This window comes from Copidosoma floridanum, unplaced genomic scaffold (genome assembly GCF_036245765.1).
Source record: "Copidosoma floridanum isolate Cflo_tuat_1 unplaced genomic scaffold, Cflo_Japanese_pri ptg000029l, whole genome shotgun sequence".
NCBI classification, from domain to species: Eukaryota; Metazoa; Arthropoda; class Insecta; order Hymenoptera; family Encyrtidae; genus Copidosoma; species Copidosoma floridanum.
The window spans coordinates 2,723,208-2,795,296 of NW_028321906.1; the positions used below are offsets into that span (position 1 = coordinate 2,723,208).

At 33.4% G+C, this 72,089-nt stretch overlaps 4 protein-coding genes across 4 annotated transcripts in view; all 4 read left to right on the forward strand.

Moving 5' to 3' along the window:
* The first annotated feature begins 10,220 nt into the window (after positions 1 to 10,220).
* LOC106637648 (regulator of chromosome condensation-like) lies at positions 10,221 to 11,514 on the forward strand. The gene is made up of 5 exons (XM_089596066.1): positions 10,221 to 10,430; positions 10,620 to 10,899; positions 10,979 to 11,059; positions 11,135 to 11,251; positions 11,333 to 11,514. Exons 1-5 carry the CDS (start codon positions 10,221 to 10,223, stop codon positions 11,512 to 11,514), a joined length of 870 nt encoding a protein of 289 aa, XP_089452192.1.
* A 25,224-nt stretch (positions 11,515 to 36,738) lies between these two features.
* On the forward strand, positions 36,739 to 39,922 carry LOC106637660 (sodium-coupled monocarboxylate transporter 1-like). Its single transcript, XM_014350530.2, has 8 exons — positions 36,739 to 36,990; positions 37,062 to 37,407; positions 38,155 to 38,309; positions 38,378 to 38,518; positions 38,590 to 38,698; positions 38,764 to 38,985; positions 39,056 to 39,552; positions 39,768 to 39,922. Exons 1-8 carry the CDS (start codon positions 36,770 to 36,772, stop codon positions 39,835 to 39,837), a joined length of 1,761 nt encoding a protein of 586 aa, XP_014206016.2. The 5' UTR covers positions 36,739 to 36,769; the 3' UTR covers positions 39,838 to 39,922.
* Positions 39,923 to 45,296: 5,374 nt separating this feature from the next.
* LOC106637647 (sodium-coupled monocarboxylate transporter 2-like) lies at positions 45,297 to 51,961 on the forward strand. The gene is made up of 8 exons (XM_089595956.1): positions 45,297 to 45,568; positions 46,919 to 47,264; positions 47,337 to 47,491; positions 48,163 to 48,303; positions 48,369 to 48,477; positions 49,333 to 49,554; positions 49,627 to 50,126; positions 51,746 to 51,961. Exons 1-8 carry the CDS (start codon positions 45,387 to 45,389, stop codon positions 51,840 to 51,842), a joined length of 1,752 nt encoding a protein of 583 aa, XP_089452082.1. The 5' UTR covers positions 45,297 to 45,386; the 3' UTR covers positions 51,843 to 51,961.
* Positions 51,962 to 63,374: 11,413 nt separating this feature from the next.
* Positions 63,375 to 72,089, forward strand: part of LOC106637646 (methanethiol oxidase-like) — a 13,927-nt gene continuing 5,212 nt past the window's right edge. Inside the window, exons 1-4 of the mRNA XM_089596067.1 lie at positions 63,375 to 64,311; positions 68,607 to 68,767; positions 70,140 to 70,319; positions 71,081 to 71,384. Of these exons, the coding sequence (XP_089452193.1) occupies positions 63,375 to 64,311; positions 68,607 to 68,767; positions 70,140 to 70,319; positions 71,081 to 71,384 (1,582 nt within the window). The remainder of the gene's footprint in view (positions 64,312 to 68,606; positions 68,768 to 70,139; positions 70,320 to 71,080; positions 71,385 to 72,089) is intronic.

The following is a 72,089-nucleotide window of genomic DNA, read 5'->3' on the forward strand; positions in this document are numbered from 1 at the left end:
TCGGGGCACTCGAGCGTCTTTTAGGCAAGTGACCAAACGATAAGTAGAAAACACCGCGTGAAACACACACGCCTCTGCCTTCAAGAAGCTAATAAATAATTGACCAACGAGTTGAGTTCTTTTCGTGACGCACCTCTTTATTAGCTTCTTTATCCTACGTAACAGTACCGTGAAATCATAATTGTGTAAATTTGGAGAAGTTGCAAATTAAGCTAGATTAATATTTAAAACTTTTCTTCTGATTTTTTTTTAAGTTAAGTCCATGACCCTATATTTTAAAGAATTCAATAGATTCTCTGTAAAAAAATACACAAGAACCATTTTTAATTTTTGACAATAATCAAAGATTTTCGCAGATATAGTTGATTTTGTGACCATCGTCCATGAAAGTAGATGTTAAATTGGTGAATTTTTAGAAGTGATTTGCGAAAAAATTAAGTTGTTAACCCCAGTATTTTCTTATCGCAAATGAATTTGGTATACTTTATTGATATAATTTCAGAATTTCGGAGGTTTTGATCAACCTGTTAAATCGCCCAAGCCACCTTAATTTAGTTAGGTTCATCAAAGAAAAAAAATAACCAAAAAATCGTAACTTTTTCTTGGTATGACAGTGGTTAAGTTTTGTATCATGTTGTCATGACAAACGTGTCTTTGCAAATGTTACACACGTCTTTAAGTTATTTAATAAATAAATAATTGTCTAATTTACTGCACAATAAATATGTTTCTCGTGTAATGTTTCTAATGTTCAAAATTACATGACATCTGACTGTTTACAATACTTGGGCATAATTTCTTGACTGACAGTAGAACATGTCTTTTTTCATCAGATGCAATCATTAGAAATGACTGAACAAGTATGAATTATACTATTTGACGTACAATATGCAATATAAAGATGAATTCTAAATAATCATATTGGAAAATATAACTCAATTATGAAAAAAATTTTTGTATTTACTTTTCTTGCATAAAAAACGTGTGGGTGGTCAAATTTTCGGTAAATATATATACATGACTTACAAAGTAACTTTGTTTTATACACATTTCTTACAATGATGAAAAATACACTGAATTTCTACTAAATTTGAATGGAGAAACGGTATGACAAAATCTTTTTGATCATTTGGCAGCTCGTAAACTAATTAATCTATCATTTTTTATTTTTAGGGCTGCCATAAGACAAGACAATACCATATTTTTAGCATTTCATTATCGTTATCGACAAATACTCACAAATCAAGTCTTGCCTTGTTCTCGAGTTTTTCTTGTGCATGTGATCTTGATATTGTCTTTTCTTGTAAAAGATCTTGTTCAAAAAATCTTGATCTTGTCTTAAAATATCCATAGTTTCAATATTTTATAAATTAAAATTATAATAGATCAAAAAAGTACGCTACAGTAAGATAAATAAAAGGTATCGGTAAATAAATAAATTAAATATGTAGTTCTAACATAAATTTAAAGATGTATTTATTTTCATAAATATTTTAGATCTGACATATATATTGAAACATCGATTCTTATGAATGTAGTAACATCTTATATTTAGATGACTGGATTAATTGTGATATCAAATTAAATATTATTACACCTAATAATTTATTGAAATTTTTAAAGTAACGACAAAATATATTTTTATATTGGAGAAATTTAAGTTTTGTTATTAGTTTTCTACAACGGTACTTTGCTAATTTTTTGTTTAAATTCGCTTTTTATCCAGGAGATACACCGTATGACTCGAATAGAAACATAGCTTAAAGAACATCGTTTTACTGTGACAAGATCAGAGGCTGCATAAAACAGCCGCTCAACTGGAACTGAACTTGGCATGATGAAAAGAAAATCTCTGGCCATCTTGGATAAAATAGGAATTCACTCTCGTTTCACTTCTTTTCACTTCTTTTCACTATTGTAACATAGGATTTTTCGCGGGAACCCTGAGCCTGTCACAGTAGTTATTAATTTCGATTTTCCAATTTCACTGTTATCTATTTTGAAAGAGTACACTGACCTTAAATCTAAGTAGTTATTTTTCGGTTCGTTTGTTGCAGTATAATTTTGAATAAAATTTTTCGTATACACATTATAATAGTCTTTTTTGTAAATGGTTTCAGATTTTTGTAAAGCTACTTTTTTTAACTTTTTACTCCACGCAGTTTCATCAAAACCCTTATACTTATGACGCGTTTCCAAAATTAAACAAACAATATACATCCAGTTACATTTGCGATAATGCTTAGCTAACTTATCCAAACCAGATTGGAAATTATCGCAGTTGCCTGCTGAAAGTATTATAAATAAGATACTAAGTCCTGTAAGAAATCCCAATCAGAATTGCTTAAGTGATACTCTTGAAATTCTACAACATTCAGAAGAATCATATTTATAGCTAATTTTAGGTGTAGCGCATTGTCGATGAGATCGCTTGTGCTATTCCATGTATAGCTCTAACATCAAAAGTCGGTTTAACGTATTTTATGTTTAAATCTCTGCATGGATTTTTTAATTGCATGTTCAAGGTTTTATTCCGACGAATTTTTTCGATCAAACATCTTAATTTACAAATAATATTTTTGGAATTTTTTTTTACATTTATTTTCTCTTCATCATTACTTAAATCATTAATATTCACATCAGACTCTTTCACTTCAAAATTGTTTAGTATAGAAGATTTTGTTGGACAATCTGGACAATAAAAAGCACTGCCTTTTATCATAAACGTTTTTCCAGACAGGTATATATCATTACTCTTTAGTTTATTTGTAAAGTAAATTTTTTCGATTTTAATAATTTGTTTTTTTTTGTAAATCCAACGTTATCTAGTGGCTTGTTTGTGATAAAAAAAAAATTAAACATTTAAGCTGCTCGATTATTATGCCATCGGTGAATTTTTTGTGCTGCAATATTTAAAAAGCTTTTAAGTCTATAAAAAAATTTTGTAAATGCTGCTATAAACTAATACTTACTTGTGCTAATGGTCTATTTGCACTATTTATGTCATTTTTTAATTTTTCTAATTTATTTGCGAAGCAAAACGCTAAAATGTCCGATAACGGGCAATTTATGTATTCGACATCGTCAGCTATAGTAGCATCAAACTGCACATGTTAAAAGTTATAACTTCTTGCCCAAAAATTTTAGCGATGGGTTTAACAAAAATTCTTGAATATATTCTTACGTGATTTAAGTATTTGTCATACACTTCGTGACAGTTGAAGATTCTAGTTGAAACAAGTAATAATAAAAAAGTTTTATAAAGCTCGATTGGTAAGAGATCTTTTAACACAACCGAACCACAATACATATAAAGAAAATCTGAATTCACACGCATTCCACGTTCATCGTTCACCTAAAGCACACGTGGCTCTCTGGAATTCGCGAGGTACCTGGGGCTACGAATATTACAAAAGTGGCCAGATAATCTTAATATTATTTCACGATCTAGTTTGTTTTTTTCTCGAGTCCCAAGTTTCTAATAATTTTTTCGTGACTCCAATACGACAGAGATACATGAAGTCCAAGATAAAATGGTAAATCATGTCGACTTGAGAAATTGTTTTCAATGGAGAAATACCTATATAATTTTAAGGGTCCTGCTTGTCATGAAATTATTTATCTGTCCTAAGGGGTTTTTCTAAATAAGGAATTATAACTTTTTTTTTATAGTAAATACCTCTTTCAATGCAGTGCTCGCAACTCGAACAATCACAATAGTTTTTAATACATTTAATTGAAGATCTAGCCGGACGGTAACAGACAAAACACATGATGACAACTTAAAAATGCTTTATTTATCTCATTTCAGTTAGTAAGTTCATCGCATAATATTTCCGTGAATTTTGAAAAATATGATCCAATTGACTTTAGTTTTCCGAAATTTTATTGTACAGCTATAGGAAATGGATACTCTGCATACAATAGGTCAGAATTCTTTTGAACTGGATTTGAATAACGGCAATCCATCCATATTAAATTGTATTTTTACCACTTTGTTCAGATGTAACTGAGGTTTGATGATTTTTTTAAGTTGATTTGTCATTCCATAGTATGCCGTTTGTGACGTATCATTTTTGTTTGACATATCAAATTTGAAAATTTCTATTTTGCTTTGCTTCTTTTTTCTTAAGCAAGGTCTTATGCGAAAGAGGTAGTAAAGTTAAAAGCTATTTAATTCGCTTAATAAAAGTCTATCTGAGTGGGTGGAGAATTGTATTTCAATGCTAAATTCCTTAGAACTTTTGCAATCTTACAATCCGAGTTTTGTGAAAGGTTAACTTGATTATGATTATTTAGTCCTTCATTAGAATTATTCTCAATTTTTGACAGCATTATCATTTGGTTCTTTAATTGGAAAGAGAGGCCTCGTAGCCTTCTAAGCAAGGGAGTCAAAGTTAGAGTGCCAGGTCTCTCTTCTAGCTGCAACATAAAACCTCGGTTTTAGGGCGGCATATAAATCTTCGCTGTCCTTGTTTATGATACCGATGTCCCAGAGAAAAAGATAGGTAGTCGCTTCAAGTCACATATTATGATCCTCCCATGTAGTGCTAGCGTTAGGCTTGGTGACTGCGGCGCGGGCGACGGTACGGGATGTGCTGCGTAGCAAGCTCCCAGAAAATTACCTACTTAATGCGCGAGTGCGCTTGATATTTATGAGCGCCTAATTTTAAACTTACATTGTAACAAACAAACAAAAATGAGTCTATTTTTATGTAGTTATATGACCGATGGTCACAATACATGTAACCGTATACTAAGAAGACTTCGCCCATCGATTTTCTTTCTTGTTTTTAAAAACTTAACTCTGCCGATTTTTCAAATTTTTTAAACATCATGGCAATAATAAAATAAACTTAAGACCAGCTCTTTACACAAAAAATATCAATATTATTTTAAAGATCGCTTATCACACCGGCATTACCTGGTTACGTGACATACAACTATCTCGCTTAAAAATATTGGGTGATGAAGTTGCTACAGTAAAAGTAACCTGTATTTTTTATAAACAATTCCTAGTTGATGAAGAAGAAGCCAACTTAGAATCCGAGTTGAAAAAGCAGTTAACTCAGATTTGGCTTCGAAAAGTAGTCAATTCAGGTTCGGGTTAAAACTAAGATTTTTCAAAAATCCAATGTTTCAGAACCATAATATAGTATGTTACTGTAATAGAGCGTACTATACTTATTAAATTATGTGCTTTACAAGCCTGGTGTGATAAGACGGAATTCTATGATTAGACTGTAGATATAATTTATTTTAAATGTTGATGAAAAAAATTCTAAACTGATTTTTTTATATTTTTAAACGTCATTTTAAATGAACAATTGATTCCAACTACAAGCGAAACTTTTTTATGAACTTGAGTATAAAAAGTTGTTATAGTTTTTAATTTTCTCCTAATCAGTAAACACATTAATTCTATGTAAACACGGCGTACTATTTTATAACATCTATGAAAACGGAAATATTCTTGTACAAAAGTAATAAGGTATATTATACACCACAACTTTATATTTTTGAAAGGATATTTACGTATACGTACGTTCACATACAACATTGATCATATTTCTTTTACATTTTCTCTCCCTGCTCTTATGATCATAGTAGAATAGTTTTTTAGTACCTAGTTTTGTAATGTTAATTAAATTATTACTTGGAAGATATTTCATTAAACGTAATAAAGAATAAATAGTCTCGTATAGAGACCACGATAAAATTTTTTGTGATTCGATTCGAAAAAATTGTCTGGCAAAATGTTTTGAAATTTTGTGAGGTGATTTAACTAGAATTTAAGTGTGATTACTGCAAGTTTCATACATACATAAACTATTTGGAATCTGCAATACGTCAATTTTACGATGTTAATGTAAGATTTAAAAAAAAAGTTTCTAAATGTTTCTACGTCTTACTTGATAATTAAGTTTCACAGATTAAAATTATTCCTTTTTACTAAATTTAAAGTAATAATTTTTAAATGTATAAGACTTGGAATAAGTATTATGCATTATTAATAAATAGTTTCCAGTCATTTGAATATGTACGTTAAACAAATTAACCATTAGTATTAGGATTCTATTGAAAATGTGAAATCTTACTCGTAAAAAATAGATACTTTGTATGAGTTATTTACATCTGTAAAAATGTTTACAAAAACGTTAAGTCTATTAAAAAAATGAACAGAGTTTTTGGTTTTTTCTATTTTATAAATATTTTTTAATGTCACATGTTTTAATCAATCATTTACTAATAAAACTTTTTCTTTCTATTGAATGTGATTGATTTTTCAAATTTCAATTACTTTAGGAACAATTTGAGTAAATAGGTAAGAGCTTGACCCATATGAAGAACTTTTTGTTTGTTTGTTTGTTGATAACAGTTATTATTTTTTTTTTTTCTACGTCTTTTAATGTAACGTCCAGAAATGACTTCCTTACTATACCAATATTTTTGAAATAGTGGTGTACTATCAGGTCTTTGTCTTCTAATTTAAACTCATTTTTCTTTAATTCACTGAAATCTACTGAAACATCCTTTTTCGTAAACAGCTGCCATCGTTTTGCCCGATTACGCACTCCGATTAGTGTAAATGTAGGGTACAGTTATATAACTTGTAAGCAAAAAAGCGAACTCTAAAAAACAATATTCAGTTTAGCTTTTCTTTCTTCGTTATGTAACAATGGTTTTCGTCATTTTACTGTCTCCTGCTTTTATGTGAGAACACATATCAAATTTATTTTAATCCCTAACCGTCTCTTATGGAAGATTTACTTATTTTATCTTAAGGAAAAGTCAAGGTACTTCAGACGATATTTCTATTTAACATTATGGCTTACAATTTTTATTGTTCTTGAACTAATTATTTCAAAGCGTAAAAGTGACAATATCTACTGAAAATAAGCTATAGTCTTAAAGTAAATAATACATTATTCATCAAGTTGTACATGAAGAATACCTTGCATATATTAACAAATGTCTGGATACCAAAAAATCCTAAAGAAAATTCGTTAAAAAGTAAAAAGTGGTATAATTTAGATCATTAATTGTCAAGATTTCGTGTACATTGTCTAGCCATTTGCAGACAATCAAAAATTTATTAGATGTAGCAGTAGGTACATACACAACACGGTGATGGTTGCTCGTAGCTGTTATCGATACTACGTAGAAATGACATATCTGCTGTAGCATAAAATTAAGATAGAAAATCTTCTAAAAAGTTCAACCAATGTTGACGTTTAAAATAAAAACAAAAACTTAAATAAATTTGATATGCTCTGTTGATTCTGTGCTCAGGCTCTACCTTACGCTGCACAAATGTAGGGATTGGCACTGAACAACCACATCCTAAAAAAGTAAAAGAGAAATGTCCACAGCGTACTTTTTCTAACGTTTCCAGACGGTAGGGCCATCCTATATACGGCTTCTTATAAAACTGTATGGATTATGAAAGGACTCCATATTTTTAAAGATCAATTACAAATCATAGTTTTTATTAATAATCAGCACTATCGTATTCTACACCCGGTATATAATTTTATTGATAAAAATTTCTGTTATACTTTCGATCGAAACACAAAGAAATTTAAAAATATTTTCTGCACACCCCCGCCGAAAGTGCTTCATGCCTGACCTGCTTCAAAACAGATAATCAGCTCTTTTGGTGAGGGTAGACAGAAAAATAGTATACGCACCACGTTCGGAGGTTAAGAAATAACCTAGATTTTTCTATTTAAACATACACATATCAAATGTACTAGCCAAAAATTACAAAAAAACTCACCTTATTGTGTGCTCTATTACCCTGTCGCACACGGGATTCTACCCAGACCCAAGACTAGTTTACGTTTTATTGGTTTTATCAATATCTAATCAAAAGTTTTTGTGCACTATGACTTATAATATACATCATACATGATATCTTAAATGAAGTAGTGAAAATACCTTATTGGGTGTAAATACCTGATTTCAATTGTAATACAATACTTACATATCAGTGTGCCTGTTACAACATATTACACTTAAGTTCTTTATCCTACATATGCTGTGATCACTTTGGCTAGTTGAATAAAAATAAAAATAGTACCAACCACAAGATAAATTGTTAGTGACTGATTAAATAACACGGAATTTTACAAATCTTTGTACTCAATTTGCTTCAAATTTTTAAATAATTCCTGTGTGCCTTAAAATTGTTAAATTATATGACGTTCTGTTGGAACTATTTATTATACTTTTTAAGGTTTTCTTAGATAAAATAAACTTTAAGCATAACTCTACAGAACAATAAAAAAAAACGATATACGAAAAACTCGGATATTTGCAATACCGTTTGCCTAAGAAATTATAAAGAAATTCAAGCACATAGGTGTAATTCTACTTGATTTTATCCCGTAATTTTCACTCGGATTGAAAATAATTCACAGCTCCACAAAAAAAATCGAAAGTCTTAGTGCAGAGACCTTACATACCCTCCTATATGTAATCGACCGAGCTGAATTCGAATCCGAGGTCAATTTTACTCTATCACGTCAGGACTTTTCATAACCTCAAAATTTAAGCCCAAAAACCCCATAACACATAAACCATTTAATGCCCGAGTATCTCAACCCAAGTAACGCTATAACGTTATAATTCGATCATCCCTAAACTCCATTAACCCCAAAACCCTAAAATCCAATGACGCCATAACTTCTAAACCAGATAAGTAACAGAGGTTTGAGTCTCTAGTGCTGAGATGTCTAGGTCAATGTTGTGTTTCAGGAGATTCGCAATACGTGGAGAAACTTAACATTGACCTAGACATCTCAGCACTAGAGACTCAAACCTCTGTTACTTATCTGGTTTAGAAGTTATGGCGTCATTGGGTTTTAGGGTTTTAGGGTCAATGGAGTTTAGGGATGATCAAATCATAAAGTTATAGCGTTACTTGGGTTGAGATACTCGGGCATTAAATGGTTTACGTGTTATGGGGTTTTTGGGCTTTAATTTTAAGGTTATGAAAAATCCTAACGTGATAGAGTAAAATTGACCTTGGATTCGAATTCAGCGTGGTCGATTCCATATAGAAGGGTATGTCAGGTCTCTGCACTAAGACTTTCGATTTTTTTTGTGGAGCTGTGATAATTCACATAATTTAAAACATGAATTTCTCAAAATTGTTGAGAATACAATCTATTTAAGAGAAAAAATTAAAAATGCATGTGGTGAGCCATGAAAATTAAATTTTCATTCAGATTTTCTAGCAAGCAATTTTATTTTACGATTCATACAACGAATTTTATTGTATACATGAGAAGAAACGAAAAGTCGAGACAAACAAATACTTCAACATATTTACAAATCATGTGGTAAGAAATTATACTCACCCTATATTTGCAACTCCCACGTTCTTCAAAATTGTAATTGTTTTTTGTATTTTTTACACTTACATTGATATAAGACAGTATTATGCCTTAAAAGAGCTTACAATCAGTATAAAAAATTACGAGTAGGTTACAGTTGCTCTTTGAAAAACTATGTTATAAGTTTATTGTTATCGTTCAACTAGCCTAATGACATAGCTTCGAAAGGTCTTTCGCAATTGCATAAACTTCTGTATTCACTAGATAATTTATTTTTTAAACCTATTACCATACACATATGCTACTTTTATTGCTTCATTATTCATTCGAGTATAACTAAATAATCCTTTGTTTATCTATTTCTCAACAGTGCCACCGAAAAAAAAAGTCACATTTAAACGAAAGTCTTCAGTACCGCAAGACAAGTCAGCCATACCCGTAAAACGGGCTAGGACTTGTAAAAAAAAGCAAGAAATATTGGAGATTGAGGGTACGTGAATTCTAGTTTTTTGCACATTTTGAACCATATCGCAGGATTTTTTTGTGGTTGCCATAATATCGTAGATGCAGTTTTTCACACAATTTTCTAGATCGAACTAATGTAAAAAGTTACAAGTTAATCAAACATTATAAGCCCATAAATCTGTCCCGTAAAATTAATGAAGAACAAAAATCTAGTACTCCCCAGATAATGATAATTCACATTTTGTAGATCCAGTAGCTAAAGAGATCCGCCGACAAGGGAGCACTTGTGGTGCGACACTTACATGTGGCCAAGGAGACACTGGCCAGCTGGGACTAAGAAAGAAAGTCCTAGAAAAAACAAGATTCACGGAAGTCTCGACATTAACAGATGTTATTTCCGTGGCTGGTGGAGGCATGCACAACATAATCCTCACCAATGATGGTTGCGTTGCAACCTTTGGTTGTAACGACGAAGGGGCATTGGGTAGAGACACTACAGAGTGTGGAGAATCTACCCCGGGATTTGTAGAGTTACCTGCGCGGGCTTTACAAGTAACCGCGGGTGATTCCCATAGTGCCGCTCTCCTTGAAGATGGGAGGGTTTATTGTTGGGGAGCATTTCGGGTAAGAGAAAGCTTGTTAATTTATAATGAAAAAAAACTAAGAATTAATAATTCAGGTAGCAGTAATAAGCATTGTAATAAATTGTCACATGATTTTACTTTGTAGGATTCGCATGGAACTTTAGGGTTGATCACTAGAAAAAAAGAAGATACTACAATTGAAATACTTCCAAATAAATAATTTTTGAAGATAGCATCTAAGTCGGACCATCTCGTGCTCCTCGACAACACTGGAACAGTGTTCACATTAGGATGTGTTGAGCAGGGCCAGCTCGGCAGTGTTTCAATAAGAAAAGTGGACCGACACACTAGACGGGGAATGGACCAACTCCTCACCCCAGAGCAAGTCTACTTTCACATAAAAAAAAATATCATTATTAAAAATATTTGGGCTGGTAGCTTTTCCACGTTCGCTGAAGCAGGAAATGGCGACCTGTACGTTTGCGGACTCAACAATTATAACCAGATCGGTATGTTAGTTTTTATAAGAAAATTTTTAAAATAAATGTTTGACCTGATTCGAATATTTTATTTTTCATTTAATTTTAGGTCTCAAAGGATGTGATAAAACCTTACACCCTAAGGTTTCGCACACATTCAGCAGACACAGATGGATGCAAATCAGCTCAGGTCAGCATCACACTGTTGCTGTGAACGATAAAGGACGAGTTTATACAATCGGGCGTTAGGAATACGGGAGATTAGGCCTTGGGAGCCTATGCGAGGATGCTCAGGAGCTGATGCCAGTGCCCAAGCTGGAAAACTTAAAGTGTATTGACGTGGCAGCTGGTACTGCCCAGTCGTTTACCGTCACCAATACTGGTAAGTCTAATTATAGTATGCGAAATAAAAATTAATGTCTACAATATACGATAACGAATAATTCTTGACAATTTTTTTCAGGAACACTCTATGCCTGGGGCATGTGCTCGGAAGGTCAGTCAGGAACTGGTAAAGAGGAAGATATATACGAGCCTGATTTAATTAATTCAAAATACGTCAAAGATGCATTCGTCCTCCAGGTATCTGGAGGAGGGCAGCACACGATTGTTTTAGTAAAGAAACCACATTCTTTAATAATATAATGGTATGCTGCCCTTCATCTAATACCTGAAGGATCTTGTTACACTAGAATATGTGTAACAATCAACTTAAGGATTCTGTTAGTAATAATGTAATATTTCTGTGATCCGTCACATCGAGGTGTTAAGTTATGATTTTATTATATTTTATCGTTTAAAATATGTTCGTGTAAGTTTAGGTATTTTAAGCTTACTCTTGCACAACTATCTTGTCGTGTAGGGTTTTGAGTCAAAAACAAGACGCATCCTTCCTGGTTTATTTATGTTAGTCACACTGAAGTGTGGGAGGTAACAAATTTTTGCTGTCCTTGGACTTTTCATTGCTTTGACCATGAAGTTATTTTCAAATAGTCGGTTCATTTCTTTCATAAAATTGCGCGTATCCTCTGTCCCATTCTAATTTTCTAAACGACCTGAATTTTAATTATCTTGAGACTTCTAAAGTAGCCCCCACGTGCCACTCATCATTCTCGTATTGACTCATTTCATCTAAAATTTTTATTACTTGAATATTTTCATCGGATGTTTTTGCAGCATATTTTATCGCTAAATATTCGGTTCTAAAATACAGTTTCATTTGTTTGTCTAAATCATAATTATTTTCTACCGCACTTTGTTTTCGAATATACATTCTTCGGTAATTGTGTTAATCCTCTCGGTCTGGCTGGATTCAACTTTTCCATGTATTGCCCATCCCAGTAAACACCGCGATGCTCGGTGTCCCCTTGGCCACATGTTAGTATCGCACCACTGGTGCTCCCTTGCCGGTGGATCACTTTAGCTTTTAGATCTACGAAATCTGAATCATCGTTATCTGAGGAGCACTGTATTCTTGTTCGTTATTAATTTCAAGTTATAAATTTATGGCTTTGTTAGTCTGATTATTTTTCAACTTTTAAAATAAGTTCTATCTAAAAAGTTTCATGAAAAACATAAAATGTTTCGTTTTACGAGCATGGCGTAATTGTCTTGATATTCTGACTTCTGATTAAATGTAACTTTTTTTTGAAAAAAAGAGTACGTGTAGAGTAATAGGTTTCGAAAATCAATCATCTAGTGAATACAAGAGTTTTCACAGCTGTCTTATTTTAAGAATTTTATTGGTTATAATTGTTGAGTCCACAAACGTACAGGTTGCCATTTCCTGCTTCAGCGAACGTGGAAAAGCTACCAGCCCAAATATTTTTAATAATGATATTTTTTTTTATGTGAAAGTAGACTTGCTCTAAGGTGAGGAGTTGGTCCATTCCCCGTCTAGTGTGTCGGTCCACTTTTCTTATTGAAACACTGCCGAGCTGGCTCAGCTCAGCACATCCAAATGTAAACACTGTCCCAGTGTTGTCAAGGAGCAAGAGATAGTCCGACCCGGATGCAATCTTTAAAAATTTTTTATTCGGAAGTACTTCGACTGGAGTACATTCCTTTTTTCTCTTAATCAATCCTAAGGTTCCATGTGAATGCTACAAAGTTAAATCATGTGACTAGATGTGACAACTTATTACAATACTTACTACTACTACCTACAGTATTAATTCTTAATTTTTTACATTTTAAAGAAAGCTTTCTCTTACCCGGATTATGTTGTGCATTCATCCACCAGCCACGGCAATCGTATTTGTCAATTGCAAAAGTTCGGTATATCGTGTCTTTTCTAGAACTTCTTCTCATAGTCCCAACTGCCGGGTATCCCCCTGGCCACAATCAGGATCACACCACTGGTGCTTTCTTGTCAACGCAAACGCATCACTTTAGCTTTTAGATCTACAAAATCTGAATCATCATTATCTGAGAAGCACTGTATTCTTGTTCATTATTAATTTCAAGTTATAAATTTATGGCTTTTTTTAGTCTGATTATTTTTTAACTTTTAAAATAAGTTCTATCTAAAAAGTTTCATGAAAAACATAAAATGATTCGTTTTACGGGCATGGCGTAATTATCTTGATATTCTGACTTCTCATTAAATGTAACTTTTTTTTTAAAAGAAGAGTACGTGCAGAGTAATAGATTTCGAAAATCAATCATCTAGTAAATACAAGAGTTTTCACAGCTGTATTATTTTAAGAATTTTATTGGTTATAATTGTTGAGTCTGCAAACGTACAGGTTGCTATTTCCTGCTTCAGCGAACGTAGAAAAGCTACCAGCCCAAATATTTTTAATAATGATATTTTTTTTTATGTGAAAGTAGACTTGCTCTGGGGTGGGGAGTTGGTCCATTCCCCGTCTAGTGTGTCGGTCCACTTTTCTTATTAAAACACTGCCGAGCTGGCTCTGCTCAGCACATCCAAATGTGAACACTGTCCCAGTGTTGTCAAGGAGCAAGAGATAGTCCGACCCGGATGCAATCTTTAAAAATTTTTTATTCGGAAGTACTTCGACTGAAGTACATTCCTTCTTTCTCTTAATCAATCCTGAGGTTCCATGTGAATGCTACAAAGTTAAATCATGTGACTACATGTGACAACTTATTACAATACTTACTACTACTACCTACGGTATTAATACTTAATTTTTTACATTTCAAAGGAAGCTTTCTCTTACTCGGATTATGTTGTGCATTCCTCCACCAGCCACGGCAATCGTATTTGTCAATTGCGAAAGTTCGGTATATCGTGTCTTTTCTAGGACTTCTTCTCATAGTCCCAACTGCCGGGTATCCCCTTGGCCACAATCAGGATCACACCACTGGTGCTTTCTTGTCAACGCATCACTTTAGCTTTTAGATCTACAAAATATGAATCATCATTATCTGAGAAGCACTGTATTCTTGTTCATTATTAATTTCAAGTTATAAATTTATGACTTTTCTTAGTCTGATTATTTTTCAACTTTTAAAATAAGTTCTATCTAAAAAGTTTCATGAAAAACATAAAATGTTTCGTTTTACGGGCATGGCGTGATTATCTTAATATTCTGACTTCTGATTAAATGTAACTTTTTTTTGAAAAGAAGAGTACGTGTAGAGTAATAGATTTCGAAAATCAATCATCTAGTAAATACAAGAGTTTTCACAGCTGTATTATTTTAAGAATTTTATTGGTTATAATTGTTGAGTCTGCAAACGTACAGGTTGCTATTTCCTGCTTCAGCGAACGTGGAAAAGCTACCAGCCCAAATATTTTTAATAATGATATTTTTTTTTATGTGAAAGTAGACTTGCTCTGGGGTGGGGAGTTGGTCCATTCCCCGTCTAGTGTGTCGGTCCACTTTTCTTATTGAAACACTGCCGAGCTGGCTCTGCTCAGCACATCCAAATGTGAACACTGTCCCAGTGTTGTCAAGGAGCAAGAGATAGTCCGACCCGGATGCAATCTTTAAAAATTTTTTATCCGGAAGTACTTCGACTGGAGAACATTTCTTTTTCCTCTTAATCAATCCTGAGGTTCCATGTAAATGCTACAAAGTTAAATCATGTGACTACATGTGACAACTTATTACAATACTTACTACTACTACCTACGGTATTAATTCTTAATTTTTTACATTTTAAAGAAAGCTTTCTCTTACCCGGATTATGTTGTGCATTCATCCACCAGCCATGGCAATCGTATTTGTCAATTGCAAAAGTTCGGTATATCGTGTCTTTTCTAGAACTTCTTCTCATAGTCCCAACTGCCGGGTATCCCCCTGGCCACAATCAGGATCACACCACTGGTGCTTTCTTGTCAACGCAAACGCATCACTTTAGCTTTTAGATCTACAAAATCTGAATCATCATTATCTGAGAAGCACTGTATTCTTGTTCATTATTAATTTCAAGTTATAAATTTATGGCTTTTTTTAGTCTGATTATTTTTTAACTTTTAAAATAAGTTCTATCTAAAAAGTTTAATGAAAAACATAAAATGATTCGTTTTACGGGCATGGCGTAATTATCTTGATATTCTGACTTCTCATTAAATGTAACTTTTTTTTTAAAAGAAGAGTACGTGCAGAGTAATAGATTTCGAAAATCAATCATCTAGTAAATACAAGAGTTTTCACAGCTGTATTATTTTAAGAATTTTATTGGTTATAATTGTTGAGTCTGCAAACGTACAGGTTGCTATTTCCTGCTTCAGCGAACGTAGAAAAGCTACCAGCTCAAATATTTTTAATAATGATATTTTTTTTTATGTGAAAGTAGACTTGCTCTGGGGTGAGGAGTTGGTCCATTCCCCGTCTAGTGTGTCGGTCCACTTTTCTTATTGAAACACTGCCGAGCTGGCTCTGCTCAGCACATCCAAATGTGAACACTGTCCCAGTGTTGTCAAGGAGCAAGAGATAGTCCGACCCGGATGCAATCTTTAAAAATTTTTTATTCGGAAGTACTTCGACTGAAGTACATTCCTTTTTTCTCTTAATCAATCCTAAGGTTCCATGTGAATGCTACAAAGTTAAATCATGTGACTACATGTGACAACTTATTACAATACTTACTACTACTACCTACGGTATTAATTCTTAATTTTTTACATTTCAAAGAAAGCTTTCTCTTACCCGGATTATGTTGTGCATTCATCCACCAGCCACGGCAATCGTATTTGTCAATTGCGAAAGTTCGGTATATCGTGTCTTTTCTAGAACTTCTTCTCATAGTCCCAACTGCCGGGTATCCCCTTGGCCACAATCAGGATCACACCACTGGTGCTTTCTTGTCAACGCATCACTTTAGCTTTTAGATCTACAAAATCTGAATCATCATTATCTGAGAAGCACTGTATTCTTGTTCATTATTAATTTCAAGTTATAAATTTATGACTTTTCTTAGTCTGATTATTTTTCAACTTTTAAAATAAGTTTTATCTAAAAAGTTTCATGAAAAACATAAAATGTTTCGTTTTACGGGCATGGCGTAATTATCTTAATATTCTGACTTCTGATTAAATGTAACTTTTTTTTGAAAAGAAGAGTACGTGTAGAGTAATAGATTTCGAAAATCAATCATCTAGTAAATACAAGAGTTTTCACAGCTGTATTATTTTAAGAATTTTATTGGTTATAATTGTTGAGTCTGCAAACGTACAGGTTGCTATTTCCTGCTTCAGCGAACGTGGAAAAGCTACCAGCCCAAATATTTTTAATAATGATATTTTTTTTTATGTGAAAGTAGACTTGCTCTGGGGTGGGGAGTTGGTCCATTCCCCGTCTAGTGTGTCGGTCCACTTTTCTTATTGAAACACTGCCGAGCTGGCTCTGCTCAGCACATCCAAATTTGAACACTGTCCCAGTGTTGTCAAGGAGCAAGAGATAGTCCGACGCGGATGCAATCTTTAAAAATTTTTTATTCGGAAGTACTTCGACTGGAGTACATTCCTTTTTTCTCTTAATCAATCCTAAGGTTCCATGTAAATGCTACAAAGTTAAATCATGTGACTACATGTGACAACTTATTACAATACTTACTACTACTACCTACGGTATTAATTCTTAATTTTTTACATTTCAAAGAAAGCTTTCTCTTACTCGGATTATGTTGTGCATTCCTCCACCAGCCACGGCAATTGTATTTGTCAATTGCGAAAGTTCGGTATATCGTGTCTTTTCTAGGACTTCTTCTCATAGTCCCAACTGCCGGGTATCCCCTTGGCCACAATCAGGATCACACCACTGGTGCTTTCTTGTCAACGCATCACTTTAGCTTTTAGATCTACAAAATCTGAATCATCATTATCTGAGAAGCACTGTATTCTTGTTCATTATTAATTTCAAGTTATAAATTTATGACTTTTCTTAGTCTGATTATTTTTCAACTTTTAAAATAAGTTCTATCTAAAAAGTTTCATGAAAAACATAAAATGTTTCGTTTTACGGGCATGGCGTGATTATCTTAATATTCTGACTTCTGATTAAATGTAACTTTTTTTTGAAAAGAAGAGTACGTGTAGAGTAATAGATTTCGAAAATCAATCATCTAGTAAATACAAGAGTTTTCACAGCTGTATTATTTTAAGAATTTTATTGGTTATAATTGTTGAGTCTGCAAACGTACAGGTTGCTATTTCCTGCTTCAGCGAACGTGGAAAAGCTACCAGCCCAAATATTTTTAATAATGATATTTTTTTTTATGTGAAAGTAGACTTGCTCTGGGGTGGGGAGTTGGTCCATTCCCCGTCTAGTGTGTCGGTCCACTTTTCTTATTGAAACACTGCCGAGCTGGCTCTGCTCAGCACATCCAAATGTGAACACTGTCCCAGTGTTGTCAAGGAGCAAGAGATAGTCCGACCCGGATGCAATCTTTAAAAATTTTTTATTCGGAAGTACTTCGACTGGAGTACATTCCTTTTTTCTCTTAATCAATCCTAAGGTTCCATGTGAATGCTACAAAGTTAAATCATGTGACTACATGTGACAACTTATTACAATACTTACTACTACTACCTACGGTATTAATTCTTAATTTTTTACATTTTAAAGAAAGCTTTCTCTTACTTGGATTATGTTGTGCATTCCTCCACCAGCCACGGCAATCGTATTTGTCAATTGCGAAAGTTCAGAATATTGTGTCTTTTCTAGAACTTCTTCTCATAGTCCCAACTGCCGGGTATCCCTTTGGCCAAAATCAGGATCACACCACTGGTGCTTTCTTGTCAACGCATCACTTTAGCTTTTAGATCTACAAAATCTGAATCATCATTATCTGAGGAGCACTGTATTCTTGTTCATTATTTATTTTAAGTTATAAATTTATGGCTTTTCTTAGTCTGATTATTTTTCAACTTTTATAATAAGTTCTATCTAAAAAGTTTCATGAAAAACATAAAATGTTTCGTTTTACGAGCATGGCGTAATTGTCTTGATATTCTGACTTCTGATTAAATATAACTTTTTTTTGAAAAAAAGAGTACGTGTAGAGTAATAGGTTTCGAAAATCAATCATCTAGTGAATACAAGAGTTTTCACAGCTGTCTTATTTTAAGAATTTTATTGGTTATAATTGTTGAGTCCGCAAACGTACAGGTTGCCATTTCCTGCTTCAGCGAACGTGGAAAAGCTACTAGCCCAAATATTTTTAATAATGATATTTTTTTTTATGTGAAAGTAGACTTGCTCTAAGGTGAGGAGTTGGTCCATTTCCCGTCTAGTGTGTCGGTCCACTTTTCTTATTGAAACACTGCCGAGCTGGCTCTGCTCAGCACATCCAAATGTGAACACTGTCCCAGTGTTGTCAAGGAGCAAGAGATAGTCCAACCCGGATGCAATCTTTAAAAATTTTTTATTCGGAAGTACTTCGACTGGAGTACATTCCTTTTTTCTCTTAATCAATCCTAAGGTTCCATGTGAATGCTACAAAGTTAAATCATGTGACTACATGTGACAACTTATTACAATACTTACTACTACTACCTACGGTATTAATTCTTAATTTTTTGCATTTTAAAGAAAGCTTTTTCTTACCCGGATTATGTTGTGCATTCCTCCACCAGCCACGGCAATCGTATTTGTCAATTGCGAAAGTTCGGTATATCGTGTTTTTTCTAGAACTTCTTCTCATAGTCCCAACTGCCAGGTATCCCCATGGCCACAATCAGGATCACACCACTGGTGCTTTCTTGTCAACGCAAACGCATCACTTTAGCTTTTAGATCTACAAAATCTGAATCATCATTATCTGAGAAGCACTGTATTCTTGTTCATTATTAATTTCAAGTTATAAATTTATGGCTTTTTTTAGTCTGATTATTTTTTAACTTTTAAAATAAGTTCTATCTAAAAAGTTTAATGAAAAACATAAAATGATTCGTTTTACGGGCATGGCGTAATTATCTTGATATTCTGACTTCTCATTAAATGTAACTTTTTTTTTAAAAGAAGAGTACGTGCAGAGTAATAGATTTCGAAAATCAATCATCTAGTAAATACAAGAGTTTTCACAGCTGTATTATTTTAAGAATTTTATTGGTTATAATTGTTGAGTCTGCAAACGTACAGGTTGCTATTTCCTGCTTCAGCGAACGTAGAAAAGCTACCAGCTCAAATATTTTTAATAATGATATTTTTTTTTATGTGAAAGTAGACTTGCTCTGGGGTGAGGAGTTGGTCCATTCCCCGTCTAGTGTGTCGGTCCACTTTTCTTATTGAAACACTGCCGAGCTGGCTCTGCTCAGCACATCCAAATGTGAACACTGTCCCAGTGTTGTCAAGGAGCAAGAGATAGTCCGACCCGGATGCAATCTTTAAAAATTTTTTATTCGGAAGTACTTCGACTGAAGTACATTCCTTTTTTCTCTTAATCAATCCTAAGGTTCCATGTGAATGCTACAAAGTTAAATCATGTGACTACATGTGACAACTTATTACAATACTTACTACTACTACCTACGGTATTAATTCTTAATTTTTTACATTTCAAAGAAAGCTTTCTCTTACCCGGATTATGTTGTGCATTCATCCACCAGCCACGGCAATCGTATTTGTCAATTGCGAAAGTTCGGTATATCGTGTCTTTTCTAGAACTTCTTCTCATAGTCCCAACTGCCGGGTATCCCCTTGGCCACAATCAGGATCACACCACTGGTGCTTTCTTGTCAACGCATCACTTTAGCTTTTAGATCTACAAAATCTGAATCATCATTATCTGAGAAGCACTGTATTCTTGTTCATTATTAATTTCAAGTTATAAATTTATGACTTTTCTTAGTCTGATTATTTTTCAACTTTTAAAATAAGTTCTATCTAAAAAGTTTCATGAAAAACATAAAATGTTTCGTTTTACGGGCATGGCGTAATTATCTTAATATTCTGACTTCTGATTAAATGTAACTTTTTTTCGAAAAGAAGAGTACGTGTAGAGTAATAGATTTCGAAAATCAATCATCTAGTAAATACAAGAGTTTTCACAGCTGTATTATTTTAAGAATTTTATTGGTTATAATTGTTGAGTCTGCAAACGTACAGGTTGCTATTTCCTGCTTCAGCGAACGTGGAAAAGCTACCAGCCCAAATATTTTTAATAATGATATTTTTTTTTATGTGAAAGTAGACTTGCTCTGGGGTGGGGAGTTGGTCCATTCCCCGTCTAGTGTGTCGGTCCACTTTTCTTATTGAAACACTGCCGAGCTGGCTCTGCTCAGCACATCCAAATGTGAACACTGTCCCAGTGTTGTCAAGGAGCAAGAGATAGTCCGACGCGGATGCAATCTTTAAAAATTTTTTATTCGGAAGTACTTCGACTGGAGTACATTCCTTTTTTCTCTTAATCAATCCTAAGGTTCCATGTAAATGCTACAAAGTTAAATCATGTGACTACATGTGACAACTTATTACAATACTTACTACTACTACCTACGGTATTAATTCTTAATTTTTTACATTTCAAAGAAAGCTTTCTCTTACTCGGATTATGTTGTGCATTCCTCCACCAGCCACGGCAATTGTATTTGTCAATTGCGAAAGTTCGGTATATCGTGTCTTTTCTAGGACTTCTTCTCATAGTCCCAACTGCCGGGTATCCCCTTGGCCACAATCAGGATCACACCACTGGTGCTTTCTTGTCAACGCATCACTTTAGCTTTTAGATCTACAAAATCTGAATCATCATTATCTGAGAAGCACTGTATTCTTGTTCATTATTAATTTCAAGTTATAAATTTATGACTTTTCTTAGTCTGATTATTTTTCAACTTTTAAAATAAGTTCTATCTAAAAAGTTTCATGAAAAACATAAAATGTTTCGTTTTACGGGCATGGCGTGATTATCTTAATATTCTGACTTCTGATTAAATGTAACTTTTTTTTGAAAAGAAGAGTACGTGTAGAGTAATAGATTTCGAAAATCAATCATCTAGTAAATACAAGAGTTTTCACAGCTGTATTATTTTAAGAATTTTATTGGTTATAATTGTTGAGTCTGCAAACGTACAGGTTGCTATTTCCTGCTTCAGCGAACGTGGAAAAGCTACCAGCCCAAATATTTTTAATAATGATATTTTTTTTTATGTGAAAGTAGACTTGCTCTGGGGTGGGGAGTTGGTCCATTCCCCGTCTAGTGTGTCGGTCCACTTTTCTTATTGAAACACTGCCGAGCTGGCTCTGCTCAGCACATCCAAATGTCAACACTGTCCCAGTGTTGTCAAGGAGCAAGAGATAGTCCGACCCGGATGCAATCTTTAAAAATTTTTTATTCGGAAGTACTTCGACTGAAGTACATTCCTTTTTTCTCTTAATCAATCCTAAGGTTCCATGTGAATGCTACAAAGTTAAATCATGTGACTACATGTGACAACTTATTACAATACTTACTACTACTACCTACGGTATTAATTCTTAATTTTTTACATTTCAAAGAAAGCTTTCTCTTACCCGGATTATGTTGTGCATTCATCCACCAGCCACGGCAATCGTATTTGTCAATTGCGAAAGTTCGGTATATCGTGTCTTTTCTAGGACTTCTTCTCATAGTCCCAACTGCCGGGTATCCCCTTGGCCACAATCAGGATCACACCACTGGTGCTTTCTTGTCAACGCATCACTTTAGCTTTTAGATCTACAAAATCTGAATCATCATTATCTGAGAAGCACTGTATTCTTGTTCATTATTAATTTCAAGTTATAAATTTATGACTTTTCTTAGTCTGATTATTTTTCAACTTTTAAAATAAGTTCTATCTAAAAAGTTTCATGAAAAACATAAAATGTTTCGTTTTACGGGCATGGCGTGATTATCTTAATATTCTGACTTCTGATTAAATGTAACTTTTTTTTGAAAAGAAGAGTACGTGTAGAGTAATAGATTTCGAAAATCAATCATCTAGTAAATACAAGAGTTTTCACAGCTGTATTATTTTAAGAATTTTATTGGTTATAATTGTTGAGTCTGCAAACGTACAGGTTGCTATTTCCTGCTTCAGCGAACGTGGAAAAGCTACCAGCCCAAATATTTTTAATAATGATATTTTTTTTTATGTGAAAGTAGACTTGCTCTGGGGTGGGGAGTTGGTCCATTCCCCGTCTAGTGTGTCGGTCCACTTTTCTTATTGAAACACTGCCGAGCTGGCTCTGCTCAGCACATCCAAATGTGAACACTGTCCCAGTGTTGTCAAGGAGCAAGAGATAGTCCAACCCGGATGCAATCTTTAAAAATTTTTTATTCGGAAGTACTTCGACTGGAGTACATTCCTTTTTTCTCTTAATCAATCCTAAGGTTCCATGTGAATGCTACAAAGTTAAATCATGTGACTACATGTGACAACTTATTACAATACTTACTACTACTACCTACGGTATTAATTCTTAATTTTTTACATTTTAAAGAAAGCTTTCTCTTACTCGGATTATGTTGTGCATTCCTCCACCAGCCACGGCAATCGTATTTGTCAATTGCGAAAGTTCAGTATATTGTGTCTTTTCTAGAACTTCTTCTTATAGTCCCAACTGCCGGGTATCCCTTTGGCCAAAATCAGGATCACACCACTGGTGCTTTCTTGTCAACGCATCACTTTAGCTTTTAGATCTACAAAATCTGAATTATCATTATCTGAGGAGCACTGTATTCTTGTTCATTATTTATTTTAAGTTATAAATTTGTGGCTTTTCTTAGTCTGATTATTTTTCAACTTTTATAATAAGTTCTATCTAAAAAGTTTCATGAAAAACATAAAATGTTTCGTTTTACGAGCATGGCGTAATTGTCTTGATATTCTGACTTCTGATTAAATATAACTTTTTTTTGAAAAAAAGAGTACGTGTAGAGTAATAGGTTTCGAAAATCAATCATCTAGTGAATACAAGAGTTTTCACAGCTGTCTTATTTTAAGAATTTTATTGGTTATAATTGTTGAGTCCGCAAACGTACAGGTTGCCATTTCCTGCTTCAGCGAACGTGGAAAAGCTACTAGCCCAAATATTTTTAATAATGATATTTTTTTTTATGTGAAAGTAGACTTGCTCTAAGGTGAGGAGTTGGTCCATTTCCCGTCTAGTGTGTCGGTCCACTTTTCTTATTGAAACACTGCCGAGCTGGCTCTGCTCAGCACATCCAAATGTGAACACTGTCCCAGTGTTGTCAAGGAGCAAGAGATAGTCCAACCCGGATGCAATCTTTAAAAATTTTTTATTCGGAAGTACTTCGACTGGAGTACATTCCTTTTTTCTCTTAATCAATCCTAAGGTTCCATGTGAATGCTACAAAGTTAAATCATGTGACTACATGTGACAACTTATTACAATACTTACTACTACTACCTACGGTATTAATTCTTAATTTTTTGCATTTTAAAGAAAGCTTTTTCTTACCCGGATTATGTTGTGCATTCCTCCACCAGCCACGGCAATCGTATTTGTCAATTGCGAAAGTTCGGTATATCGTGTCTTTTCTAGAACTTCTTCTCATAGTCCCAACTGCCAGGTATCCCCATGGCCACAATCAGGATCACACCACTGGTGCTTTCTTGTCAACGGATCACTTTAGCTTTTAGATCTACAAAATCTGAATCATCGTTATCTGAGGAGCACTGTATTCTTGTTCGTTATTAATTTCGAGTTATAAATTTATGGCTTTACTAAGTCTGATTATTTTTTAACTTTTAAAATGAGTTCTATCTAAAAAGTTTCATGAAAAACATGAAATGTTTCGTTTTACGGGCATGGCGTAATTGTCTTGATATTCTGACTTCTGATTAAATGTGACTTTTTTTTGAAAAGAAGAGTAAGTGTAGAGTGATAGGTTTAAAAAATCAATCATCTAGTAAATACAAGAGTTTTCACAGCTGTGAAAGACCTTTCGAAGCTATATCATTGAGCAAGTTGAACGATGACAATAAACTCATACAGTTTTTTAAAGAGCAAATGTTACCTACTCGTGATTTTTTTACTGCGTGTAAGCTGTTTTAAGGCATATTACTGTTTTACATCAGTTTAAGTGTAATAATTACCAAAAACGGTTACATTTTTCAAGAGCATGATAGATAACTATTTTTAAGTTACAAGTATAGAGTGTGTATAATTTTTTACAACAAGATTTGTAAATATTTTAGAGCATCCATTTTCCTAAAATTTCTTATCGTTTTCATGTATACATTAAAATTTGTTATGTAATTCGCAAAATAAAAGTTTTAAAAATTTTAATTATAATCTCTTACAGAAATTGTATTTTTGACGATTTTCGAAATTATTTTTTAATTATTTTTAATGATTTTTAACTTCAGTAAAAATTGCTGGATTAAATAAAATAGAAGTAGAACTATCAACATCCATTTTCCTATAAATTTATAGTCTAACAATAACGCAAATGAGCATGTGATGTAAATATCGTTGTTAAGTTAAAAGCATGGAGTTGGGATTATTCCGTAGCACATGTGTTATAAAAACGTCATAACGTCAATTTCCCTACGATCTCATTTTCTTGTTATATATAATTATGTAATCTCTTATATAAATCGCAAAAAGGAAATTTTTATCAGTAAACCTTAATAAAAGAAATTTAAGCTTTATGTTTAATGCATGAGCCTAAACAATTTTTGTTTCTACCTGCATATTGAATCCAATTTTCAATCATAATAAAATTAATTGTTTATTGAGTTATTTATACATATATATATATATATATATATATATATATATATATATAATTTTAACCTGTAAATCGTGGAAAAGGAAACATCCTTTCGTTACCGTCACTAAGATACTTGTTTAGTTTTATCCTCATTGTACGTGACATTGCGAGTAGAATGATCTCAATTTAAAAAGTGTGCGTTAAAAAAACTCTTTTTATCAAAATGGAGGGAAAAAAAAGATGATTTTTGTAGATTTTCTCATTTGTATTTCAGCGATTATATACAAAGTCGATGAATACAAATTACATTGGCACTTTTAATAAACCTATAAAAAAAAGTCAAATACCTTAAAATTATGAAAGCTTAAAATTAAAATTTAATAAAATACAATTATATTTAATGCAGGTTCACTACATGCAGGCGATTATTGAAAAACCTTACTACGCAATAAGAAACTAATTTCACTATGATCAACAATTTGATTCAATACGTACATAAAAGCCAAAATTTCTAGGCATACGCATTTTGACATCAAGCTTAAATTTTTTTTTTATTCAAGTTATATAAGAGCAAAATAAGTTCGTAATGGACACTGAGAGATCCGGTTGTTCATTGTTATCATATATGTTAGCTGTTAACATGGACATGTTTAATTTTAAGCAACCATACATATCTTTGAAGTTAACTTTCTATATTGATCTGGAAGTTTGATATATTAATAGTTAACATATCAAGTTTGTTAATACGATGCATAAGTTAGTCTTGACCATACAGATTATCTATGCAGCTAATATATTAATATGTTGACTATAAATAATTGGGTCTCTCAGTGAACCAAGAACAATTCTTTGATCCCCATTATTTTGCTGTCTAATCCAAAACATGACACCGTTTTAATAAGTATAAGTCTATTTTGCCTTTCTTTCTCTTTGGTGATCTGTTGCCGAAGGGCAGTCAAACGAAACCCAATCACCTGCAGACTACAGCAAACAAATTGGTCGCTTTGTCAGGTAAGTAATGTAGTTACTGAAAAATTTCTGTTTTGGGAAAAGCGATATCATGTTATTTGTTTCAACTGACGATTATTTAACACTTAACTAGACAAAGCATTGCTGAATGCAGCCTCAAAAACACGATACAACTGTAGCTTTAGTATAGATGGCTGTAGAGTTTCACAAGCTTCTAAATGTACTTGTTATTGTCCACCGTTAAACTGATGCAATGGTTTTCGTGGTAATTTTTTTTATTCATTTCCTGTATTTTACGTAATACAGGATACAGTTATCAGGCAATGATAAATATCTGAAATTAAGATTTTGTCAATATACACACCCCTTATTTTCATTACCAGTTATATTAAACGCGCAACGTGCACTTTAATTATTTTGTTACTCAATTTGATTTACATTCAGAAATATTTTTCTACATTGTAATTCAATTTTGATTTTCTTACCATCTATTATTCGAATCCTTTTTTCAAACTGATAGTTGTATCAACAATTTTTTAATTTTAGACATCATAAAAATACTTCAAGATCTTAGCTTCGTAAGGTTATATACTTACTCTTAAAATGACAATTGAGTTTAAGAGTACAAACTAATCAATAACAAAACGTCAACTGCTTGTTTAATCGCAATTAGGGGTGGCGTCTAAACGTGTTTGAACTGTTTCATTGACTAAAGTGCTGTCACTATTTTATGAACCGGACCTTTCAGTATACACACAGTCTCGTATAATGTAGTAGACAAACATTCTTAAGCACCAATCTTTAGTATTTAAAAGTACTATCAATGTGGCAATACACATTTTTTGGTAAGTATTGTACAATATTTTAATCTGATAGTATAGTTTATAAAATTATGTAAGTTAATCAATGCATTACTATGCAATGATAGAAAAATGATGACAGTGCAAAAGTTGCATCCAACATAAATTTAAAAGAAAGAAAAAACAAGACAAAAAATGAATAAATTGAAAAATTTTTATCTCCATTGAAAATAAGCTTTAAAAATTTTAAAGATGTATTTCATTAACTTTACGTCAGTGAGTAAAATTTTAATTAATAAAGAAAAATTTTTACTAAAACATCATTTGTTGCTTAACCTCGGAAATTGTTACTATTTAATTATTGCTGTATCATCGTGTAGAAATAGGATTTTTTGGGAATTCTAATATATTTTCATTGCTATTATTGTAGACAGTTGTGATTATAAAAACATGAATCAGAAAAATTTGTCTTCACTAGTACAAGCCCAAGAGATAGCCACACTATTTAGGTACTAACTTACACTGTCAAAGGTGTAACTGCCCACTATCCAAAAATGAGTCGACAAGATTGTCAGAACATATTTTTTTTACCTAATAAACAGATTTTTTTGATCATGATAAATTGTCAAAGCTAAATAATTAGATGACATCGAGTTTTTTAAAACGAATATCATTGTAAAAGTAGTGACTGCGTTTTTTCTGCTTCTGCTGTAAACTTATCTACTCATGTAAAAAAACTCACGTTGGCTACAAAGCAACACATAAAAGTCACTTATTTTAACGGTGAGACTTTTCGAACTTAATACACTCTGCTTTTGCATATTTTCCGTTGATTCAAAGTCAAGAGAAGATTTATTTAATAATGTATAGCATTATATTGTGTTCAACATTTAACCATTGCAGTTTTTCCATATCCTCTTTTTAACGTTGATTTTACATTCCCCAAGGTGACTTACCGTTGGAGAGAAAATATCGTTATTATTCTCTCTCGTACGTCTCTGCTCGACAACACTCTCCCTCTTCGCCCCTTCACTGGACCTGTCTCAAAAGGGGATTTGCGTCTGGGCAAATGAACACAAAAGGCGATGTTGACTTTATTTTACAGATTTATTAAAATAAACACAATCGCTATCTACAATCACTTTACGTACTTCCTCTCGGTCCCGATGCTATGGCGCAGGCCCTCGATCGCCACCACAACGCCAGTGGTGCGCTCGGAGAGCCACGCTAGTCCGCTCACACGCACACACACTCACGCGCCTTTACACCCACTTTCCCTCTCACACTACTCTCGGTCTGGGACCAGGTCCCCTCGGCGTGGTTGCCTGTCCGTACCTTCACACCCCCACACTCACACTCGACGTAACCTATAGGTCCCGGGCGTAGATTGCCGTCGCGACCGGAGACGGTCACAAACACGCCTTACAACTTACAGCTCGACTTACAGCGTCCCGACGCCGGCTCTCGATCCGTCCCGCCCTTACACCACGACTATGCGACTACTCACTCGCTCTCGGTCTCACGCGCCCTTTTCTTCCTCTCTCTCTCGTCTATCGCTATAGCCGACGATCTCACCCGCGTCCCCGCGTAACCAACGCACGGTACCTTGGCGAATCCCGGGCTTCCTTACAGTAAGACCAGTCCACCATGAGCGTCGAGGGTCGCAGTCCAGGAAGTCGACGCTGTGTGATACCTGGGCCTCTCTCGCCTGCTGTGCGGTACACCTCTCACCTCGGGCTCGGCTCGGGTCGTCACGGGAAGACGCTTCGTCTCAAGATGGCCGCCGTTCAGGGTCGGATGGGTCGGGATCAGGCTTATTTTTCCGGGTCCTTCTTCCCGCTCACTCTCTCTCGCACTTAATACTCGCTGTACACTCGGCTCTCTTGCTCCACGTACTCTCTCCTACCTTCGCGCTCGGTGGTCTCACACCCACTGAACTCATCAGTCGCGTCCGTCCCCAACTGGTCGCTCGGTAGGTCGACTGACTATCTTTTGACCTACCTACCCGGTCCCTACCTTATCTTCCGGATCATTCTTACGTGCCGACGCTTCGACACTTACATCATCACATTCACTCGTACGCACGCTACATTTCTGGTCTAGGCGTGTGTCCCCTTCTCTGGCTTACCGTTATTGGCGTCGAACCTACCGTGTGTGACGTCATCAGTAATGACGTCACTACCGACTCGTTGTAGGGAAAATACGTTAGCAGCATAGGGGCGGAGTAAGGTTTTATTTATTTTCTCGACAACAAAGGTAAGAATCAATGTGATTTTTATTGTGATTTGTAAAGTGATGAAAATCCCTTAACATAAAATTTTGAAAGTTTAATAATTATAGTGACAAGAGTAATATCTATGTAAAAGTCCCTCATAACCTCTCCCAATATTTGTTTGTATTTCCAGTAACGTGCAAAGTCCATCAATTATCAATGCATCTGCCTATGTCTGCAATTTGTCAATTTGGAAAGTGCACCATTTCCAGTCGGAATTATGTTGAAGGAGAAAAGTTGCTGAACGCTAATCATATTTTTAAGTGCGGGAAAATGTCAGAGATGGGAAATGTCATTCGCATTACAGCTTATTGCCTTCAAACGACTGATATAAATGGAAAACCACATGAAATCAGAGGAGAAATATTGTTAGATGGCAGTATAAAATCTTTTTTGTGTTCCTGCAATTAGGAAATTATTATTCATTGAAATGACAAAAAAAAATTAATTGAATTTTACCTGCAGCAGTATAGCAAAACAGCCAGCACGTATTTGCATTTTTGACTTAATCCAGCCTTGCAGGAACACAAAAAAGATTTTATACTGCCATCTAACAATATTTCTCCTCTGATTTCATGTGGTTTTCCATTTATATCAGTCGTTTGAAGGCAATAAGCTGTAATGCGAATGACATTTCCCATCTCTGACATTTTCCCGCACTTAAAAATATGATTAGCGTTCAGCAACTTTTCTCCTTCAACATAATTCCGACTGGAAATGGTGCACTTTCCAAATTGACAAATTGCAGACATAGGCAGATGCATTGATAATTGATGGACTTTGCACGTTACTGGAAATACAAACAAATATTGGGAGAGGTTATGAGGGACTTTTACATAGATATTACTCTTGTCACTATAATTATTAAACTTTCAAAATTTTATGTTAAGGGATTTTCATCACTTTACAAATCACAATAAAAATCACATTGATTCTTACCTTTGTTGTCGAGAAAATAAATAAAACCTTACTCCGCCCCTATGCTGCTAACGTATTTTCCCTACAACGAGTCGGTAGTGACGTCATTACTGATGACGTCACACACGGTAGGTTCGACGCCAATACCGTTGGTCGTTTCTAAAACACACGAAGATTTTGGTTATGGGATGATCCCATTAAGAACACTAATTGGTTTCAGAATAGGGGCGTCGACAGTGACGTGCAAAATTGTGAAGCAAATTTTGCCACGTCACATCTTTCCCCAATCTCTATCATCTTACATTTTTGACCTCCAATTATTCTTTTCTTTTCCCAAATATCAGCAAATTTTTTTTGAGTCCTGTAGTGTAAAAGAATCCTCAAACTGATTTAATAATTTATCCTTCTTGGTAGTCTTTGCAGTGCATAGCGGCAGTCTCAAGCTCATACAAGTTGCTATCAGGATTAATAGAAGGACCTATTTCATTCACCATCTTAACTCACCGTACTGAAATTTTTAAAAACGATACAGAGACTTTACTTTATCAGTGAGTTGGCCGCTTCGCCCAGATGCGTAAGTGCCCCTCCCCTCATCCCGTTGATAGTGAGCTGGCCTTCGAAATTCTCCGTTATTTTTCTTCTTCTTTCTTCTCTTATGCCCTTTTATTTTCTAGGGAAGTAGTCCTCACGGATGTGGAAAGGTTAGTTTTTAGTCGGTAGGCACACCAGGTGAATCCGACACTACCCCCGGATTAGCTGGGGTATCTATAAAGATTTCCTCCTCCCCGCTCCATCAAAAAAAAAAAAAAAAAATTAGTTGGCCATCAGATGTTGGCTTTCCCCGAAAAAGCCCCTGAAGCCCAGATATCGCAGAAAAAATCTACTTTTCAGTTTTGAAAATTCGATAAATGTTTTTTCAGTATCCTAGATATTAATCCTAGTAAAAATGCCCGAGACAAAAAACTTGATATTTACGGACGGAATTTGAACCTATTACTGTACCAAAAAGTTATTTGGGTTTAGAGGCAAGTATGCAAGACACTAAGCCATCATCGCTCTTTTATTCTTATAGTGTATGTCATGAATGAGTAGTTAAAATACTCAATTAAATGAAAATGCTTGAAAATTAAATTCAAGAATCATCGAACAGTTTTGTATCTACCATGTTAAACACGACAATTTTTTAAGTAAAGATAGCTCCATTATCAGTTAATGATAATAACCTTGACGAAAAGTAAAATAAAAATCTTCCTGATGCTGCACAGATTAAACAAGCTGCGAACAAAAAGATTTGCAAACATTCAAGTAAAGCAAATACTTAGTTCTTGTTTTTAACTCGCAGTAAAGAATGTCAATAAAATGAGACTCTGGTTTACTTTTGATTTAAGAAAATCGCGAGAAACGAGAACTTGAACTTTATGTCTCGTTGAAAGTAAGTGAAATTATTGTGCAACTCTGCAGAAAAAACGCATCTTTGTTGTGCAGCTGAAAATCTAGCACCAGAAGAAAGTCAGACCTTTTCGTACCATCTACAACAACATGTTCACGCATTTTAACTCTGTTAAAAACTTTCCAAAAGAAGAAAAGTATCCATATTTCAGACGATCTGCCTTACCATCAACACTTTCACAAATGCATTAGGTTATTTTCCAACAACAATATATTGTTCCATAAAGTTCAATATCTCACAGGTAGGTACTTCAATACAGTATCGTGATTAAAAATTTTTGTCTGTTGAATCAGTGCATGTCCTTCTACTCTCGTTCCTAGCAGCAAAAAATCTTTTTTACTATTCGAAAAATTTAATAAAATTTTATATGAAACATTTCGTTGAAGGCTTCAAAAACAATAATTCTGATCCGCGTAAAAGCTTTTTTTTATCTTATAACATAGCTTCAAAATTTTACATTTTGTTTCAAGAATTTTTTAAAAAAAACGTCTTTTCAAAACGTCTTAAGAAAGTATAACTTACTCAAAACTTAGAACCAGGGAAACGTGATAATCAGCTTATACGACTGAAACTTGAAAAACTTCTGCTAATTTATTTGCATAAAACTTTTTTATTTATACATTTGATACACTTATTTATTCTATTTTCATGCTAAATTAAAAAACGGCTGCCAATCAATTGGCATACAGCTTTCTCATTTTTGTTTTCATAATATTTTTTTGTGACTTTAACCTTTCCTAAATCTTTTTTTGTTAATGTAATTATAAAAATCTTTTACTTTATATAGATAATGCATAAAATTATCCACCTATATAACCATTTTTTATTGTATTATCCCTTAAAATTTTTAACTGAAATATCCTGAAACAATAAAATTGACTTTACAAAACCAATTATATCAAAATAAAATTTAGTGGCGATAAGTATCAAGCAATAAAAAATAAAATAGCTAGTTTATTAAAATTTCATTTAAAAAGAGGTGATAGGTATATCCAAAAACAAAACAAAAATTCGATTGAAATGTTTCGATGCAATCTTGAAAATATTTAAATGATTACCATACAATATATGTCTATCGATAGACCCACACTTTCCTAATTTTTCAGATTTTCTATTATTTTTAAGTATAAAACAATAAAATCGATAAAATTAAGAATTTTTTAAAAGTTGTTTTAGGCATTTGAAAACTACAAAAGTTAGTCGAGATTTTTTGAAATAAATTGAAGGAACCATAAGATATGATCAACCATATACGTATGCATGTAATACACCCACGCACACTTATGTAAATTATTTAAAATAATCATTTCGAACACAATTTTTCAAATAAATGAATGATCTTTTCGATTGTTTCAGATTAAATGTACAAAGATAATGAATTAATGCAAAAACATACATTTTTTTTCGAAAATAATTATTTTTTAAGCCCATGAAATCAAAATAATTTAAGAAACCCAATTGGTGACATAAGAAATTGTTCTTCTATTATCTAAGGCGTCTGTAATACAAAATAAATAAAAAATTGGTTTACAAAAATGTATGCAGGGGTGCGCAAGTAATTATGTACGTGCACACGTATAACTACAATGACTTGTATCTCTGAAATTCCTTGGCTGATGCACATAAACTTAAACCAATAATTTCAATAATGACTTTTTAGTAAATGAAACCATTAAAAATGATTTCATTTACGAAAAATAACCAAAAATCCAAAAAAAACTAATTTATAAGAAAAATTAGTTTATTATAAACAATAAAACCAAAAAAACATCTGATTGATGAAATAAGAACTTTTTATAAGTTGTTTTAGACATTCAGAAATTTAAAAAAAATCCAAGGTTAATTCAAATCAGTCGCGAATATACTGAGATACAATAAATTAGATACTTATATCTGTGACACACCAACACCCACCCACAAATATTTTTGTAAATATTTATTTCAGTACATTTTTTTAAAAATTCTAATATATTTTTAGCATCAGACATACTTAACCTAGGAATAAATGTAAAAGTTATATTTTTTTTAGATCTGCATTCTTCCTCAACCGTGTTTAGACTTTAAATATCCACAAAGTTACATGCAAAGACTGATACTAATTTTTTAAAGTTATGCACTCTTAGCGCTCGTTTAATGTTTCTTTCCAACAAAACCTTCTCTAATGAACAAAAACTTCTCTTTTTTTCTACATTCGAAGCTGTTAGTTCCTTGGCACCACTCAAATAATATTGATATGATTAATAAAAGAAGTGTCATTGGAACAGTATATCAATAACACGTACATACGTTTCTTGTTTCTTGTATGACAATTATCATCCAAGTTGTTGCATTAGTTGCCTTGAAAAAGGAACAGTAATAAAAAAATTTGTTCAGTTGAAAGTAAATAGGTCTATTCATGAATTATAAATAAATTTATAAATTTTCGTTATGGAGTATTTTTTATTGAGTGTAGATAATCATAATAATTTTTTCTACTAATCAAATAGTTTGTAGCAAACTTAGAAACATTTTTCAAACACGTTCTTATTCGTCTAATATTATTCAACAGTACCTCAAAAATTAATCAAATTCGAATGAGTGCAAGTATCGAAAATGTGTATTACAAAAACACTGAGTTTCTGACGGCGGCGCGGCGGCGCGGAGCCCATTCGGCCGCTATAAGCCCAATTCCACTACAATCGGCTCCAAAAATGTTTAAACTCATGGTCGCTATCACGTCGAACGTAGGTCACACTAGCTTCTCTCCAAATCTTTCAAAAACAGTGAACACGAATTATTAAATTTTGAAAAAATGGCCTAAAGACCCGGTTTTTTGCAATTTGCACATAACCTACTGAACCGATCGGGATTTACCAAAACTCATTTTGTTCGTCTTTTTATTGCAGTTTTTTTATATACAACACTTTTTGCCGTCAGACACGTAGTTCTCCGGTACATTGCAAAAACTAGTTTTGACAGATTTTAACATTTTTTTTGACAGCCGCGCTGCAACCCAAAAGATGTATAAAATTAACATATTTATACTAACGCAAATAAATTAAATATTTACTAATAATTATCGGATAAAAGTTTTCAATAAATATTTATGTGTAAAGTTAATTGAAAGCTAAGAAACTCTGTAACGATGTTTGATTTTAGAAAGAAAATTACTTATTTCACAACGTAAAATACAACCCACATTTTTTGAGCTTCTCATTATTATAATTAGATACCTTATTTAAATTCTTTAGCAACATTTTTCGTAGTGAATTAACCTTCAGCTTTAAGACTTTGTACAATACTAGTTCTGCAAAAGCTGAATAGTTACTGAAAATACACATTTCATATATTACTAAACTATTCTTCTTTGATACCTTGACTTATCGGTCATAAGAAATAATGATGCCTTTTAGAACAAGTTTTGTCAAGACCAAAATAAATCTTTAGAACACGAGTATCCATAATAATTGATTAATATTATGATACATGATTTTGACATATCTTAAAAAAAAAGTCTTTGCTCGTATGTGTGTACGTATATGAGTATATCCGTATGCATGTAATAATTGTATCTTGTCATAAGTAAAATACGAGAATCCATAAAGCTAACAGGCTATCTCTTAAACAGAGATTGCATCTTGATTCACGCATTTAATACGATCAAAAGTTTTTTTGTTTATATAATGATGATATAGAAGCACCTTATTGATAAGATATGCACTGATTCCGATAAAACAGCACTACAAATACTGCAATGACATTGAACCGAATAATAATTTCGTCCGTAACAAAGAAGATTATTTTATAATAAGTACTATAAATTATCTGGAAATATGTACCTATACTAAGTTTATCACAAAATCAATCCATTTTTTGATGGTCTTATAGGTTATACGGCTTAACAAAAGAGCATTTTAGGGTGCATAACAAATTTTCCAAATTACAAGGAATAGTTTCATGACTTAGAATTAAATATATTAAACTCTGTAAGTTATTTAAATCATGGATCTTCTTTACCCACGTAACAACACATTAAATAATAATACAGTAACTATCAAAGAAAGCAAATTACGTACTTTAATTCAGGATACATGCATCTTCCAAATTTCGTAAAAGTAATGATTTTATTACTCAGAAAAACATTTAGAAGTAAACGAGGTTTAACTACAATTAATTTTATTTTAATCTTCTTCAATTTATGTAAGATACGTCTGCAAAATTGAATTTACTATCTTCTCTAAGTTAACCAATAGACGGATCTTCCTTAGACACATTAAGTTATAATTCATCGACTATTAACGAAAGCAAAACATGTGATGTAATTACGTTTTTTGGACACAAACGGAGAATGTGTGAGAAGGTGCAGGACTAGTTTAAGATGGGTCGGGGTGGAAAAGAGATATTCAATGAATAAGTTGAAGAAGTTGAAACAAGGATTATGAATTATTATACGGGGTAAACCAAACATTGGATAAGGGCTTATCATTCAGTGTTAGGATCAACACCCTCCACACAGAGGTGGTAAGGGATGACCGTAAAAATCACTTACGTAGTGTGTGTGACAGATTACAAGAGACAAATTAAAATGTATTAAAAATGGTTTTACCCAAAAAAAGTCCTTGATCAAATTTATTTGCATTCAAAATCATTGTAAAAGATAGAAGTAGGCCATTTCTATAAACAATTACGAGCGTTAGAAAAAAAATACCCAATTGTTGGTGTTAAAAAGAACGATCAAATTTGATTTCTATACTTTTGGTGTCCATATTACACATAGTGAAATATGAGATGTTTATAATATGAGATTAGTTACTTCATATTAAGAATTATTAAATATAAGTATTATCAGTAAAATGTACTTATTCTGCAATCCCTTCTTTTCTAACGATTATAGAATATCAATTTAAAATTTAAAAATCGTTTATTATTTTATTCAAAACTCTTTTTTCACTTTTAAAAATCTTATATCAGTACACAAACAGTATCTAGTTATAAAAGTTAAGAAGATCAAATAATAGCAGTGATAAGCGCCATACGTATCTATGGAATATTTATGGCATATCGCTAGAATCAATCTTTGATAAAGATTAAAACATCCAAACCCTACAACTTTCTACTTCAGTTACTTATTAAGTGAATGTTAAAGTAGACGGAAACGTTTTAAAATACAAATTATTTTTCATACAAAAACCCATAAGTTTAACTTCAGACGCTAATTTAATGCCAAGTGTAGTTGCAATATTTTTATAAATGTTTCAGATTACAGTTTTGATTTTACTGTATACCTCCAATGAAAATAACTCGTAGCATGCAAGCAGCTATGAAAATGAGCGTTTCTTTAAACTGTGGTATTTGAAATTTACTTATCACAAGTTTGAAAATAAAGAAAAGAAGAAAATGGATACAACTATGAGTACTTCATTGCCTACGTTTGGCAACAGTATGCTGCAATTGACATTTGGGTGGACGGACTATCTACTATTTAGTGGCTTACTTGGCATCAGCCTTTTAGTAGGATTTTACTTTGGTTTTTTTAGCAAACAAGATAGTGCATCTGAATATTTGTTTGGTGGAAAACACATGTCGTACATTCCTGTCGCTACAAGTATTTTAGCAAGGTATTTTTTAGATCTCACATTATTTGATTTTTTGTTTTGTATTGACTACTGGTGGATTTATATTTTTTTAGCATGTTGTCAGGTATAACATTTTTGGGAATACCCACAGAGGTGTACTTTCATGGGGCGCAATTCATCGTTACTCTTATTCCAAACTTTCTCTGTTGCCTAATAATAGCTCACGTGATAATACCCTTATTTCATGATCTCAAACTCTCTAGTAGCTACGAGTATTTGCAGCTAAGGTTTTCTAGATCCATCCGAATGTTGGCATCAACTTTGTACATCGTATCGTTATTATTGTACATTCCAGTAGTTATGTACGTTCCAGCACTTGCTTTTTCACAAGTCACGGGCTATGGAATCCACACAATAACGCCAGTGTTTAGTATTGTTTGCATCACTTATACAACCATGGTAAGAATTATGGTTTTAGTAGAATTAAAAATATTTGAATAAAAAATAAAAGTATGGAACAATCACAACTATTGATATTAGTTTAAAAAATGCTCTACATACAAGCATAATTGAAAATTAAAATGATATGTTTTGTTTAACTTTTCGTGATCCTTGTATGTTGTAAAAGAATTTTTTATGTAGATTTAAATGATTATGATCGGCTCGGGAGTTTTTAGATTAATTGATTTAGAACTGATTATGGTTTTTAGAAATTATATTTTTATGGGTACTTTTCCGCAAATATAAACCAACGATTTAAAAATTTTACCTTAAAAAAATATTTAACTAAGAAGTTATCATTTTATCAACCCACCCAAAAAATTTTAATTTTCAAAACAAACTTAAAAAAAAAAAATCTTACTAGTGTTACAACCGACTACCTGTGCTCGTGAGCTATGTATATACCGTATCCCCTTAGCCACGAGCTATCTTTAAGAAAAACCACTCTCACTTCCTCATATATTGTGATTCACTACTTATTTATAATTTGAATATTTATTTACTGTTTATTAGTTAATTTGATTTTATTACATGAAAACGATTTTTATCATACATGGGTGATTCCGCCGCAACTAACTCAAACGATAAAGCTTTAATAAAAGCTGGAAACAAACCCTATCGAGTGAACAAAGTTTTGTGCTATTTAGTGCCATTAATCGAAAGTTGTGACTATTGAAAGAGAAATAACGTCTTTTTGTTAATTAGGGTGGAGTTAAAGCAGTTATTTGGACAGATACAATCCAGTTTTTTTTCACTATTGGCAGCTTATTTACCGTACTTATTATTGGAATATATGGTCTTGGTGGTTTTTCTAACATCTATAATATAGTTAATGAAGGAGGAAGACTTGACATTTTTGAGTAAGATTTTTAAGTGGTATGCGGTTTTTAAATAAAATATCTGTAATGAAAATATGTTCATGATTTAGCTCAAATATGAGTCCATTCGGAAGAAATACATTTATGGGATTAACATTTGGAATGCTTTTCGGTCACCTGAGTCGTATCGGGATTGGTCAGAAATTCATTCAAAGATTTCTATCCATTGAAAAAAAGGCTGATATTAAAAAGTAAAAATAAAGAAAAATAGTAAGTTCATTTAACTAACAACGTGGCACAATAATTTATTTAATTTTTTCAGAGCTGTTTACTTAATGATGTTTGGCTGGCAGGTATTACTAACAAGCTGTATTTTAACTGGTCTCATAGTTTATGCAAAATATCATAGCTGCGATCCTCTAAGTGCTAAGGTATTTCTCTTTTCCATCAAAAAACTATAAAAATGTATTTAATAACAGCTTCTAATTACTTGCAGCTAGTTCACCGAAACGATCAAACTTTACCCTATTACGTAATGGACGTAGCTCGAAACATTCACGGACTACCAGGAATTTTTCTGGCTGGCTTAGTCAGTTCAGCATTGTCCACGATGAGTGCAAGTCTGAACAGTCTCTCTGGTATTATTTACGAAAATTTCGTAGACCGGTGGATCCCAGAAACATCAAAGAAAGATGCTACAGCTGCTTGTATAATGAAGGTATGTATACATTAAAAGATAAGAAAACAAAAAAACCACGTATATCCTATTGATCATGAAAATTGAACAGTGGATCTCTGTATTGATTGGTGCAATAACGATCGCCCTGATTTTTGTAATCGAGCATCTTGGCACCATCTTTGAAATTGCAAATAGTCTGAGTACAATTGTAGATGGACCTCTGCTTGGTCTGTTTGTCGCTGGCATGTTCTTCCCGTGGGTAGGAACAAAAGGTGCCATCATTGGTGGGAGTGTCGGTCTTACCATTATGGCTTGGATCGTTGGTGGTACTCAGTGGCACATAATTAATAAGCGTATACATCATTCAGTCTTGCCAACTTCAACCGAAGGATGTCCTTATCCACTGAATGAAACTGTAACGTCAGTGACTTCGAAGCCTCTGGCACCCGAGGACGAGCCTTGGCTTATCTTTAGACTATCCTTTTTGTATCTGATATTTGTGGGCATGACCATCACAGTAATCATTAGCCTAATTGCAAGTTGGGTTGCTGGAGAAACGGATCTGCAGAAAATTGATCCCCGACATGTCGTCCCGTTTGTTAAAAGGTTTGTAAATTTTTTTTGTCCTCAGACGTTTTTATTTAACACATTGGCGTTTACTGTGCCATATGTAAGAAAAATACTGTTAATCACTGATGATTGCTCTAAGCGATATGCGCACTAGTGACAAAAACTACTATTTAATACTTATTTAAAATATTTATTCAGACAGTAACTGTAATTTTGGTTTTACTTTCATCGTGCATACTGTAACATTTCAGGTTTTTGCCGAAGAAAAAATATGTAACTGTACCATTAAAAGATATTATACCAGAAAAAGTTATGCTGTGAATATTAAAAGAACATTATTTTGAAGATTATCATGAAACAAATGTAATACACGTGCTTGGTAAAATACAACTATTTCTCAACTTTTTTTTTTACTTACAACTCTTACATTGGACAAAAGTTTTTAATAAATTAAAAGGAATAAGAAGTAAGATATTATATACTTTCAAAAATGTTCCGAAGAATTTTTTTGTAAGTTAAATGCTGTGAATGTGAAAAATTGCTTGAGTTCCGTTATAAATAATATTCAAACTAATTTTTGAAAAATGATTTTCCTAGACTCTTCCTTATTTTTTTTGTCACCTTATTGTTATCCTATTATTAGCACTTCCCATAACAATATTTATTTCATCATACGTAATAAAAACCATAATTTTGAAACTAAGATTTTTGGAAAATTTTGGGCTCCTTTTAAATCAAGCATTTTCATGACTTAGTTGTTAAGTGTTCATGCATGAAGTGATAAATATTATTTAAAGTGATAAATTTGAGTTCAACATCATGAAAAGCTGTTTTTTGAACTTTTTAAGCAAATTTCAAGCCACTTTGCGCAATGAAGTTTCTTAACGAGAAAGACAGGTACAGTGAGGTACACGCAGTTAACTTTGCCATGGAAATCGTAAACTGTATTGCTGTGTTACGTATCAGTGCAAACTCATTTAGAAAAACAATTATTTCGTTCAACGGGTTGTAAGTGACAAACAACCTTCAAATATATAACCATCAGTTTAAATAAACTGACACACCCTACAATCGGCTACCCGGTAAGCTCGGATGTATACAACATAGATGTTATATCTGACTGCGCCTTAAACGTGGCTACCTTTCAAACTCTTACGTACACCGAAGCAACTATCAATTGTAAATTGTGCCAAAGTCCAGTACTTAGGCTAGAAAGCTCTGCTCTTTAAAGAGCTGCTGTATTTATAAATTGATATTTCAGTAAATGGTGATATGTATGTTTATACATATATTAATGCCCTCCCTCCCCGTCTCGGCTTCACCCGAGACTCACTAAATGGAACATCGTAGTGTTAGTTGACATGTAATGGGAAACGTTTTCAGTTAAAAATTTTACATCTATTTCTGACACTTCTCAGAACAAAGATCTTCTTATTAAAAACATATTTATTCGGAATGCATACAGTTTATTTGGTCAAATAAAAAGCTGTAAAAAGTGAAAAAAATATAATTATGCTGAAAAGTACCATGAATTCCTTATGCCATAATCGTCGGCCTTTAAAGGCCGTTGATTTGCGGTTCCTCCCGTATAATCTATGAACAAGGCTATTTTTTAAAGCTGTAAAGATTCAGAGCTCACAAAAATACGTAATTAAAAAATTTTGTCTCGTATCTCACAAACCGGAGCAAAAAAGTTCTGAAGCTTAATCTCTACATTTATATTGCTACAAAAGTACAAATACATATTCTACCTATTTAAAAATCTGGAAGATTCAAGAGATTACTATGAGGATTATAGTGAAAAGCTGATCTCTCATTTAATAAATTCTTTCGTCATTTTCTTGAAGCCTAAAATTGTATTCATAAGATGCATTTGAAGTTTTCCTTCCTATTTGACTTCTTATGACTTTTGGCATAGTTAAGACTCTTCTGAGTCCTAAAGGCAATTTATTTTAACTTTATTAGGTTGTAATATATTTTTTGGCAAGGTAGTTCGACGTCCGATGACCCTGAAAAGGATCGGTGAGCTTCTTAAGTAAACTCTTTCTTGACTGAAGTTTCCAGCAAACGTGACTGTCGGGATACCTTAGTATTGTTATGACCTGGCTCACGGTCATAGACTACGGAGATGTAGATGGCGCTGTCCGTCGTCTATTTTGTTCCGGGTAGTGAGTCCGTTACCTGGTTAGGCCCTAACGTGCCAGGTCAATTGAATCCTGGGAAAGTCGGTCCTTGGTTACTCTCATGCTCTGTGATTCCAATGAGTAGAGTCCCAATGAGGTGAAGAGCGAGTTTGTCCCAGGAAGCGACGCGACGTCCAGGTATATTGAAACACACTTAAGAAAGCGATTACTCACTTGAACTACCCTAATCGACCACGAAACAACTACAGATGAAATACTCGCCATAGGTTTTTAGAGGGGGGCCCCAAAATAGAGAGTCGTAAGCTCCGCCTGGAACAGAATCTCAATTCCAACTAACTGCTGTGGGAAAATCCAATGCCTTTTATACCCTGCGAGTCGTATCAAAATTCACGCAGGCCACTTGTTTGTCCTAATTTGTCCTTGAATTCCTTTGATTGAGGCTGTTGATTTTGAAAATCCCTTCAAAGGTATGAGTGGCCGTAGACTCAAGGTCAAGCTTGTTTTTGTTGAGGTGAGTCATGCTGGTAGTCACGCAAGCCACTTGTTTACTCAAAAGGCCCGTTATTTTGAAGGCCAGGCTTGTTTGCGTTTAGGATGAGTCATGCCATTAGTCACGTAGGCCATTTGTTTACGTTAAGGGCCTAGTATTTTGAAGGCCAAGCTTGTTTATGCCTGAAACAAAAGAAAATCGATTCCCAAATTCTCGGAAAGCTTAGGAATAGCTGGGAAGGTTCTTTTCTCATTATTATCAATGACTTTTTAATGTTAATTATTGCAATACTTATGAACATTATTATTGTCAATTTAATAGTTTAAAGTTTCGCGCCAGGCCGAGAGAGCACTTCTGGTATTTCGCTAGAGACGTTGGTGTCTAAAACACTTTTTTTTGCAGAGTTCAGTTGTTTTGGTAATCTAAGGTGGAAATATTGGTTCGTGACGCTTGCCTGTGGGAGACTCCCGTTGGCTCAAGTTTTTTTTTCCTTCATAGCTGTTGTCGCCCAGCGCAGACCTTGGAGAGGATCGGTGATTCCTGGTTGAATGCTTAGAGTCAAGAGGGTAATGTTGAGTCGTCGGTGGCTGGGATTTCCAGCCATGTGATAAACAACTCCGCTTGTGACGTTTTCCAGTGAATGACTGACTTGGTTTAATAGTGGCTGCCTTTATAGAGTTTTCTAGTTGACGAATCGTTACTAAAATTGGTAGTAAAAACGTATTTGTTGGAAAGGTAGTTTAATGTTGGATGGCCGTCAAAAGAACCGATGAGATTGATGACTAATTAGGGAACGTAAATACTTATCATAGCCCTGAAAAGGGCCAGTGGTTATACTTTCAGCCATTCCTTATTATTATTTTTGATAATGGAGAGCCAGACACGTGGGTAGTCTTATACTTGGAGTCTTTGCGTATGGAGATCTAGCTGGAAGAAGGTACGTCAATGGCTGAAGAAAATCTAGTATTCGGGTTGTTCCCCGGATAACCAGCTATTTACCTTTGGTCTCGGAAGTGGACTTGGTGATTATCTTCTCTGTGGGTGTGCCATTGAGAGGAACCACTGAGAAGGAGGCCATTGTGGCTCTCCGAACTCAGGGTTGTTTTTACTGGTTTTCTGTTGTAGAAAAATCTACTCTAGTAGCCCCAGGTCGGTTGTAAGAATGACCATGAAACCCTAAATTGCTAGAGATTGTGCTCTGGCTAGATCCGTCTCCTGGTATTTCGTCGGAGACGTTAGCTTTTTGAACATCTTTTTATTCATGACACGCGTCAATCTTGGTAGTTTGGGATGGAGTTCGACTTAAGTCGCTTATCCAATACAGAACAGTGTCGACGGTAGCCAGGACACCCAGCTGCACGACTCTCAGCTCTATGCTTCATGCACTGCCGGTGATTGACTTTGGTACTTGATATTTTGCTAGGGGATATTACTTAATTCTAATGCAGATAGCTTCGATTTTACTTCTAAGCCACCTAGCGGATCCTACTGAACTGAAGTAAAAAGCTAGCGTATTTTACAAAACTTTAAGCTTATTTATTGCTAGCGTTATTAATTTTTTCAAGTTAATAACTATACTAAAACCTCTAGGAAGTGTCCAAAATCGGTATGCAGTAAACGATCCTCTGTAAAATAGCTGGTGAACCGCCAGTTCTTCAGGACAGTACAAACTTGAGCAATCCGAGAGCATTAGCGAATTGCGGAGCCCAAAAGTTATAAAAGAGAGTAAATGTAATATCAAGTATAAGAACTCTTTTTGGAAAACATATGGATATATCTCATTAAATAAATAAATCCATAAATTATTACACCCTGTAATAAAAAAAAGTCGAACCATAGGTTAATGATTTGTGCGATGGATATTGAGAAAACTAAAGATGAGTAACGAAATTGACCGTCCCTCAAACTAATTATAATTTATACTTTATTTAAAATGTTCGAAGTAACCCTATTTTTTACATAATAAAGTTTAAAAAAAAACTATTTATTAATTGTGTGTTTCTTGTGAAAGCTGTCATGGACGTATGGTCATGCAACTAACCTTGTTGTGGAATCAGAAGCAAGATGCGAATTGCGTACTGCATTTTTAAAGTTTTTTTTCTCAATTGGTGATTGCCTAATGCTATTTTAATGCTATATCAATCACGTTACAAGCAGTGTAACTTTCTTTAAGGCATACATAACCTCGTCAAGGTGGCATGCCCATTTGATTAATTAACATTACTGTCCGAGTAATGATTCCCCTTGTCTAACTACTGCCTCCTTTCCTATGGGTCCTTGTCATAGGTGTCCGACTTCCACCGCAAAGGATGTTAAGTTTTAAAATCAATTATTTAATTATTTTTTAGTGGAAACAAGAGTTTTTTTTCAATCAGTACAAAAAAAAGGTTGTTCAATAGTAGAAAACGATTTTTTTATGTAAGAATGTAATGTTTTGTCGTAAACAAAAGATATTACTTTTTCCTTCTCAAAATTGTCCGGTTGCACCCTACTTTACCTTATGCCCCAACAGTTGAGAATGGTTGTTTCAAGTCTATGAGAAGCCAAGAAAATGAGGTACATTAGTAAAATAATGGCATTAATAAAATCTACTAGAACTGAATATCATCTTGGACGTAAGCAAAAATAATGTATTTCCATTAACGGTATAATATATCATGACTACTCGCTGACCTATAATATGTAAGCTAAAGAAGTTATAGTTACGCAAAAACACTAAAAAAAAGTTCTTGATTTATGAAGTTAACATTAAATGATTGTGAAACAAGTTTTTTAGGAAAATCAAGTTATTTAACATCAAAAGATCAAGCAGTCAACTGCAACGTATGCATAGTAGTTGTACAATACATTTTATAAAAAAGGCGATATCGTATGACAAAGTTTTCTATACTTGTGTATTACAACTAAAGTACGACTAAAAACAGCCTTATCAAACATAGAGATAATTTAATAGTCGAAATTACATTGATTAGAAACTTGAGTTAGTAGAATACATAGTCATGATCATTAATAATTTTTACTCAACAATATTACATTTTATACGCTACTGTATATGCTATCCCTACTTATTTCTTCTGATATCGTGTCGTTTATGAAAGTTTCGTTTTTCAATTCACCTACGCTCAGTCATTAGTTTGGCGTCTTGACCTCACCCACTGATTTCTCGGGCGTACTGATGAAACGAAGTGTCACGAGTTTAAGATTTCAACACAAGTGTACGTCATATATAAGTGAAAATGCTGAAACATCATGAGAATTTTGGATGGATTGATTACACCATATTTTCAAGTTTATTGGGAGTCAGTCTCTTGATCGGAGTTTACTTCGGATTTTTCAGCAAACAAAACAGCAAGTTGGAATACCTATTTGGTGGAAAATCCATGAATTATTTTCCAGTTGCCATGAGTATACTCGCAAGGTTGGTTGGTTTTTAAATAAAACAATGTGCACTAATGCATCGAATCTTAACTATAATTTATATTAATCACCACAAGTGCTTATTTTTCACAGAAAATTTTAATAAGTGCATATTGTGATTGGATTTTTTTTTACTACCTCATAATTTTAAATACTAAATCGGAAATAAGTTACAACAACATACGTTAAAATTAAGTGGAAAGAAATTTTTATCTATGATTTGGTACATTGTTGGACATATTTTCGCAATACGTTATCTTTACATCATCAAAAGTATTCATGCTAAATCTTGTACAATTATCTTTTGAAACATGTGATGTCAGGTAATATTCAGCTATTGAACAGCGTCGGTGTTCTTCAAGATTGATAATCAAAATATTCTGAGTGATGCAAACTAATGAAATGAATTCATTGATACATGTTGGTATACTGATCAGTTAAAAGCTCTGGTAATTTTTAAGTCAAATTTTATAATAAAAGTACATCTGAAAACAATGTAACCGAATATGAGCCGTTGAACAACAACTACGAAAAACAATTTAAGTACACGGATACAAAAAGTCTTTTATTCATTCATTTGTGTACTTAATTATTTGGAAGTCCCTCTATTTCCTTAGTTACTATCTTGTACAGCTTATTTCGTTGACATTTTTAACTATTCTGAATTTGAGGATAAAAAATATTACCATGCTTTTGTTGTCTGGACTCACCAATCTTCAAAAAATTGGGCACGTAAAAAAGGCTTATCTTATCGCCATACAATTTCATTTAGTGTCCTTCCACTGCTCTTGAAAAATTTATTGAAATTTTTTGAATTGACGATTTTTATACTTTTAAATCTTAACAAAGCCAGAAACGATAGGACATTTTACTCAAGTAAAATAAAAAAAATAAAAAAAGATAAGCTGTCTGTATCTTAACAAATGAATAACATGAAAAAATAGACGAGAGCACGCGTCATCGATAATTTACAAAGGAACGAATGCGTCAATAAAATTAAATGAGAAAAATGTTTTTATGAATCATGATTAAGGTGGCTTGGGAGATTTTTACCGGCTTGATCAAAACCTCTGAAAATGCGAAATTCATTTGCGATAGTAAAACACTGGGGTTAAATGCTTGTCCGTCTTAAACTTGTACCAAGCACTTGGAAAACACATGATCGACTATCATATATTCGTATAACTGCAAAAACGATTGGCATACATAAAAGTGTCATGGTTACATTAACATGAGGTAATAAAATTTTTATTGATGCACAATAAAGAAATCCAGTAACGTATCTAAAACTTCGATAAAAATTTACTTTATGAAATACTTTGAACAAAACGAATAAATCATTATATTCCAGTTTTCTATCAGGCATCACGCTTCTTGGAGTACCAACGGAAGTCTACTTACTCGGCAGTCAGTACTACGCCACGATAATTTCAGCCGTTGTAATAGGCTTGCTGTCTACATACGTGACACTGCCGGTGTTATTCGACCTGCAAGTTTCCAGCTGCTACGAGTACTTGGAACTGAGATTCTCAAGGAAGGCTCGAATATTAGCTTCGATCCTTTACATCATAGCTCTGTTGATGTACATCCCTTTCGTCCTTTATGTGCCGGCACTGGCGTTTTCGGAAGTCACCGGATTCGATGTACATGAACTTACACCGATCTTTAGCACAGTGTGCATCATTTACACTAGTTTGGTAAGTACTGTTATGACTATCATGTAAAGAACAGTTACGTTACTAAGTTAATTTCATGGTTATTGTTACTAGGGTGGTGTAAAAGCCGTAGTGTGGACGGACATGGTACAGTTTGTTTTCACATTGGCTGGTTTCGTAGCTGTCATATTTTTGGGATTGTATTCGATAGGCGGTGTATTTCAAGTATGGAGGATAGCCGAACAAGGTGAACGCATTAAGTTTTTTAAGTAAGTTTTTCAAGACTTATTATTATTTTTTTATGCTGAACCACCTGGGCGGGATCTTTGAAGTGTTTAGCTTGAAGATTCACTCATGCATGCATATACAAAGCTGGACAAGACAACGGTCCTTCCATGATTTGTCGTGACAAGAAATTTAACGTAGCTGTTAAATACATTTTACTGACAAAATTTCTTATTTTTTCGGTATAAATATCTTTTCCATTGATTAGCAGACATTAGAACAGCTTTATCAGTTAAGATGATATATGTATATTGTGTGAATAACTTTTATTTTTCATTTCCGATAGAAAAGCGAGTGTTGTTATCAAAGTAACGGCTATTAGTTACTTGTACCGTTACTTGTATCAAAAAAATTGTAATCACCGTTTATGAATTTTTATGCGATTGTGAACTGTTTGTGTAATTTAAAAGAAAAAAAATGTGTCTCATTCTTTAACTATTATTTTTCTACTTCGTAAAACTATTTTGATGTTTTTTCTTATAAATTATTCAGCCATTAGAATGATGTACAGGCGTTAACACTACTAACCTTGTATTTGAGCAAAAATACATATAAATGATAAAGTTTATGATTAACATAAAAAAAAGTTCCTTCGATGACATCTGGTTTATATTCATCACATTCCTCTTATTCACTTAAAATATTTGTACTTCAGCATGAATCCAAGTCTACTAAGAAGAGACACATTCTGGGCTATATCTATTGGATTGACAACTTCTATGCTCAGTCGTTTGGGTTTGGGGCAGAAGTTTGTTCAACGATTTTTAGCCCTTAAAGAGAAATCAGATATGAAAAAGTAAGTCAAATCATAATATCAGAAAAAAACTACTCTTCTATTTTTAAAAAATTCCTCCACCTTAGAGCGATTTTTCTCGTATCATTTGGATGGGGAATCATTCAACTTGGCTGCGTCTTTCTGGGACTGTTGATGTATGCCGAGTACCACGATTGCGATCCATTAAAATCTCAGGTATTTTTTATTCTTTATGCGAGTATACTTTGTGATAGACAATTAGTAAAATAAGAGATTATAAATCTGTGGACTGTTAAAAAAGAAAAGTAGTGAAAAAAACATTTTGAAATGGGAAAAAACCTTATCCTATTAAAAAACACTAAATAATCGGCCAGAAATTCTAGGGTGATCGAGATTATCTAACAAAATTTCGATTTCTTTTCGGAAAACTCAAGCTTTAAGGGGATATCCAACAATTCCACTTACATAAAACCACGGAGCCTATAAAATATAAAAAATTAACAATATTTATATAATAATAAAAATTAGAAATCCTGTGCGTAGACTTTTCTACATAAATAAATCATAGATTTTTTTATACACATGCTTTTTATACATATATTTTTTTGTACACATGTCTGTCAGTTCATGGCAATTTTAACTATGAGCTCTGAAAGGAATTTGTGAATGATTGGATACATTTTTTTTTTTCAAGCTTTGAGAACTGACTATTTTAAGTTTTCAAAAAAACTTTTCAGTCAACAAATTTCTGTACACTTTAAACGCAAAGTTCAACTTCTAAGGTTTGTATAATTATAATGTGCAAAGGGCCAAATTCTAGTACGAAGCTACTGAATATATTTTTTAACAATAGTGAGTAATGTCATTTTTTACACCAATGAAACAGCAAATAATCAAACAGAAAATCTTCACTCTGCTAGTATCAAAAAATAATGCACAACACTCGTAATTTATCAATTTTTGCACTTTTTATGAAATCATATTTTTCAGCTCGTTTGACGCATGATAAGCTGTCAAATTCAAAAACATAGAAATAGGTCGATTTAATGAGTATAAAATTATTTTTTCCAGTTAATAAACCGAAATGATCAAATTTTGCCGCATTATGTGATGGACATCGCCGGACACCTACCTGGCGTGCCGGGAATTTTTCTAGCTGGCTTGGTCAGTTCAGGACTTTCGACAATGAGTGCTAGCTTAAACACTCTCTCTGCTACTATTTACGATACCTGCGTTGACCGATGGATTCCAGAAACTCCTCAAAAAGATAAACGAGCTGCTAACATTATGAAGGTTGTAAACTTCTCGTAGAAATTTTTTTAGAATTATTTTAACGTAAGTAACCAAAACATAACTTCCCTACAGTTTTTGTCCGTGTTTGTGGGAGTTGTAACGATTGGTTTGATCTTCTTGGTGGAAAGACTTGGTACAATTTACGAGGCTGCTTTCAGCTTGAGCAGCGCAACCGAGGGCGCGCTACTTGGACTTCTGTTACTTGGCCTCGTTTTTCCTTGGGTAGGAAAAGTCGGGGCCTTCATTGGCGCTTGCACGTCTCTGGTTCTAATGCTGTGGTACGTCGCTACAACTCAGTGGCTTGTGTTGAATAAGAAAATGCCGGTTCATCCGACCTTACCAACATCAGTAGAAAATTGCTCGGCAAGATTCCATGAGTCTATTGTTTTTATTGCTGGACCACAAAAACCAATTACTGGCGAGGCCTCGATCATCTACCAAGTCTCGGCATTTTATTTCACGATGTTCGGTAGTCTCGTTACTATCATCGTTGCCTGTGCAACGAGTTATTTAGTGGGAGAGACGAAAATGAGGGACGTCAATCCACGCCACATTTCGCCATTCTTTCGAAGGTTGTTACAATTTTTAATCAATTTAATTTTTGCAAACATCACAAGCTTCTACTAGCATATAATGGAGGCAGAATCTCTTGCTAACAATTAAACAACGTAGTTTTACGAAACAAAAATTTTTTCCAGCGCCCTGCGTTGCTTTCTGGCTATTTTTTGTGTGTTTTCAGTTACTACATTCAAACACCGTGCCAAAAATAAACGATTGGCTTAGCTGTGTTGTATACAATTAACATTAGTTTTGACAAGCTTTTAGGTATTAACAATTTTTATAATTTTTTGACCACTTAGAAAAACAATTCAAAGATGAATTCTCAGTCCTGCAAGATTTAAATTCAGTAACTCCAAATTCATAGTTAATGAGTAGTGTAGTTTACTAGAACATAGCTTTGTTTTAGTTGAGCTATGCAATTGTTTGCAACTTTAGGATATGTAATTGTTTGAAACTTTTATCTCATCGTCATTGTTTCACTAGTTTCATAATTTCGTAAGAGGTAGTATGAAGTATAAAAATACTGGCCAAAATTTTTTAGTAGTCTATAGCTCAGAGAATTTTTTAACTGATTTTTCTCAAAAATACGAAAAAAGTCATCGTAATCGAATGAAAACTTGGCTTCATTATTTATTAAACAGCTTAAATACAAATAAAAATTTTTCATTTAGCTTCTTCCTTTTATCTCTGATTCTAAAGCTCTTACAGAACTTTTACAACCTTTTATTGAATTATACAACAAAAGATGCCCTACAATTTTGCGTATAACTATGATTAAGTTTTTACAAATTAATTTTTGTAAGTAAAAGCTTAAATATTAAAAAATTTTGTTCCGTTTTACAGACATTTAAAACATCAGATTTGAAGAAAATCATCATGTTTCTATCAAAGCTAAACGTTGATAAACAGAAATGTAATACTTAACACTTTAAATAAATAAATTAGTTTTTCTCTCGATAAATAAATAAATTACTTCTTTTCCATTTATCTATTATGATCGATAAATAATAGACTTGAACAGAGACGTATTTTGAATAAGGTTTATTAACAAAAAATTTAGCTGTTGTTAAGGTTCTCTAGGAGCTATAGATATAAACAAAAACAAAAAAAATTTTTTTTAAACTGATAAAGCCAACTTTTACTGCTGTGAAGATCATTTTTCCATGTTCCTGTTAACATGTAGATATTTCTTAAACTAATCACGTATAATCACTATCACAATAGAAGTGGTTATACGGTACTTTTTTTTTGACAACTATGCTAGTTTTATTAAATTAATAGATTAATCCGCTGTTAATTGTACCATCTCAAAGATGAATCAAACGAGATGTCACACCTCTCGTTAATTTTTGCTTATGCCTAACTATTTGTTTGATGCATGTGTATTTGTATAATAAAATTATATAAGCGCTACCATTAAACTAGGGTAGCTTTCGATATTCATGTAACATCTTTGGTAGGGCACGCTAAATTATTGCTCTTGACGAATGCTCCTTAGTACCAATATGGAATATTATTTTTTTGACGCGTACGTGGATGCATCCAATCTTTGATAAAAAAACACAAATGGATAAGCTTATACCATACTTACTTGCAAAGATTCTCTGTTAACGCATAATATTTTTTGCAGATTCATACCACAAAGGAAAGTCTACACGGCAGTAGCACTTGATGAAATTGATGCTCATAACACTACAATGAGCGAAAAGCCCAAAAAAATGCGATAAATTATTTTCTAATTCATATGTAAATTAAAATTATCAAGTAAAGCAAGTGAAGTATCGATAATGTTTTCGAAGACGAAAATTTATTAGATTACTGAAATAAATGATGTATATGGTTTCGAGATAAAATGAATTTAAAATCAACTGTTATGTTTATTTGTTAGATATTTTATACTTATGGACAAGTTTTAACAGTGATAAAATATTAAGTTTATATTTGTGTATGATTAAATAGCTATATTTTTGGTTAAATATAGAAAATAATCGACAAACAGAGCCCAAAAGTCATTTTGTGAATCACACATTATAGTTTAGATTTAACAGTTATTGCTATTTAAGTATAAAAAACACCTATATTACACACATGTATTTACATAAATGTATTAGATATCATACTACTATGAGACAGCTACATTTTTAAACATATTGTATTCGTTATGAAAAAAACTTTAATCTTAGATTTTGTGAAATAATTAAATACTTTTTTCTAAACCTTTGCAAAGATTTCATTATTTTAAAAGGAAAAATTTTCCACGCCCACAAAATAGAGGTCATCTCTTTAAATCTAAGAACTATTTCAGATAACCACGTACTTCGTTCACATAATACGGAAATAGTCAGCTAAAGTTGAGTATACAATATTTTTCGTAACATATGGAATGCTACTTATTTCTGTTTAAAAAAAATTAATTTATAACTAAGTTGTACTGCTTATACATGGCTCATAAGGTTTACGTAAAAACAGAGATTGATGTAGGTGATTTGGTAAAAAAAAAAAAAAAGTATGTATAAATCATAAATTGCAGTAACGAAAACTTGAGTCAGATTGTGGTTGTAGAAGCAGTTTACTCTGAAACAATTTTTTTTTAAATTTTTTGAAGATAGTAATATTTTTGTATTTACAATTTGAAGGAACAAAAACGTTTTAACTATCATAAAAAAATTTTACAAAATGTGCAAAGTATCTCGCGGCAGAATAATAGGTTTATCTGAGGGGCTAGAGAAAAATTAAATATTTACTATTGTAAGGGAAATTCTACAGTGTAAAAGACGTTAATACTTTTAAATTAACTTAACTCAAAAATAAAATATTAGCACTACCACAACAACTTTCGAAAACAAATATCTTTACTGAACTGTTTCTAGTATGAATTTGGTCTAAATTAGTTAATTCTTTAACATAATGAAGAATCAGCTCTTTCGTCTTATTAATCTTAAGTTCGTTTCTTTTACCAAGCTGTCTGTATGGGCTTATATTTTACCATTATTTTCTGTCCACTGGATTTAAAATTAATGAAAAGAATGATGAAAAATACACATTTTTACACAATATAAGGCTCATCAAAAATATTGGTAGATTTTTTTTTTTTTTTTTTTCACCTAAACAAAAACTGACAAAGACAAAGTTTATCAAAGTCCGGAAGAGATGCTATGTCAAAGAACGCTCAACAGTAAAAAAAAGTCTAGTACAGTCTACTAACCATACTCGGTAAACAATGACAGATCTGCTTTTAAGTTGGTTCATCATTGTACTGCTTTGGTGGATTGAATTAAACTTTTCAGTTTGACTTACAGAGGCTTAACGTCAGCTCTATTAATATTATCTATATTCATTCGAGTATGAATACTGATATACTTCAACGATATTAATACCGTGCGTTGTACTTTATTAATATATACTTGTTTTTGTAAAGTTTCTGGAAAAAAAAACTGTTTAAATTTTAGTTGTGTTGAAGGTATAGGTTCATAGAAACGATCGATAAAAACAAACAACTGAATAACTAAAAAAAAAAAATAAGAACGTCTTCAAGACAGTTTATGACCGACAACCGTGTTTGTCAACACGGGTTTCAGTGACGGTGACACCCTGTCTCCACGATTTACGTGCTAAAATTATGGGATATATCATCTGTATGGATATAATAGCATGTAAATCGCAGAAAAAGAATGTCACCCTCACTGAAACCTGTTTTTAAATTTTTTTCTTCATAGTACATGGCATTATGAGTAAAGCGAGTCCGATTAACGAAATAAAGAGTTACAATTGACTAATGCGTTTATACTCAACAACATCTCTCGGGACGAGGTAAGGCGTGTAGTGAGTTTTGGTGAATTTTTTTCGACACTCGTAGATTTGTAGTATAAATACACAGTGTGCGTTTCACTTGGAGGTAAAAATGTAAAAAATATACGTATACCTATTCCGTTTATTTACAAGAACCCCATCGGAGTTTGAAAAATAAAATTCAATTTCAAGCTTAGGTTTCCAAATTATTTCAATCTTTCTTATCATGCAGCGTTACCATAGGCTGTATTTTTTCGTTAATGATCCAACTAAGAAAACGTCAGAATTCTCTCAAAATTCCAAATATTATTCGCAATTTCGCGTGTTTCCAATGACTCATCCCGCAATGTTAAAGATTATTACAGCGCATGACCCCAGCATCCCCCTTCCTTCGAATCCCTCCCAAACATGCCCGCGTACCAACACATCCCCAAAGACGGAAAAGCTCCGGAGCGTGCGCACGCGGGGATGGAAGCTGAAGCGAAACACAGTAGCGCTCGGAGAAGGAGGGAGAGAGAAACGTGCCTAAATATGTATACATACGTGGTAGTGGTGGTACGAGCAAAGCTCTCCCCTGAAGCTGATGACTGCAACAGTCTTGCCCTCGCACTCGACGACAGCTGGGCTGCTCGTCTTCTCCGTACTCTCAGCTTCAAAGTCTTTGTAGCCAGTATACGCGAGCAGGGGTATGAACGTGGTCCGGCAACAAGTTAAAAGAAGTTTGTCCAATCACGTGGGTCACTAGGCGTACAGCCACTGTCTTCCAGTGATGCGGATACACAGCCAATGCATCAACAGCGGGTGGCCGTGCTTGAACGAAAGGTGTTGGTGTGCGATGGAAAAGGGTCCGATTGATCAAAAGATGGCTAGCTACCGGACCACAGGTGGGCAGCTGATATCCTTCAACTTTTTTTTCCCTCTTGCATCTCAAGTGATTCCGTTCCCACGTTGTACAAGTTTTTTTTTATTCTTCTTGTTTATTTATTTACTTGGATACGAGTTTCTAGTATAGAGTTTGGTTATTGCTGGAAGATGTTGATGCTTGGGGATGCGAGGGGTGGTTCGAGTGCGCACGGGTGACTATTGGGTTCAGGTCGATACTTGACTGATGAAAAATTTACCAGCCACGGATACTTCGTCTGAATTGCCTACTTGCTGTGAGTATTGTTTCATAGATTGACGCAATTTTTAATGATGAGGATTAAAGGGGAATCTGCTCATTATAACAAGTTGTCTTATGAAGATTAATGTATTTAAAATCACTCGAAATAAAAGCTAATTGTTTGCCAAACTTGTTTTAGAAAACACTAAGATTTTAGTTTAAATTTTTAGGTATGCTTTGAAAACCCCATAAAAACAAAGTATATGGGAAAAGGTTTTATTATTAATATAATACAGGCTCACAAAAATAAGTGTTAATTACAACGGACAGACTATAGTTCTTTTTTACGAAATTTGAGTTGCTCAATGAAAATTGTAACATTGAATCTTCCTCTTTTTTTAATTTATGTTGGTTACTGATTTAGACAAATATTTATCATGTAACGTTTCTCTCTAAAAAAAGTGCACCACCGTTTGACACCCAATTTTTTTCATGTTATCTATGCGCACGTAGATTCGTACAATATATTGTAAAAGTTTTCCATGCGTTTGGAAATAGTATAGTACTTTCTTCAAATGGTTCTATCAAATAAAATTTTCCAGGGGCCTACAATAACCTTTACTTATAAGTTCAATAAATAGGTACGTGTAGAAGTATTGTGGAGGTAAAAATTTTTTATCTTCAAAATATTTTTGTACACAGCTTTATTAGGTCATCAAAACTTGAAATCACTGAATTCTAAATTTTTTTCTACAGGTAAATTGTACTCAAAACAGTACCTGACAATCATCTAATTATCAGCAAATAATTAGTACAAGTTCTATTGGGCCTAACCAGTAACAACAAAATCAACATCACTACGAAAAAGAAATTTGCAAATTCATCCCAAAAAACAGATTTTAAGACACGATACAACGATGCAGCGAGTCGTCCGTGGTGCAAATGTTATGATAGACAAAAGCGAAGCAGAGATACATCGACGACGATCACAAGCTGCAATAAACAACTGCCAGCGAAAACATCCTCAAATTGAACAGCACACGTCTGAGTTATCGCAGAAACTAAGGAGAATAATTCGGTGCCTGGGGATACAGTAAAAAAAGTGCAAACGATCTGTACGAGTGTAGGATTTTTTGGTAATTATTTGGTTGGTTTAATTTTTTTTTGTTTTGATTTCTTTCTTAATTGAAGCTGGAGGTGATTGTTTCAACAAATATCACTGTATTACATTAAATATATTAATCTACGTGCAAAATTTATAACTAAAACAATTTAAAAAATATAATGGTGTCATAACTGCACACATCAAGACGGTATGATAGTAAAATACTTGGATTTATAGTAAGATTGAGAAAACAAATCTTTTGTTAGTGTGTAGGCAAATTAAATTTAGAAAACTTCAAAGAAATTTATTATTTCTAAAACTTTTCTCAATCACAAGTTTTCATTGGACCATGGTTGAAATTTTTCAGCAATGCAAAATAAAGCCCATCGATTGACACAGACCAAATGAAAAAAGAATATTCTAAAAACGTTGAAAAACGAGGTACCAATTTAACTATAAGGTTTTAAACACATAAGCATTCACTCGCATGATCTGCGGGTATTTTGACGTAGAAAAGATTAAAGCTGTAAAAAAGAACTGTACTACTATTTTCTGAGTATACTTTTTTGTGACATACTAGGACTTTATTGAAGACCTCTAGTCACCTAATCACGTAGCCAAATAAGTAAGCTGTGCAGCATATTATGTCAGTGGAAATCAACAAATATTCCTTACTGTACTCAAGGGCGTGCTCTAAATGTTGAAATTGCTCCAGTACCTCCAAGTTAAATTAACACTTCAAAAGTAGACCGCAACATAAGTAAAACTATGTATACACGCAAATAATAATACTCTCCACATTAAATGAGTACCATGGAAACATCCATACACAATAGCCCTTCGTGAAAAAAATACGAAACAGAGATACATCCATAGTTGGCGAGTAATGTACACCGGGCCACATGTCGCCACCGTCATCGCCTCTGTTATCATTCCAAGCGCAAAAGTTCCTCACAGCCGTGAGTTGTACGGCGGTGATATTGCTGGTGTGCGCACTGGCGCGGCGTCGTTTAGGCGCTTACGAGGAGGCGCAGCGTGTCCGCGAGCGTTTGGTCTACCGCGTTCTCGCTAACGTGAGCGTAGGCCTGGATAGGATGGAGGAGGGCTTGGACGAGCTGGCAGAGCGCACTGCGATGGTGAAAGCCAAGTTGGATCGGCTTATAGCGGCTAGGAAACGGGGTTTGTACGCGTGGGCTGAGTTTAGGGAAAGGGTGCAACGTGGGCTCTCGCCGAGGAAGGGGATTGGGGTATCAACGACCGGCGTCACCGGAAAGACTGAGCGAACATTTTCTAAGGCCTAGGGTTTTAGAGTTGAGCCTAACTGATTTCATAGGTATACGTACGATGATGTACCAACTCAAAGTCTAAACCTTCAAACTGTACAAATGATTGTGTAGTGTTTTTTTTGTGATTGAAAGATGAAGATAGCCATAAAAATAATTTTCTACTCAAAACCGTAGGAATTCTTTTTTTTTTTTATTGTTTTGAATAATTTGAATTGTCTAATAATATCTATTTCGGTGAATAATATTTTGTAAATTCAAGCAATATGTCAGTTGTAAGGGAATTTCTTTACTAAACATCACATTAAAGATGCCAATATGACAAAGCTTATACCTTCAATGGCTGCAATCTTTAACAAACATCTGCCAAGAGATTATTTTACCCGTTAGATATATTATATAATCATTGACCATTTATATAATTATGGTGATGTTAAAAGATGCATCATAAAATTACTTTGTTTTAGACAAACTTACATAAATTTTTATGTGGCAACTCGATACTTTTTTACAAGTCGTTTCTTCTAGTTTCATTAAAAAAAAAAAAAAAAAAAAAAAAATAAAAAATTATATACAATTTGTGATGTACCATGTATATATATGAAAGAAAAGTAAAGTAAAGAAAATCACTTTTAATAATATACCGTTCAAATTTGAAAAATCATGAACTATGGATATCTATTGTCTTTGCCTTCCTGTTGTTAATTTGGTATAGTACTAAAAAAGATTTCCTAAACATAGTCATGACACAAAATAAGAAAATAGTAAAAAACAATAAAGCTTTTACTCGCTAACTTAAACTTAGTTCTAATGACCTTGTATTCGATGGTCGCAATGTTAATCTTGGGTTACTTATAATTGTAACTCCGTGAGAAAATTTCGAACCACAGATGGTTTTTACTGTTGCCACAGCGAGGTAAAAGAATTCCACCTCCGAACCAGCCACTATTTTTTTTTTACTCCCAGATTTATAAAATTTACGTCATATAATGACGATGAGCTTTCATAGTGATAAGTACGATGGGAAACACCACATAGAGGTATCAGAAAAAAGTGGCTGAAATCAGAACCCAGATCAGCTCTCTACATTGGGGAAAAATACCCTATAGCTTTAAGCACTGAGAATTCGTTCTGAATGTTAAATCATCTAAAGCATCCATTGAAAGCGAAATGAAATCACCTTTATCTAGTGCAGTCTAAAATACCGAACATATCAAAATTTTTGGATGAATTTAATTGTGGCTCTTTTTTTGCTTGGCAACTAAATTGAACTATTGCCAATAGTCAATCTAATATTTATTTTTGATAACCACAATGTCTGTTGACACTAGTTCTTATTGCTTTAAATTATTCTTGGATAAAACATCCCAGTTGCATCATATGCCAGAGCAGAATAAAACGGCTAGACAAGGTGAAGGCATTAAATATCAACACTGTAAATGATTTGAAACGTGAAGAACCTGCAACACAAAATATCTTCGTTTCTTATTTTGGTTCTTATCTTATGGTTTTACAGAGATCTCAGAAATTAATAATAATTATGTGATTATTCGAATGTTAGCCGTAGAAAAGACTTGCCATTAACTGAGATGTCGTTATGGTACTTCAATACACCCCGATATTATTTAATGTTTCAAAGTATTGTGAAGTCATCCATATACAAGGGATAAAAAAGATGTTAAGATTTTTAAAAAGTTTGTGATGTATCGAATGGTATTGGAGCGTACTAAACTATTATAATTAGGCATCTGTAGTTTCTTGGTCGAATCCAAATTTTTTAAATGCTCAAGTGTGAAAAAAAAGATATTACTAAATAAAGCTAAAGCATACAACAGTGGAATTGAAAATCATTTATTTATAAACTCAATGTGATATTTAGTTTGCGACTACCAAAAAGTTAATGTACACGTATAAGTACAAAGATTTCAGCTATTTTCCAAACTAAAGTGATAGTAGCTCGCACCTTACAATCACGTTAAACACGTCTTTTCAAACTAAAACTAGATTTTCGTCCCATCAATTATCAGATTCTAGAATGAAATAAACCTCTGCCGGCAGAAAAAATATCAATAGTGTTAATCCGTTAGAATTGCATAACTATTGTCGTAATTTTGAAAAAGTTTTTGTGATTTAAAAAATTAACCATCGATTAGAAATAAAAAAATTTGAATTTTGTCTAGCTCTTCGAATAGTGTCAATTTAGCTGATTACTATGAAAGACTCCAACAAAACAGAACATTTTCAATACTTATTGAACAAGAAAATTCATACTGCAATTATCACAGAGAAATTATTTTAAGCTTCATGTTTCGGTCCCTCAATCAGCCGTATTTGCTTGGATCGATAGAGTTGAATTCCTCAGGCCTAAACACGACAAGAAAAAAAAGTGTGTTTATCATTTATATACTATAAAAAGCAGTAACGTATGTATCAATTAAAGCGCCAATGACCTGATGTACTTCGATCACTGGTATAATTATACTCGGAAAAATTATTTAAAATCAAGAAAACATTTACTCAAAAGTTTCAAATAAATATTATAATAAAATAATATAACATTTTTTACATTAAAAATATTTTTTGTTTGGTTTAAATATTTCTTTAAAGTACGAAAATATAATATTATTTTAAGAGATTATTTACTAAGAATATTGTCTTGAATCAAAAAAAGTTTTTTTATCAGCGTATTCAATCATTTGCCTTCCATTACACAATAGAAATTTTATTGATTAATATTTATGATACGTATTGAGATATTGTTTTTTTGGTTCCAAGCTGTTACTTTTTATCGTGCATAAATGAATTGACACTTAACTTCGTGCTGTACCAAATTGGCACCGATCTTAACATTTAACACAAGTGACAGTATGCAATTGTTTCCTATTGGAAAAACAAATAGTCTACAAGTGACAAAGAATTTTTTTTTCATACTAAGGCCAAAGAAAAGGAAATTCTGTTTAATATTCAGAGTATTCCAAGTATTGCAGTGTAAAAAAATACTGTACAGTTTTTTCGGTTCAAAAAACTTTTTTTAAGTAGTGAAACAAATAATAACAAAATTATATGTCAAATATATCAAAAATTAGGCGTTTTTTAAAATAAAGTAGCCCAGAGAAAATGAGTTATTTTTCAAATTTTAGAACTAATAAGAAATAAACTAGTTATTTCTTATAATATTGTTCAAAAAAAAAATTTATTATAATCATTTGTGTCACTTCATTTGAATTGGGGTATGTAACGATATAATTGTAGAATGTTATAAGCTATTGATTTGTTTAGATAATTTATATTTTTAACGCATTATAATTTGATGCAGCATCTTACCTTGAAAAATTACTGTCGCTCCAAACAAGAAAGAGAAAGTATGTGTAAGAGTGTGAATTTTTTATTAAATATACGTAATAGACAGTAATAAGACTTTATTAAGACAATCACAGTTAAACTATGAAGGAACGAAATGTACAGACTGTACGTATAATGATAATTTGAAATTCTACAACCTGACATAAAAATAGAATACATTCTATCAGTAAAATACGTGAATGTGAAAATTAAATGAATATTTTTTAACCACAACAAATTCACATTTTAGTAGCTATTGAAAAAGAAGTTGATAAGCGTGCGTTACTATACTTAAACAACTGTATGAATACCAGCAGATGTATCAGTAATCAAAATTTCACTTATACTTACACTCTATGTTATTATAAATGTGCTGTAATAAATTGTAAATTAAAGTACAATTTTAATTATATTCATTAGATTTTTTAGGTCATTAAAATCGTGCACATTGTATAATGTAAATACTTTAATAAACTTCACAGAAAAAAATGACTATCAATTACATTTTATAAAGCAATAAAACAAAATAACGTAGCAGTTAAAAGCCTTTTTGCTTTTTTTTTTCTTGTTGTCCTATAAATTTCCACCTAGATGCCTGATTTTTTGATCAGCTAGATGCTTTTTCTCTGTCTTTACCTTGATAACTTTGGGGGAAAGGTGTGTACATAGTGTTTACATATGTTTGATTGATTATTCAAACTGTTTATTTTAAAAAATTTGTGAATAGTATTACATTAAAACGACTGGACTTTCGTATAATATGTGAGGACAGTGTAGGAAAGTAATTACTATGTAATGAACGATTCTACAAACAATACACAAAATTTATTGGGAAAATTAGAACACTTACATTGTTTTTCCCTCGAAAGGTAGCCCATCTAACAGTATATGTATAAAAGTTACTTATACTATAACAGGGTTCACACGATCATGAGATTAAGGTGGTTCTTCACGATGGTGCCGTATCAAAGCGACACGGGACCCTGTGGTTTTCTAATTTTTGAATTAGCGTATTATTTGCAACCTAAAATATGTTTTACTGGCACTTGACTATAATATCATTGCATTTACGTACAAATAAACAAGCTAATAAAGTCAGAGTAAGAGTTATAAAAAAATTTTTTTTTGATGCAAGGTTCTGAAAATGGCATGTACGCTCCTACTCAAGCAGACGTTGCCGCAGTTTACACGGCAGACATTTCGTTTACGATTAAATATCGTATACTAATTCCCTGATCAGCCCAAACTTTTATTATGTTATTAGAAAGCTGAAAAGTTCTTCTTTCACTACAAACTTTTTCTATTACGATCTTAAGTCTACTTTACGAGATATTACATGATATCGTAGTATGGAAAAGTAACCTACATAAGAATACATGTTAAAAGTGCATTTTTTGACTGACTTGTTTTCAAAAATTTGCCTGATAAAGGGACTTGAAATTTTAAGAGAAGATGCCTTATAACTTTAATAACAATCCCTTCAAGTTTCCCTGTAAGTTTAAGTAAATGGGTTAGGTGAAGAACCACCTTAACCTATATTTTTTAATTACTTTCAATTTATCGACTGAAATTGGTAATGGGAGGAAACGTATACTCTTGACAATTGACCAAAAATATTCTTTAAACTTGTAAATCTGAGAAGAAAGTTTTTAATCAGTGAAAAATAAATTTTATCGCTAACAATCTTAAAAACACAGCAGCAAATCCGCAGCTGCTCTCATAAGAAACCGATTTTTTCGGATTTAAGAAGGTTTGAAATTTGCTATTGTAAAAAATTTTTAAATGTTCATAAAATTATTTACACTTATTTTAAACTTAAAACTAGATGGTGTTAACAATTGTGCAATATATTTTAATATTATTTTAAATATAACATATGCTATACACAGTATTAATTGTCTTTTAATTATTAGATGTGAAAAACACAAATTATCAATGACGCAATATCATCGCTTTTCATATATCAACGTAAATGTTTACAACGAAGCAAGTGAACAAAAACAACAACATTAAAACGGAGAAAAACAAGAGAAAAAAGAAAACAATCAAAACTTTCGTACACACCTAAAAACAACTTTGAAGAAAATAATTGATAAGTATTACGATGAAGTAAAAACCCAAAAAATGAAAATTACATCTAGAATTACAATTTTTGCGAATAAGTTAAAAAATCTGTGCATGAGTTAACTGTGTCTTTTTATAATGCTTTCATGTAATAAAACATATTTTTATAACTATAACCGTTAAATACGTGTACTTGCATGGACGTAGTCCGTAGTCACAAACGATTACTGTTTGTAAGTGTGGAAGAATCGCGACACTATATTGCTGAAGTATTTAATAGAACTGGAATTTTTGAGCCCTACTATCAGTTACGAAAATTAGGATACAGAGATGAAAAGCATCGACAGGGTACCACATGCATCCCTAGATTATATGTGTGTCTGTTACTCATATAGGGTGATGCAAACTCCTTACTATCTCCGTCAGACCTATTGCTCTTTTGTCGGCCACCTCTAAGATTCTGGAAGCTGTCGCTGCCGAGCAGATTACTGCATACATCTAGCTCCGTGACATTATCGATCACTTGCAGTCCAGCTTCAGAAAGCATCATAGCACACATACTGCACTTATAAAGATGGTCGATGACATAAGGGAGGCTGCAGACGATCAGCTGATCACGCTGCTTGTTGCTGTCGAGTTTTCAAGGGCATTCGACTGTGTTGATGCCAGCTTGCTTTTGGTGAAGCTTGGAAGGCTTGGATTCTCCGACTCAGCGTGCGCATGGATTGGATCCTACCTTTCCGGTAGACAGCAGGTGGTGTTGGACGATGATGGCGGAAGATCGGCTCCACTGTTTCGGAGGGCGGGTGTCCCTCAGGGGAGTGTGTTGGGCCCTCTTCTGTTCTCTCTGTACATTAACGATGCGCCTTCTGTGCTGAGACACTGCAAACATCACATATATGCAGATGATCTTACTCTGTACATAAAGGGACGTTATAGCGAAGTGCCTTGTTTAGTTGGTGATATGAATGAGGACCTTGATGCTCTTGGTCTGTGGGGCATTAACTGTGCCCTGGAAGTTCACTCGGGGAAGATGCAGGTTGCGTGGTATGGCTCCCGTGGCTTTGTCAGCCGTATTCGTCATTCTAATCCACCGAAGGTTCGGGTAGGTGGTAATTTCATTGAGTACAGCGATGCAGTTAGGGTCCTGGGAGTTATCCTTGATGGGCCTCTGACTATGGCGCAGCAGATTACGGAGACCAGTAGGAAGTGCTACGCTGCTCTTTCTCGATTGCGTAAGTGTGGTGACTCTCTCGTGCCTGAAATGCGTTTGCTGCTTGTAAGATCGCTTGTCCTCCCATACTACGATTACGCTGCCTGCCTGTTTCTTGGCTTGTCATCGGAGCTGCTGGTAAAAATGCAGCGTTCTATGAACGCGGCAGTTAGATTTGTTGTGGGGCTCAAGAAAAATGAGCACATCACACCCACGTACATTCGCCTCAATCTCATGCCCTACAGTGTTCGTCGGGACTATATGTGTGTTGGCTTGCTTTGTAGCATTTTAAAATCTGGTGAGCCACGGTATATATCTGAGAGGATGGTTTTTCGCTCGTCTGATGCTGCAGGCTCTAAAAGAGCAAATATCCTGGATCTGGTTATCCCGTGGACAAGGACTGAGTTCTACAGTGACTCGTTTAGAGTTTACGCTGCTCGACTCTGGAATCGCTTACCAATTGTCATTCGTGGGCAGTTTGACCGACCCTGTTTCAAGAGGAAGCTGGCTGAATTTTTGCGGCAGGACCACTTCCGTTGTTTTTAAGGGACGTGTCTGTAAATTTTGTGTGTGTGTTACCAGTGTGTACTTAATTATTGTTTTTAAAGACTTGTCTCGTCTGCCTATTTGGCTTATTTTAATTTATTTATTTATATGGTTAATTATTATTATATATTTTATTGTTGTTTTAACTTTTGTTTTATATACAGTCTCTTTGTTGTTGGTGCCTATGACACCAGTGTTAATTAGCAATTAACTTTACAATTGTATTAAATTATATGTAACGAGCCGAGCTACGAAGAGCGCTCTGCTCTTAGCTCTTTAATAATAAATTCAATTCAATTCAATTCAATTCAGACCACCTGCAAGTGGTGGACGATAGGAGCAACTTCTTTTATTGACAGATTAGAGAATTTTGGGTGAGCAGTTTTATTTCTACCGCAGATCAACAGCCCGTTTGTTTTGATCAGGTCAATTGACCAAGATAAAGGAAAGCACGCATCTTAAGATCCTAACTAATGTCCATTCGGTGTGAATGCGATACTTTTACAATTTTTTGTGTGTCTTTTTAATGTATTAATATGCACGAGCTTACAATAGTACAGATTTTTAATACACAGCTCAATTTTATTTTTTTCCTGCTCTGTACAATAATCAAGCGATGCGTTGAAAAAGTGGAATGCATGTACTTAAATTCTCGTGTTCTATGTTGAAAGCATAGGTAAGCATCCACTGCTGGTATTTTGAGGTTAAGCGCAAATTTTAGATAATCACTCCTACGAATTGTATATTATCATCTAAAATTTTGAATCAGTACTCAATTTGCCTCAATAAGCAATACTTACAAATAGCCGTTTAAAATTTGAGCAGTATTAATAAATATTATTTTGATAGTTGCACCTTTGACTCGAGAGTCATGAAAGAACCACCTTAAGATCTGCAATTTTCCTTGATCACACATGAATGCAAAAGATAAGTTGTAGCGAAAGAACTGATTTTTTGATATGTTGATATACTTTCTTCAATTTTCGGAGCATCAAAAAAGTCTGTAAAAAATATATAAAAATATGAAAAGTTTGTATACTTCTAGTATCTACAACATTAGCATTCACAACTTCAGGATATTATGTCAACTTTATTCTATAATAGACAAAAACCTTTTTTTATTGTTTTAAACGTTCATTGCCGTCCAGACCATTAGGATTGTAATGTGAATGCAAGTGTGCTATATAAAAAGTTGTATTTCAATGAGATCTATATTTCTTTTGACTCTACACATACCTTCAATAAATACTTAAGGATAATTTATTTTTACGTTCTTCGATGTTATCTTCAATTTTTGTAAGTATGAAGATGTTCCTTGGAAAATAAATAAAAATATCGAAAAAAAAAATATTTTCGTGATAAAACTTTCTTGATGATACGGAATACGTAAATCTTTGAATTTTCAAAATATAGCAGGAAACTGATTTTTTGGACGTGGAAAATATCATCTTTTTGACTATAAGGGCATTGAAATACCTTTTTTGGTGACTACATAAATGATCAAAAGTATTATTTTTGTGAGACCTACATTTTTTTATTTTACATGGATCTAATACATCCCCTAAAAAAGTTACATGCAAGGAACTAATTGTAATTTTTCAGAGTCATGCAATTTTGAGGCTGGTAACATTTTTCCCTTGGTCAAAATTTTCGGGATTTAAAACTGTCAGGTTTTAATATGAGAACAAAGCTACAAACCAAATTTGAGGCCAATCGTACGTAAACTTTTTGAGATAGCCGATTTAAGTACATGTCTTCATAAGTGATGGTTACACTTTTTACCTCGGCAATATGTAAGGCACTTCTGATGTGAAGCAGTTGTACCTAATAATATAGATACAGTGATTTTTTTATTGCACGATGGTTTTGTTATAATAGTAACTTTAATTTCGAAACCATTTTATTTAACACATTTAAACAAAACCAAGAAATCAGTGCTAAATAGTTGTGACTCTTGTAACTTGGAGATAAATTTTTCAAATCTACGGTCTTTTCATAGGCGGCATGATTATTTTTGCGTGAAAGCGGAAGCTGTTCTAATTCAGCCTTGAGTTAACGTATACAGTAAATCGTAACACAGGGTTGGTTGGTGCTTTTGCGTGGGATCGCTGCTTCGGAGTACACAACAATGTAAAATACATACGAAAAATGTCTGGACAGATACCTAAATAGCCATGACGTATACCGTGTATCAACCACAGAGATAATTCGTATCTCTCATATTTGTGCAGAGGCTTTACGTATAAGTCACTTTAAAAAGTAGTGCTGCTCGACAGTTGAGTTGAGACTAGTGAATCAAAAAGATCTTGTTACTACTACCTTTTCTTTTCTCATTCTCTTTTGTATCGTCCGTATACTTGAGTGTATGGGTTATTAAAAAAGAGTTTACTCCGAAGGAAGTCACTCTTCATCATGTTAACTGCGTGCCAAAGTAAGTACATTTTCGTTATAAATACGCAAGTTTCGGTTATCTCATATAAAAATATATTTGATTTCTATCTTGGGAAAATTTAATCGTAACTGTTGTTGCCTTGAAGATTCGAAAGACGTTCACGCGTATTTTTGTCCATTTGTTCGTATTTAAAGCTGTCAGGATGACAGTTTTTAAATTACACTTCCATAGTAATTAAAGACCACCGTAAGTGTCAGTTTCAGACAACCAGTGATTCTAATGTACTATTCTCTTGCATGAGTACTAATAGGAATTCAGCCAACATTTTTCCTAAAAAAATACGAAATTAAAAAAAAAAAAAAAAAAAAATATGATAAAATTTATAAAACTATTATTTACGAAGTTCATTAGCTATTTCTAGAATAGATTGTATGTTTTACTTGCTTTACACTTTCACGATTCAAAGTCATTCCTATGAATTTTCAATTTTTTATTTCTATTTCTAGTAAAGCTCTATTTAACGCGTCCAAATCAATATCGCATTTTTGTAAAGTTTTGGATGCGCAATTGACATCATTCAATAAACGCTACAATGCTATCCCCGAAAAATTTGTGTTTTCTATGCATCGTTGCAAAAAAATCCTGTTTTTCCACACAACCCCTAATGGCATCGATTATCACCAAATTTAAGTTATGACTGGCACCGTGCACGTAGTTTGCGTTTGGCTGAATATTTTATATACGTTTACACCGTTATAAACCAGTAATAACACTGGCTCCATCATAACCTTGGTCCACACTATCATAGCTGTACGTCACTGATTGTTCGCCTTTGGGCGCAAAGTGATTAAAGGGCGTATTGGTGTTATACCCATCATAAGAAAAATAGTAAGGTAAATGTCCCAATTACCGCTCACTCAAGCAGACGAAGTGTCCTGACTATCGGTCACTTTATTTTTCTTTTTACAGGCCTCAAATATATTTTCAATGAATAACAGTTTGGGTTTGTATCAAAAAAATGATTTCTTGGTGACCCAAAAACAAATCATTTATGTTTGAAAAAATTTCTATTACGACAAAAAGAAAAATGATCGATGACATAAATGATGATTGGGACATTCACCTTATAAACCTTTCAATGTGTATGCAAGAATTAAGTGCTTCTAGCACTATTGTCACAAAAAATCATGATATCTAAGCTTTTAGCTAAATAGTGAAATTTCCTTCACAAATCATACGGAGAACATAGATTTCCTAATGATAATCCGTCTGGGTTGAAAATTTTTCATGGTATAATTTCCGGTGTCACCTTCTCTTAACATTCAAAGATAAAGAAAAAAAAATCTCACAAAAAAGTTGTGACATTGAAATGACTTTTTATAAAAGTAATAACATTCAAATAATCATTCGATCAGTAAACACCTATCTATCTGCAACGTTTCCATATTATAACGACACCTAATGGAAAAAAAAAATTGAACAACACGGAACGACAAACCACTGTATACTTTATTAAGTACGACTATTTAAAACTTTTAGGCACTGTAGGGACTGTTGGCTTCCATAAAGTCCTGTGAAGAATGATAACTTACGAGTTAAATATGTATAAGAATAGTACGCAAACACGTACTACTTGAATGTTTGCATTATTGCAGAGAAAGGGTCATGTGGCGCTGGTTACCCGAGCCCGCTGGATGCGATGCTGCATGGGCCCCGCGAGAAAATAATGTATGTCAACTGCATTCACACCGATCCCAACAAACCAGATGTTTTAGCAACTGTCGATGTTGACCCCACCAGCCCGACTTACTGCAAGGTGGGTTGTTGTGGTTTTTTTTATCCCGACGATTGCTTGCTTTTTTTGTAAACTTGTTATCTTGGTTTGTCAAAACATTTTGCGGCACCATTCGTAATCTATAAAGGAAAAAGATATTTTATGTTTTTCAAAGGCTGATACGAAGCTCCGACTGGCAATTTAATTTTGATAATATTTTCGACAGGAGATACCGTTGAAACTTTAATTTTTGATGTTTGTGTGTGCGTGACATGAAAAATTATTGAATTCATGTACAAAACGAATGCTTTGGAGTGAAAGTATCACGCATACAATTATACAGTCAACAATTACAACATAAATTATGATCATTTTTTAAAGGTTGCGACTTTTTTATCTCAAGCTCAATAATTGACATTTTATTCTAAAATAGAAAATGATGAAGTAAATTACAACAAATCTTTTTTTTTTTTTTGTTAAAAACACTTGATGCAAAACATAACATTTTATAAGGACTAAATAACCTGTCACAAAGTGTAAAGGCCAGTAGTCGAATGGTTTTCATCGAGTTTTTCTTTTTATGATAATTGTGTAAAAAGCCAATATCTATTTAAATTCTTAGAGTAAAAGTTGTTTTTGATGCGTTTGATCGCTATAATTATGCATGAAGCATTCTAACAATTCAATTTTGATGGTATAAATGGCATTTTTAATAGGTTTGAAATTTTCTGTACACGAAAAAGTAATTATGTTTCTATAATTACAGTTATTGCTATCGTAAAAATGTATGACTTCCTTATGAAGTACTCGTTCCTAAAAAATATTGCCATACATTCTAATTTAAAGGATATCAATGCCTTGTATAAGCAAATAAAATTATTTACATTTCAATAATTTACAGAAAAAGTTTAATGTTTTATTCACATAGTTAGAATATTTGCCGAGTGCATAAAAAATAATATTAAGAATTTTAATTCAACTGCAATCGAAGTTTTTATTACTTGATTTGAGTGTCTTTCATTAATTATGAATTATTTTCTGTGATAATAACCAAATAACTATAAAAAATAGATAGATAAGGTTTTGGAGATTTTTTATGTTCTAAGCTCATTTTTCGTAACAAAAATACTCATATCATTCAGTTATTATCATAAAGCTGTACATTTCTTTTGTAAACTAGGATCCCTTTTATCCCATCTCTCAGCCACCACACCTTTTCATGATAATTGTTTTAATACAGTATCTTCATATTTTACCATAGAATCATGCCATACTCCCCCATCATGTTTATCCAGGATATATCATTAGCCTATAGGCTACATTTATGTAAACATAAGAAGACCATAAACTTCATCTAAAATCACAATAAAATCGTAGATTCAGTGATCCGTTACATTTTTTTCTCCTACCCCAGATAATCCACAAGCTTCGAATGCGTGAAGTAGGTGACGAGCTACACCACAGTGGCTGGAATATCTGCAGCAGCTGTTATGGTCAGCCCGGTAAGCGCGACACCCTCATACTGCCCTGCCTCATGTCGGATAGGATCTACTTTATAGATATGTCCAACGAGCGGGCGCCCAAGATAAAAAAGGTCAGTAAGCTAATTTTCTTTACTCTCATACACCTAAAAAGTATACACGTTTGTTTCCTAAACATTTAAAAATTATTGCACACTGCGTAAACCAAAATGTAGAAGACACCACTTTGGCAAGTGGGAAACTTACTACAGTGACCTTTTTTGCCTTGGTCTATAAAAATATTTGGTATATTTCAAAATGTATGAAGAAGTTGAAGCACAATAGCTTTGAATAGTAAAAAGTGAGGTAAAAAGTTTAGTCCATAAAAATTGTATTTACGTTAAATATACCATTTCCCGGAGAATTCAATTGGTCATTCGTCATGTCTGCATCTGAAACTCTTACTACGTACCCCTTCGTTTTCTCTTGATGCTCTTGCACCCTCCTGTTAGTCTTCGCTCCTTAAACTCCTTCTTGACAGCGATGAAAATGATTAACTCGAAACAGCCAACGAAGAGGGACTGTCAAAAAGACGGAGCTGCCTTTATTGTTCAGTTCGTTCGTTTGTTCATTGAAAAAGTTATTTTAAAAAGCAGAGGCAATCGGAGAGATATAGAGAGAAATGAACTGATAGCTTATGAAACATTGACCACCTAGACAGATACCCCCCTTTAATCACCGTGTGAAGTAGGCAAACCAAACTCCTGGACTATTGGGCATGTCTTTACTTATGCATATTTAATACTGATAGCGATACATACGCAATACATACGTCGCAAACCCTAACCAGAATTATTCCTGTGTACCTGCTTCATGTGCATATTCAACTCTGCAGATTCTGGAACCAGAGGAAATGCACAAGTATGGAGTGGCAACGCCACACACTTCGCATTGCGCACCCAACGGGGATATCATGATTTCGACCCTGGGTAAGCCAAATGGCGATGGTCTTGGAGAATTTATCTGCATCGACAATAAAACGCTTGAAATCAAGGGCACGTGGGTCAAGGGTGAGAAGAAGGCCAAGTTCGGCTATGATTTCTGGTATCAGCTGCATCACGATGTGCTCATTGCCAGTGAATGGGGTGCGCCGAAAGTGTTCAAACGAGGATTTTCGCCTGAGGATCCTGAAAATGAGGGTAAATGCGATTGCATTTTTTAATTTCCATATTTCTATCGTCAGTGTGGTTTAGCGCCTCACCCATTGTTGTACTCATTTTGACTCAAGATTTTTTTTAACCAAGAACTTTACAAAGTTTCGAAAAACAGAGAAAATGAAGGAAAAAATGTTATGAAAAAATTTCGAAGTCGTTGAGCTCCTTGAATACGGTTTTACCTTAACTATAGGAAGATTTTTGCCATGTCTTATACGCTACAAAATGTAATAAACAACGACCTTTATTTTTTTATTCTAAAAAAAAAAAACAGTTTTGTGGACATAATAAAACATTGGAATTTCCAAACCATCATAAAAAGCATTGTTGCGACTTTCGAGGTCTTGTACATTGGACAGTTATGTTTGATATCAAAGTCTACAAAACGCCCTTGAGCCCAAACTTTTTTCGTTCTGTTGACTCCTTATGAATCGCCCTATATATAGTCCGGGCGCCAGGGGGGTTCCCGTAGCCTTTTGAGGTCTAGGGTTCCACCAAGGTTTTTTTTATGTAGTTTTATCTCCTGAATTAGAATTTCGAGGGTGGAAGCTCGAAAAACCACGCAAAAAAAAGTTATTACCAATTTTTATAAGCAATTTTTAAAATTACGTTTTTTCAGAAAAAAAAATTCTTTTGCACATCATCTCTTTTATTTAAAACAAAAAGGTCTCTGGCAAAATTCGTTAAAAC

What these genes read in the sequence shown, in the direction of transcription:
- LOC106637648 (XM_089596066.1), top strand. Translation starts at nt 10,221, where the DNA reads ATGCACAACATAATCCTCACCAATGATGGTTGCGTTGCAACCTTTGGT. An exon ending in CAACAATTATAACCAGATCG is followed by an intron (nt 10,900 to 10,978) that starts GTATGTTAGTTT and finishes ATTTAATTTTAG; the next exon opens with GTCTCAAAGGATGTGATAAA. An exon ending in ATGGATGCAAATCAGCTCAG is followed by an intron (nt 11,060 to 11,134) that starts GTCAGCATCACA and finishes ACGGGAGATTAG; the next exon opens with GCCTTGGGAGCCTATGCGAG.
- LOC106637660 (XM_014350530.2), top strand. Translation starts at nt 36,770, where the DNA reads ATGGATACAACTATGAGTACTTCATTGCCTACGTTTGGCAACAGTATG. An exon ending in GCTACAAGTATTTTAGCAAG is followed by an intron (nt 36,991 to 37,061) that starts GTATTTTTTAGA and finishes ATATTTTTTTAG; the next exon opens with CATGTTGTCAGGTATAACAT. An exon ending in AAAAAGGCTGATATTAAAAA is followed by an intron (nt 38,519 to 38,589) that starts GTAAAAATAAAG and finishes TAATTTTTTCAG; the next exon opens with AGCTGTTTACTTAATGATGT.
- LOC106637647 (XM_089595956.1), top strand. Translation starts at nt 45,387, where the DNA reads ATGCTGAAACATCATGAGAATTTTGGATGGATTGATTACACCATATTT. An exon ending in GAACGCATTAAGTTTTTTAA is followed by an intron (nt 47,492 to 48,162) that starts GTAAGTTTTTCA and finishes TTTGTACTTCAG; the next exon opens with CATGAATCCAAGTCTACTAA. An exon ending in GAGCTGCTAACATTATGAAG is followed by an intron (nt 49,555 to 49,626) that starts GTTGTAAACTTC and finishes ACTTCCCTACAG; the next exon opens with TTTTTGTCCGTGTTTGTGGG.